The sequence below is a fragment of the Neomonachus schauinslandi genome, chromosome 9 (assembly GCF_002201575.2).
Source record: "Neomonachus schauinslandi chromosome 9, ASM220157v2, whole genome shotgun sequence".
NCBI classification, from domain to species: domain Eukaryota; kingdom Metazoa; phylum Chordata; class Mammalia; order Carnivora; family Phocidae; genus Neomonachus; species Neomonachus schauinslandi.
Window position 1 is genome coordinate 26,234,749 of NC_058411.1, and position 71,312 is coordinate 26,306,060.

Here is a 71,312-nt window from a genome sequence, read left to right on the forward strand (position 1 = left end):
CTACTCTGTTTTCAGTGGTATGAGGTGGGTTCTAGGTGAGTCCTAGGCATTGGCAGTTTTTAAAGAGCTGTTTGGGTGATTCCAGTTAAGTAAGAACAGGGAAGTCATACAGGCATTATCAAGGTTCCTGCAGCTGGTGCTCTTGTCCCATCCGTACCGTCCGTGTCTCTCACAAGATGGAGCATTGGTTGAAAAATGAGTTTTGGTGGATTTCAGAGACAACTGGTAATGGTGGACACCAGATGTTGGCCGATTAGTAGCCTATCAAAGAAAATACATTGGAGAGAAAACCCAAAATGTTCTCAGAATCAAGAGAGAAGGCCGAAAACAGTGTAGTCCTATGCTCCAGGTCACCCAGCTTTAAGGTCTTAGAGTACTTTTGAAGTAATCCCAAGCCTTCTGAGGATCTGCATATGGACAAGCTTCAGGCATGGCTGTGTCCAGATGCAGTGTGTAGCTACCATTTGGAGGTAGATACATTTGGCTCTCTGTTAATCCTCCTTTGGAGGGTATCAACTCTGGGGCTACTTGACAAATTACTCACGGAGTAATTTTCCCATTTCTTCTTTCTCAATACTTTTTTTCTTTGTAGCATATGTGGCCATAGACATAAGGTAAACAAGGGGCCCCTGCAGTTCCCATCTTACCTCCCTGACCCTACTTCCTTCTCTCCTAGAGCCCCACCTCCACAGCTCTTCTTTTCTGTCCCTTGGTTCTTCCACTCCAACTGGTCCAGTAGATTTCTTTTCACCTTATACCTGCCTTGAGATTTTGCCTTCCAGGACTCCAGGACTTCACCTCTCTGCACTGGGCTCTAGGGCTTGTGTTCTCCGTAAACAAACAATGCCTATGGGGCAGAAGAGATACCTCCCATCTTCAACTCCCAAAACTTTGGTTTGCTCTCAAGGCATGTGGATAGTGGTGATGGTTCATGTGATGGCTCTTAAGCTTTCTGAAACTTGTTCTTTTGGGATACGTTTTATATCCTTAACTTGCATCATCTCTAAAATTCTTCCTAATAATTGTTTTTTGTTGTTGTTGTTAAATCCAGACTTCTGAGTGCTCTCAGCTCACATATATTACTAGAATGTTAATCCTGGTAATCAGGATTTACAGGCTGTAACATGTAAGGCAGGGTCCTGATAGTTTATCTTGACATGTTCTATGGACAACATTGATGAAAGACATTAATTTCAATGGAGAATTGGTGAAGGGTTCTTGTTTCCCACCTAGGAAGATAAAAATTTAGCACCATGGGAATCTGGAGAGGAAGACAAATCTTTTTTTTTTTTTTCCAAGTAAGTGAATTGAGGGGAGATGCTAATAGATGCTACCAGTTTCACACCAACTATTGACAACTTCACGGATATTCTGGGAGACTTAAATTCGCTTAAACACAAAAGTTGTATTACGAATATAAGTGAGGATAGAAAAAAGGAACCTAAAACTTCTCAGTAGTGTGGGAACTCAATAAAAATGCCGTGTTTTATCAAATGTAATGACAACTATATCTGAAAATTGGTGTGCAGTTAGGAGCTCTCGTTTCTATTCTCAACTCTAACACTGACTCACTGTATGGCTTGAGGCAAGTCACTTAACAGCTTTGGACCTCAGCTTCTCCATGTGAAAAATGGCAATTAAAATACTAGATAGAGGAACTGGCATTTATTGAGCAACTGCTCTATGTTGATGTGCTAAATGCTTTATTTTATGTTGTATTCTTTCATCCATTCACCAAATATTTGTTGAGCACCCAGTATTTACAGGGTATTGTACCTGGCCTAGGGATATATCAGGCACAAAACAAAGACCTTGTTTTCTTAGAGCTAAAATGCTAGTAGGGCTGGGTGATAATAAATAAATAAATAATAAATAATCTCAAGATACTCTTAAATATCAACATGTGCTAGGGGCACCTGGGTGGCTCAGTCGTTAAGCGTCTGCCTTCGGCTCAGGTCATGATCCCAGAGTCCTGGGATCGAGCCCCGCATCGGGCTCCCTGCTCTGCGGGGAGCCTGCTTCTCCCTCTCCCACTCCCCCTGCTTGTGTTCCCTCTCTCGCTGTGTCTCTCTCTATCAAATAAATAAAATCTTTAAAAAAACAAAAACAAAACAAAACAAAAATCAACATGTGCTATATAGATAATAAAACTAGATCGTGGGACAGAAAATAACCTGGGCACAGTGTTACTTATGCAGGGTGGGCTCTCTAGGAGGAGACCTTGGAGTTGGGACCTGAATGATGCAGAGCAGCCTGCAGAGTCTAGAGTCCATGGGACAATATCTGGGAGAGAGCACTCCAGGTAGACAGTGAGTGCAAAGGCCCTGATGCCATAGATAGGAGAGTAAATGGTTGGGTGGTGGGAGGGAGTGATCACTGGGTAAAATGAGATTAGAAAGGTAGGCAGGAGCCAGACCACAGTGGGCTTTGGGGCTGTGATAAGTTATATGGACTGTATTCTGATGGATCTGATTTACATTTTTTTTTTGAAAAATCATTAAAGGTGTATTAAGGAGCATAGTGGGGGCAAGAACGGAAGCAGAGACAACAGTAGGGAGGCTGTTTTCTCATGTAGGTGAGAGAAGCAAACTCTTTCTGTAAAGGATCACATAATAAACATTCTAGGTTTTGTGAACCACATAATCTCTTGGGTGATATAAGAACAGGAGTTTGCATGCTGGACTTGGCCTACCTAGCTGGGCAGTAGTTTGCCAAATCTTGGCTTAGAGAGAAGTAGAAACTGATTGGCATATATTTAGGACACGGAACAGGTAGGACACGCTGATGAATTGGCTCTGTGTGGGAATGGGGTAAGAGAAAGAGGAAACAAGGACGGCCTCAGTGAAGAAGTAGAAGGTGGTGCCATTTACTGAGATGGGGAAGAAGCAGATTTGGGAGTGGGGGGAGAGGGGGAAATTAAGAGTTAAGTATGAGTTGCCTATTAGTCATCCAATTTGGAGATGTCAAGTAGGGAGCCTGATATAGACTCTGGAGTTTAGAGGAGAGGTCAGGGCTGGAAATCCACATTTGGGAGTTATCAGCCTATGGATGCATTTAAAGTCATGGGACTGGATGAGATCACCCCCAAGGGCAGCACAAAGGTTCCAGGAACAGGTCCAGGGGGACTGTAGAAATTAGAGGACCCATAGTAGTCCTTGAAATCACTCTCTGGGTCAAAGAGTATGTCACATGACAAATATTGCCAAATTGCTCTCCAAAAGGGTCTTTTTTTTTTTTAAAGATTTTATTTATTTATTTGAGAGAGAGAGAATGAGAGAGAGCAAGCACATGAGAGGGGGGAGGGTCAGAGGGAGAAGCAGACTCCCCGCCGAGCAGGGAGCCCAATGCGGGACTCGATCCAGGGACTCCAGGATCATGACCTGAGCCGAAGGCAGTCACTTAACCAACTGAGCCACCCAGGAATCTTCATAGAACCCATCTTGTTTTAGCTGTTTAAGTACACACTGTTAGTGGGACTGTACACACGAATGGGCAGGGACACAGAGTTAGGAATTCTTGACTGCTTCTGCATTGGAGTGGGGAGCCTCAAGCCACACTGGAGGATAAGGCCGGTTAAAGGAGGCATCGAGAAGGCAGAAGGCAGAAGTGCTTCCAAGGACTTCTGACCACAGAATGGCCCAGCAAGTTTATTACAAATGCAGATTTTTAATAATAGCTTCTGATTCACTGTCTGGGAGGGGGAGGTGTATTTTAAACCTGTTCCCTCTCATATCAACGAAAGGTTGAGAAACCTGTGGCTAAGGGATAGTCTGGGTAAAGAGTGTGTCCTGGTACATCTGTTTACCTCCAGGGTCTTGGGAATCTTGGGAACCTGGGTCTGGCTGGGGAAGTTTCAGGCTGATGGGATGTCAAAGACTGTGAGGCTAAGAAGAAACATTTTTTTCTGGTTTTGTGACACTTTCCATTTGCTCTCTTTTCCCCACAACAGATGTAAAATGCACCTTCTTTAATGCAGATACAGAGTTTAAAGTTTGGGCTCCCCAGAAGTATCTACTCAGCCCTCTAGGTGCACAGTATACAGGGGAGAATGGTTTTGGGTTTTTTTTCTGTGTTCTTATATGAAAACAATAACACATTTTTCAATTTAAAAAAAAGATACCCATTTTGTTGGCAAAACTGAAATCATACCTACACTTTAGATACGTTATGGATTAAATAAATTTGCGTGAAAACAGCTAAGGAATAATGGAAGGAATTTGCTGTTAGGCCTTTTGCTAGGAGCTAAGGAATCAATCTTGCATTTATTGAGCCAGTATTTATTGTAGACCAGGCCCTATTTTAGATTCAGAAGATAAAGCAGTGGACAAAATAGACAAAAAGCTCTTCCTCTCACAAAACAGATACCCTAGCTAGGGACACAGATTAATAAACACAACAAATAAGTAAAACATATACTGTATGAAACAGTGGTGAGTGCTATGGAGAAAAATATGAAGGAGGGAAGGGGAACAGGAAATAGGTGGAGGCAGGCTATATGAGAATATAGGACAAGAAAGTACATGTGGGCTGCGACCTAGGAAAGTGAATAAATCTAAGTCTCAGTTTCTTCATCTGTAAAATAATAAATAATAGCGCCTTCCTGAAGAAGGCTCCGACCCTCAGACTGACTTTGTCACTTTTAAACAATGGAATTTGGGTCTGAAAGCTCTTTGGCCTCTGAGGACCTCAGTTCAGTTTCCCTCATCTGTAAAATGAACAGACTTGCCTAGCCTATGGTGTTTGAAAATGTCAAGCGAGATAATTATGTGAAGATATTTAAAAACATATAAGCTATTATATAAATGTAAGATGGAAATTAAAACACGCACACACATACCCAGGATTTTATGGGTTGCAAATCTTTGGCTGATGGTCAGCAGATCCTAAGGGCTGAGAGTAAACAATGAAGTAGATGACTCCTTGGTACTGATCTCCTGCACTGGCAGGGAAAAGGCCAATGCAAAATATCATGATGTACTGAGTAGACTAGCAGTCTTATCTTAGATCAGGGATAAAATAATCAAACTAAATGATCCTAAATGGACACCTCATAAAATAATTATTACATGACATTTGTCAAATTTTAAAATGCTTTACAGCTCCTTTATGTTTGTTCTTGTTTTGCTTGTGGGACTTCAGTTCCGGGAGAAGAACTAGATGGGCTGAAAGGAGTTATTAAATACTGAACAATCATTTAAATCGCTAAAAGCAGATAGTCCATCTTCTGGGTATTTCTGCAGATGCTCAATGAACACTAATCAAAATAGATGATTCTAAACATAGGCTGTTGTGTATTCCTTTTTCATCTTCATATTTTCTCCAGCCCTGAATATTTGACAGCAATAGTGATTTGTTAAATCAATACATGTTAGTATTTATGCATAGTATAGTGTCCAGCACATAGTAGGTACTCAATAAATATTTGTTAAAGAAACACATGAATGATTATAGTGTAAATTTACTTACTACAGACTAGCCTATTTGATCCCTAAGGTGTTTATGCATTTAAAACACACAAATAACTTGACAGCGCTTATCTGGTAAACCGCATCAGCTCCATCTCTTAGACTGAACTAAAACACTGTTTTATTCAATTTAAATACAAAATACAGGGGCGCCGCCTGGCTCAGCGGGTGGGGCAAGCAACACTTGATCTCAAGAGTTGTGGGTTCGAGCCCTACGTTGGACATAAGAGATTATTTAAAAGTAAAATCTTAAAAAAAATACAAAACCCAAATTCTGTTTTAATGTTACCTAACATAGTAGGCACCTAAGGTTTACTAAATAAGATGCACATTCAGAAAGCCGTCACGTTAGCCCAAATACTCTGCTCAAGTGCATGAACCGGATGCCGCCCAGCTCACATTCACCAGGTAACCCGTATACCTAATCTGAGATACTGGCCCCGCTCGCCTAATAGCCAAATTGGAGTCTTGCCGCTCAGCCCCTCAAAATTTTCTTCTTAAGTGCTCAAAGTCCCAGTTGTCACTGAGGCTGCAAGATGCTGGGACTGCACATCTGCCTCGGTCGGGAGCGCCTTGGCGGCTGGTGGGTGGGCCCTACGAAGGGCCTTGTGGCTGTTTCCTATTGGGGGTTGGTTGCTATGGTATCACCGACCTTAAAAAAAAAACAAAAAAAACTCCCGGGTACTACTTCCGGAAGCTAAAGGAGAATTACTTCCAGGGCTGCCCATACTTGTTGCGGCTGACTGAGCAGTCATTAAGCTCAACAAAAATAAAACCTTTGAGGTTACCTTCTAGAAAATCTTATTTAACCACCTTAACTTGTGGATACTGGGTGGTGTCGTATCCTTTCTTCCCTTTCAAAAGACTTATAATATAGCCCTCGTCTATTTGCCAGTCTCCAAAATGGCGCCCACGGCATTAGGTCAGAGGTGAATCACGTGGGCCCTCCCGGTTCCGGCGTGGTAGAGGCCCGAGGGGGTGAACAGTCTCCGGCACCATGTCTGGTTTGTCTGGCCCACCAGCTCAGCGTGGCCCTTGCCCGTTAGCACTGCTGCTTTTACTCCTGCTCGGCCCCAGCTCGGTGCTCGCCATCTCCTTCCATCTGCCCGTTAACTCCCGCAAGTGCCTCCGCGAGGAGATCCACAAGGACCTGCTGGTGACGGGCGCGTACGAGATCACCGACCAGTCTGGGGGCGCTGGCGGCCTGCGAACCCACCTCAAGGTGCGGCAGTGGGCGGCGTGGGGAGGGAAGACCGTAGGCGTCGACTAGGGGAGGCTGAGGATGGGGAGGGGAGCCGGCGGGCGGAGGCCTGGGGGGCGGCTTAGTCTCCCCGAAGCACAAAGGGTGCGCTGTCGAGACCGCCCCCTCACCCCGCTCGTTGGCGTTCGCGGGGCGGGGCCGGGCGCCAATGCCAGGGAACCCTTAGAAGGACCGCGAAGCCTTGGCGGATGTGGTGATAGCTGAGCTGGGGCCGCCTCGACTTTGGGTCGTGGTCGGGCTCTCATACCAGTTGCAGTCTTAGGTATCTTGAACTGTGACTTGTTTCTCCAGAGAAGTCTCTGGGTGTTGAGTATTCGTGGGTATTTTCAGACTGGTACCTGCAGGAAAATCATGGAGACACTGAAGCTTACTGTAATAATGAAACCTGTTTTTATTGAGCATTAGCTGTGTGTCAGGTCCTGTGCCACTTTATATGCGATACCATTTAGTTCGTACTGTGCCCTATGAAGTAGGTACTCTTGGCCTCATATTACACCTGAGCAAACTGAGGCTCAAAGACGTGTAGAATAAATTGATGTCAGAGCCGGAATTTTTAGTTTGGGAGTTAAGTAAGGTGAAAGAAAAGTACTGCAATTTTATGCTCTCCTTGCTTTTTATTTGTAATTCCTGTGATTGATTAAAGTCGATCGCAAAATGGTCTCAGTCTGTAATACTTTGTTTTATGGTACCCCAGAGTCTGGATTTGGCCAATTTTTATATAAATTTCAGCGATACTCTTGGATGGTGACAACTACTGTTATAATGCCAGTTTGGTCCTATTTTGCCGTTAGGTTGACCAGCCCGATCTTTGAAATGTTAATGTAACATGATCTTAGTCAAGATTTGATTGTGCGTTATTTATTCGCAATAAGCGTTTGTTTTTTTTAACAAAATGGGTCTTAGACTAAATAGGAAGAAATATTTTAATAGAGCTTAGGGTGTAATAAGACTATAATTTATGTTTAAGGTATTGGAACACAGTAGTGGTAATAAATGCAATTTATTTATGCTTTATTTGGGAGATACAGACTTTTTATTATTCTCTTCAGGTACCAAACTTCTGTCTGACCAAGAAAGCTGTGATTGTATAATTTTAGAGGTTTAAATAGACGTTTTGGGGGTCATGCTGCTGACTCCTCAAAGGATATAGTGCATAGAATAAGAGAATTTGAGCAATGAGGGAGACTTTACTCTCATCTCCAGTGTTGCCCTTCTGATTTGTATTTCTAATTTGAAATCCTTCAGTGATTCACTATTGCTAATCTGATAAAGTTTAAATTTCCCAACGTGCTCTGTAGTACTCTTTATGATCGGTTTCTGAAGTTTTATATACTTTGTTACTTTCCACTTTGCATTTTATATGAGCCACCCTGAACAATACCCTAAACTCACTTATTTTCATCTTATATTGTAGCTATTTTTCTTTATACCTTATCTTATTAGACTGTTACTATCCCGAGGGCGGGAATTATTTTCATGTTCGTGTTTTCCAGAATATCATGCATATGGCCTTGCTTCTAGTGAGCACTTACACAGGAAGCATAGTGTAGCTTTATGGCCTCATGGGAATTAATCTGTCTCCAAAGTTGCTGGAGAGACCTCAATAGCAGGAGTCTGTACATCTACACGCTAGCATTTTGCTATCCCTCAGTCACCCTCCCCATGTCTGCTTTGTTCTCTTGCTTCTAGCCAGCTTAATTGAACTACTCCTGGGGTCCTAAACCCAAATGCCCACTAGGCAGTCTAAATGAGTGAATTGGCCCAGGTATGTTTCAAAACAGCAGCAGTGACAGGGCGCCTGGGTGGCTCAGTTGGTTAAGCGACTGCCTTCGGCTCAGGTCATGATCCTGGAGTCCAGGGATCGAGTCCCGCATCGGGCTACCTGCTCAGCAGGGAGTCTGCTTCTCCCTCGGACCCTCCCCCCGTCATGTACTCTCTCTCTCTCTCATTCTCGCTCTCTCAAATAAATAAATAAAATCTTAAAAAAAATAAAAAAAAATAAAAACAGCAGCAGTGACAATAAATGGGGGATAACCGGGAGTAGTAGAAACTGTTAATTTGGAGTAGCCAGTACTAATCTCTTGATGTAGACCTTGTTGCCACATTTAATTTTTCATATGAAGTCAGAAATCCAGATTTTGATGTGAAAGCTCCTGATATTTAAATATTACTAATTCAGGGCGCCTGGGTGGCTCAGTCGTTAAGCGTCTGCCTTCGGCTCAGGTCTGGGATCGAGCCCCGCGTCGGGCTCCCTGCTCCTTGGGAGCCTGCTTCGCCCTCTTCCACTCCCCCTGCTTGTGTTCCCTCTCTCACTGTGTCTCCCTCTGTCAAATAAATAGAAAAAATCTTTAGATATGACTAATTCAATTTGGCTTTGGCATTGGTTTGTTCGCAGGTTTTTTTTTTTCCGTTTTTTTTAAAGCGGGGTCCATTGCCAACGTGGGGCTTCAACTCTGGACCCTGAGATCAAGAGTCTCATGCTCTACTGACTGAGCCAGCCAGACACCCTGGTTTGTTTGCAGTTTTATAGAGAAGAGTACGGTCAGTCTACTACTGTAAATGCAGTATCCAGATTTAGTAATTATCAGGATGTGGCCACATCTTTTTCATTGGAACTGCCTCTCCCTTCACATTTTATGCTGAATTGTTTTAAAGTAAATCCCAGATATCATGGTATTTCAATCTTGCATACTTCAGCATGAATCTCTTTAAAAATATGAACATAATCACAATGTTATGTGGCTATAATCACACCTTGCAAAACTAACAGTAATGCTAATAGTATACTCAGGTCATATTCAAGTTTCTCCACTTGTCTCAGAAATATATTTTTAAATTAATTTGTTGTATCTCTCTCAGGTCCCTTTAATTTAGAGCAATTCACTCAGCCTCCTTTTTTTTTTTTAATGCTTGCAGTTGTATTGTTAGAGTCAGTTGTCTGTAAAGAATGTCCTACACTGTGGATTTGTCTGTTTACTTCCTTGAGGTATCGTTTAAACAGTTCCCCCATATTTCTTGTAAAAGGAATCAGCTGTAAAGATGTAATTAGATTCAGGTTTATCTTTTGGGTGAGAGTACTTCATGTGGCATCATGGCAGAGCACACAGTACTTTTCATGCCTCTTAGTGCTAAGATTGGTTGGTGGGTTCACGTATGTGTTAGTGGCCTACTGCTGCTAGAACAAATTATGACAAACTCAGTAACTTAAAACAGGGCGCATTTACCTAAAATCAAGGTGTCAACCAGGCAGTGTTGTTTCTGAAGACTCTAGGGGAAAATCTGTTTCCTTGCCTTTTCCAGGGTCTAGACCACCTGCATTCTTTTTTTTTTTTTTTTTTTTTAAATGTTTTACCCATTCATTCATGAGAGTCAGAGAGAGAGAGAGAGAGAGGCAGAGGCAGAGGGAGAAGCAGGCTCCCCGCCCAGCAGGGAGCCCGATGCAGGACTCGATCCCGGGACTCCAGGATCATGACCCGAGCCGAAGGCAGTCGCTCAACCAACTGAGCCACCCAGGCGCTCCTAGACCACCTGCATTCTTTAGTTGGTGACCCCTTCCTGCATCCTCAAAGCCAGTAATTAGTATCTCTAAATCTTTCTTTCTCTCTCTCTTTCCCACCCCTCCCTCTCTCCTCTGCTTCTCTCTTTCTTTTATAAGGACCCTTGTGATAATCTCCTTATCTCAGTCTCTAATCACACTTGCAAAACCCCTTTTGCCATGTAACGTAACTGTTCTAAAGATTAGGATGTGGACATCTTTGGAGAGATGGGCATTATTCTACCTACCGAGGTGGTGACAGCCCAAAGCCTCCATTGTAAAGCTTCTCATCGATCTTTTTACCTATCAGTCCATTGATAGCTGCTGTGTGAATTTACTGTTTCATTAAGGTTGTGTAATGACGATTTTCTAATTTTGTTATTCCTTCTGTATTTATTAGTTGGAATTCTTTTTTTTCTTTTTAAAGATTTTATTTATTTATTTGAGAGAGAGAGCGCGCATGAGCAGTGGAAAGAGGGAGAAGCAGACTGCCCACTGAGCAGGAAGCCTGACTTGGGGCTCAGTCCCAGGACCTGGAGATCATGACCTGAGCTGAAGGCAAATACTTAACTGACTGAGCCATCCAGGCTCCTGTTAGCTGTCTTAAAGAATTCATCAATTTTTTAAGATTTATTTATTTATTTTTAGAGAGCAAGAGTGAGCACACGTGCATGACAAGCAGGGAGAGGGAGAGAGAATCGCAAGGAGACTCCCTGCCGAGCATGGAGCCAGCACAGGTCTTGATCCCAGGACCCAAGATCATGAGCTGAGCCGAAATCAAGAGTCAGATGCTCAACCTGCTGAGCTACCCAGGCGCCCCAAGAATTCATCAATTTTAAGACCATTTGGTTACCCTAAAATTTATAGGATAAACACAGAATTCATTCCTTCTTGACAGTTTTCAGAGTGAGAGATTGTTGCCCTTGTCATTTCCGATGTAGTCTGAAGAAGGTTTTTTTTTTTTTTTTAAGATTTATTTATTTATGTTAGAGAGCGAGCAGGGGCAAGGGCAGAGGGAGAGAAGCAGACTCCCTGCTAAGCACAGAGCCCAACACACGGCTTGATCTCAAGACCCTGAGATCATGATCTGAGCCGAAATCAAGAGTCGGACTCTAAACTGACTAACCTAGGTGCCCCAGGTTTTTATTTTGTTTTATTTTAAGTATTACACTGAAATCTTTTTTTGTTATTGTCATTGTTTTTATCAGTTGCGTTCTTTCTTTATACTCAGGTGTCCCTTTGACTCCTGTATCCTTTTGACAACAACCCCATTAGGGTTTGATAGCTTCCCTGTTTTGTGGAACAGGGTATCCTGGGCTCATCTTTTGTTTGTCCAACCCCTGACCTGGAAGCAGTTATTCCTTCAAGGAGTTCTGGTTCCATTTTGTGGGGAGTAGTATTTTAGAGACTGCAAGCTGGGTGTCATTTAAAAAAATTTGATATTCTGTGCAGGCCACAGAACACTTTTGTGGGCTTGATCCAGTCCCTTATCATAGTTTGCAACCTTTTTCATAGCATCTCTTCACTTTCTCTTACCTTTTGACCACTCATGTCCCAAATTGCTCAAGGATTCTCTTTGTACATCATTTCTGCTTCTGAAGTACACCTCTTGAGTGAGAGAATCTGATTGGTTTAACTCTCTTTATGTGCCAGGCCACATTCTAGGTTTCTTACAGCCTATTGATGTCTTCTCTTTGGTCATTTGTCCACCCTTGGTTCAAGCAGCATTTGGGTTGAGGTTAAGAGAGGGGCTGGAGGCTTTCTGAAGTGCAAAACCTAGCCAACTGGACTTGATGTTTTGTTGTTGCTCTGAATGAGGCAGTCTCTTTCATAAGGATTTTTGTGAATGTAGTTGAGCAGAGACTGTGTCTCATCATTGAAATGCCTGTCTAATACAGTGCCTGGCACATAGTGCATAGTAGGACTTCAACATAAAGAGTTAATGAACAAATGAATTGGCAGTGTCCTAGCCTTATCTCTAATTTTTTTCTCCTTTTTCTCCCTCTTCACTTCTTTTCTCCCACTCCTGACTCTCACCATACTGAACCCCATGCAGTTCCTTGAATACAGTGTTCTCTTAATGTAGACTGGTGTTTGCCTGTACACCCCTCCTATGTGTTTCCATTATAACCTGTTTGACATGGCACTTTTGATGTAGTATGGTGCTTATTTTGTGAAGTCTAATGTCTCATTCATCTTTGTGTCTTAAGTTTAAGTACTGTGTACTTATTGTTGTACAGCTGAATTAAATATATTAGTCATATTAAATAGAAGTCCTTATTAAATAGAAGTATAGTGGAAAGAACCTGGATCTGGAGTCAGACAAATTTGAGTTCAAATCTCAACAGCTTCACCACTTAAAGGGTATATGGTCTTGAGGGAATTACTTAACTCTTCTCCTTGGGTCTCTGATCTGTAAGTTGGGGATGATAGATCTCATAGAATTGTTGGAAGGACTAATTGAGGTGGTTCTTCATTATTCAGGGAATGGGTCATATATATGAGTATTCTTTTGTTTCCTCTCTACTGAATGAAAATTGAATTGCTAATCTGACTCCCCTGTTTTATGTCATTGTGGTGACCTGATAAAGTATAATATGAGAATTCTGAGGATTTTGTTTGTGATTCTCCTATTCATGCAAGAAATATTTTAATATTTAGTATATGCCAGACCTAGCTGGGGAAATGGGGATGAACAGCAGACAAGGTCCTTGAGCTCAACTGGCGAACAAAAACAAGTTAAAAAAATACACACGATTGCAGGTAGTGATAAGTACTATAAAGAAAAATCAAACAGTAGTGGGTAGGGAGTGACTGAAGGGTAAAGAGTATTTGAGTGGTCAGGGAAGGCCTTTCTGAACAGAGAAATGGATTGAAATGATGGGCGGGACTCTACTGCTAAGATTTCTGCTTCAGGCCTATATTATGTGTTTTGTGTTGGGATTTCCAGTGAATTTATCCCATATAGCCAATCCCTGTTCTTTTCACAAAGTGAGGCTAACTTAGGCTAAGTAGTATCAGATTTAAAGACTTTGCTACACGAAATTGAAACAGAAGTATTGACTCATCATTTATAGTGAATGTATACATTTTCTTCATTGCTTCAGGTCCATAAAAAGCCTCTTGTAGGGGCTCAGAATCTCAACTCTGTTGATTTTTTAATTGAAAACCACATTTTCATTAACACTAGATGATATCATAATCGTTTAATAAGCTCCAGTACCATTTATTAGTTAGAATGCTTGTTAATAGTGGAAATTGGAGGATGAGTTAGTTTTAGGGGATGAGATGAGTTGTTGCCTAAGGGCGATTTATACTTTAGAAGTAGATTACAGAGAGAGAAAAGCAGTTGTGAGCAGTTGTCCTAATCACCACCCAAAAGAAAAGAAAAGCTTAATGGTGATAACTGAAATGATTTATGCTTTTTTATAGCCTCTTCCAAATAATATAATCAGTCTAACTTTTTTTCATTGTCATTTTTCAAGAGTGTTAATGCTAATTAACAATTCATTTTGCTAAGTGCAATTATTTTTCCCTGGATATTATATCCAGTTGTGGTGCCACTCTCTCCCAACTAGCTTATAGAAAGCCAAACAGATCATTTGAAGAGTTCAGCCTTGAGTCATAGGCCTATCACAATTTAAGCCTAAAAATTATCAAGGAGCATCTTGGCAGCTGGGAAACCATTGGCTTTTAACTTTTTTTTGCCCACTGAAAGCTCTGGAAGGATTTGTGTGTGTGTGTGCGCACACATGCACACATATATGCTATAGTTTTGAGATTCTTTTATTTAGAACAGTTACTTCGGTTTATTACTGGCATCTGTAGTGAGAGCTGATCTTTTTCTATTGGGAAAAATGTGTCTCTTTCAAATTGACATTTGATGTGACTATTGTCCAGTAGGTTAGAAACAGTTCAGTCAGTAGGTGGTTTAGTACAGAAGGCTAATTGATACATTAACATTTGATAGTATTAAAAGCTAGTTTCTTTTTGTATCATATATAAGATTTCTGACCTTGTGTTTCCTTCTCTGTAAAAGTTAAACAGTATGTTACTTCATTTAAATCTCTCTTATTGGCCTGCAGCCTTCTGTTTTGAACTGATGTAGAGAAGAGGGCTGCTTAGAAATTGAAATGGCTATTCCATGTCTTTATGATGACTTCTGAAGACTGAGCCTAGTTTCTAGGAAAATGGAACAGATTTATGAAGGTAATCTAGCAGAGTACAGTGACTTCTCTGCTGTTTCTTGTGTGAATTGCTGACTGGTGGTTGATCTGAGCCATTGCCCCCATATGCATACTTAGCCTGGCAGTCTGGACAGTAGAGCCCTCTGTGAAATCAGCTAGCTGGCCACAGACCAGAATTTGGACTCCTAAACAAGCCTCCGACTTGAGGGAGGTTGATGTCATCTGCTTTATCCTGTGCCCCCAACCTCATTGTTCAACGTAACGTGTGGGAAATCAAGGGACTAGTTGTTAAGAAAGAACAAGGCTTTGTTTGTGCCTAAAAGGGTCACGCTGGAGGTTTTTACCGTAAATAACTTTGGAACAGTATGAAAAAAAACATTTGATCTGGCTTCACCCCCGCAGTAGTATTGTTAGGGCAGCAACTGGTCTTTTCGTTCTCATTCCCCTCCCTTCCTCCCTCTCTTTCTTCCTTTCTTCCTCCCAACTCCTCCCCCTCCCCCCACCCAGTCAAGCATGACGTTTTGCCTGTGTTGAGTTAATGTAACAAATGTTGATAGAAGCAGGAGGAGAGCATCTATCCATTACCATACCCAGTGCCTGGAAATTTTCCATTTCTAGTTTTCAACACTACTTCTTCTTCTTCTTCTTCTTTTCTTTTTAAGATTTTATTTATGTATTTGACACAGAGAGAGCACAAGCAGGCAGAGCAGCAGGCAGAGGGAGAGGGAGAGGTAGGCTCCCCGCTGAGCAAGGAACCTGATGCGGGACTCGATCCCGGGACCCCGGGATCATGACCTGAGCCGAAGGCAGATACTTAACCGACTGAGCCACCCAGGCATCCCAAATAAAATCTTAAAAAAAAAAAAAAGAAGGGGCACCTGGGTGGCTCAGTCGGTTCAGTATCTGCCTTCGGCTCAGGTCATGATCCCGGGGTCCCGGGATCGAGTCCCGCATCAGGTTCCTTGCTCAGCGGGGAGCCTACCTCTCCCTCTGCCTGCCACTCCCCCACTTGTGCTCTCGTGTGTGTGCTCTCTCTGACAAATAAATAAATTTTAAAATCTTAGAGAGATTTTATTTATTCATTTATTTTAGCAGGGGACAGAGGGAGAGAATCTCAAGCAGACTCCCTGCTGAGTGCGGAGCCTGATGTAGCTCAATCTCAGGACCCTGAGATCACGACCTGAGCCGAAACCAAGAGTCAGATGCTTAACCTACTGAGCCACCCAGGTGCCCCAAGTTTCAACACTTCGACAAGCCTCCTCAAGCAATACTTCTGTGCTGTGCTATGTCATTGTTGAATTGTGTTGGAAATTTGAAAGAATTTAGAGTTGCTAAATGCTGCTTATAGCCTTTCTAAGTTTGACTTTGTTCTGGGTATAATGTAGCTGTGATCCCCTGATTTCAGGGATGCAATTGGTAGACTTGGTTGGTACTTGCTCTTGTTTGAAAGATCAGGGTAAATTAATGTTTTGCCCATTATACATAGCTTCTAGGCCGTCAGTTACCCTTGTTCTTCAAGTTTGAAAACAGTGGTGACTTGTGGTAGCTTACCTTTCTTCTTATAATGTGAGATGATGAAATGTCTGTGTGATGAGATGAAGTGAGGTGAATGACGTAGACATTGTGAAGTAGCATTAGGCTAGTACTGATCTTCTGAACATACATCTGAAGGAGGATCATCTGCTTCCATACCGCAGTGGACTACAGGTAACTGGAACCACAGAAAGTGAAACCAAGGATATGGGAAGACTACTGCACTATTTTTCTAGTCTAAAACTACAGCATCTTCAGTGATTTGGTGTTCTTTCTCATTTTTTATGTCTTAGGGTAATAGACCCATGGCTCAAGATTCACTCATGAACTTTTACCAAAAGAAGGGTATAGGCCTACAACCCCTAATCATGCACACGCAATACTCTCTTCTCCCCTCCTTGCCAACGTTGGGTCCTGCATGTAGATTATTACTTATCAGGTTAAAAAACACATGCAGGAAATGCTGGGGTCCTCTTGTATTTCTTACTATCTGGTGTTAGCAGCTAAAAGGTATCATTGAACACCTGCTTGGTTAGACATTTTGTATCCCTTCCGTTTCTAAATCTTGCTGCTGCTTCCTTGAAAGTTTACCTTTTTGTCTTTCTGTTTCTATGTAGTAACCATTTGGCTCTAATTATCCCTGGGTTTAGTCACTGTAGTGTATTTTATGTAATTTGCCATCCATTAGAACTATTAGGTTGGAAGTATGGTTAGTGACCTAAATGTTTATGGAGTTCTGAATTGTTACTAACAAATAGTTACCATAATAATGCTAACAACAATGATGATACTAGTAACACTTAATGGTGCTTGCCATGTGCCAGACACTGTTCTAGGCACTTTACTTGTATTAACTTTAATCCTCACAATAACCTCATAAAGTGTGTGCTATTGTCCTTATTTTACATATGAGGAACAGAGAGGTTAAGGAATATACCCCAAACTTTACAGCTAGTAAGTGACACAATTGTGATTTGAACACAGACCTGAGGTCTGACTCTAGAATATTCAGTCTCTTATACTGTGCTGTCTCTCAAAGGGAGAAGAGAATAGGTGTTTCTGTTTCAGTTCATTTTTATCAGTGTACAGAGCTTCTACAAGGGACCTGATGTTTCTAAATTCCTGAGTTAGTCATTCAAGAGCTACAAAGGTTGATAGTTGTCCTTAAAATAATATGTACACATTATATACTCAAATGTTATACTACAGACTGATTGTAAACCTGAGGAAGACAGAGTGCAAGAAGGAGCCTATTTGAAAGAAATTACATCTTCAGATTTTCACCAGCTACACCAAAGCTGAAAGCTAATTGACTTCTGCTGCTATGGTAGGCCTCCTGGAAAAGAAGTGGTTTTGTTCATTTGTTTGTTATTTTTTAAGATTTTCATCGACCGGTGGGGTATGGAGCTGATTGAGCAAGTGAAAGCAGTGTGTGGTCTGTACCAGTACAAAGACAGACTTGCCATCTTCCCCATGCATCATATGTTATTTTACAGGAATAAGTATAGACTTTGTCCAAAATAACTATTTGTATATACCTCAAAAAAGTTTATGAAAATGCTTGATGCAGGGTGCCTGGGTGGCTCAGTCTGTTAATCATCCAACTCTTGATTTCCACTCAGGTCATGATCTCAGGGTTGTGGGATTGAGCCCCACATCGGGCTCTGCTCAGCATGGAGTCTGCTTGAGATTCTCTCTCTCCCTCTCCCCCTCCCCCTGCTTGCATGTGCTCTCAACCAATCAATCAGTAAGAATCTTAAAAAAAAAAACCCTATAGTTAAAAAAAAAAGATGCTTGATGCCTGCTTGGCTCTGAGTAGACCATAAATTTCTTGAGAATCTGGAAGATGTGTGTGTATATATGCATTTGATTTCATCTTTCTGAATACTATTTTTTTAAACTAACTTTTAATTTCAGAACAGTTTTAGATTTGCAGAAAAAATTAAGATAGTACAGCTCCCATATTCCCCACAGCCAGTTTCCCCTATTGTTAACATTTTACATTAATATGATATATTTGTCACAGTGAATGAGCCAGTATTGTTACATTATTATTGACTAAAGTCCATATTTATTCAGATTTCCTTAGTTTTCATTTAATGTCCTTTTTTCTGTTCCAGGATCCCATCCAAGATATATTACATTTAGTCATGTCTCTTTAGACTCCTCTAGATTATGACAGTTTCTCAGATTTTCTTGTTTTTGACAACCTTGTGAGTTTAGAGGAATATTGGTCAAGTATTTTGTAGGATACCTCTCTATTGGGATTTGTCTGATGTTTTCTTCATGATAAAATTGGGATTATGGGTTTTGGGGAGGAAGCCCACAGAGGTAAAGTGCCATTTTCATTACATCATATTAAGGGAGCATGCTATCAACATGATTTATCATTGTTGCTATTGACCTTGATCATCTGGCTGAGGCAGTGTTGGTTAGGTTTTTCCACTGGAAAGTTACTTTTGTCCCCCTTCCCATACTGTACTCTTTGGAAGGAAATCACTATGTGCAGCCCATAGTTCAGGAGTGAGGAGGTTTGCTTAGTCCCAGTCTTCTTGAGGGTTCCGTTTTCTACATAAATTATTTGAGTTTTCTGCATGGGAGACTTGTTTCTTCTTTGTTTAATCCTTTGTATCAGTATGGGTTTGTGGATATTTATTTTATACTTACACTTTGGATTACAGTCAGATACTATTTTGTTGCTCAAATTGTTTCAGCTTTGGCTACTGGGAGCTCCTTGTTTGGCTTCTGTGTCCCTTTGACATACCCTCATTCTTGTTTTTTGTTTTGTTTCTGAACACATCCTTAATTTCTGGCACTACAAAATGTTGCAGGCTCATCTTGTATAACTTTCTGCCTCAATCCTAGGACCAACCATTTCTCTAAGAATCCCTGGTTCCTTTTATTGGAGAATGGTATTAAAAACTGAGATCTGGGTAGATAATATTATTTTTAGACCTGTCTTCCTGGGCGCGCCTGGGTGGCTCAGTCGTTGAGCGTCTGCCTTCGGCTCGGGTCATGATCCCAGGGTCCTGGGATGGAGCCCTGCATCGGGCTCCCTGCTCAGCAGGAAGCCTGCTTCTCCCTCTCCCACTCCCCCTGCTTGTGTTCCTTCTCTCGCTGTCTCTCTCTGTCAAATAAATAAATAAAATCTTTAAAAAAAAAAAAAAAGACCTGTCTTCCTGGCCTTTTCTTTCTTTCTTTCTTTTTTTTTTAACACACTTGCGATTTCAGCAAGTGGCCAAAAGTAGTCCCAGCCTTCTTGGAACTTTAGTAAGTCTGGGAATTCTGTGAGGTGTAAGAAGGGAGGTGGGATTAGGAGAGAGATGGTAGTGCTAAAGGGCAGAGAATCAGGGCACTGGAGCCTTTGTCTAGATCCTTCAGGGCCCACCTCTGCATTAGGTCAGGCACATCATTATAGAGGAGCACTAAAAACACTCATTCGAGCTTTGTATCTTTAGCAAGGCCACAGTTGAATTTGGAGAGTCTAATATTGGTCACAGTCCTTGTAAAAGGACCTTCCTGATATATTGTTCTTCGTGTCTAGTTCCAGGAAAATTATCTCTGAAGGTAAATTTGTGAGCTTTCATCAGAAAACAAATGATGTGGGCGCCTGGGTGGCTCAGTTGGTTAAGCGACTGCTTTCGGCTCAGGTCATGATCCTGCAGTCCCGGGATCGAGTCCCGCATCGGGCTCCCTGCTCGGCGGAGAGCCTGCTTCTCCCTCCGACCCTCCCCCCTCTCATGTGCTCTCTCTCTCTCTCTCTCTCTCTCATTCTCTCTGGCTCAAATAAATAAATAAAATCTTTAAAAAAAAAAAAAAGAAAACAAATGATGTATAACCAACTTGTATAACCAACCAAATTTTAATGTTGACTTCCAGAAAACTTAGAGTCAAATATACTGTGTGCATATCATTTGCTCAATTCAGGTTCTTGATAGTACCTATTTGTTTCTTCCTCCAGGTGGCCTCTGTATTCTTTTAATCCTAATTGCTTTATTTACCTGGTTTGGGCCTAAGCTGCTTCTTTCTTTTTTTTTTTTTTTAAGATTTTATTTATTTATTTGAGAGAGAGTGAAAGAGAGCATGAGCAAGGGAGGGGGTAGAGGGAGAGAGGGAGATGCAGACTCCCCACTGAGCAGGGAGCCCGATGTAGGACTCAGTCCCAGGACTCTGGGATCATGACCTGAGCCAAAGGCAGAGCTTAACCGCTTAACTGACTGAGCCATTCAGGAGGCCTTGGCCTAAGCTTCTTAAAGATCCTTTTCAAGTAGGCAGGGTATTATCTTGACTGTTTCATAGAAGAAATGGGAGCAGGCTTCCATAGAAGAAATAGGAGCAGGACCTACTCAAGAACCTGTTTTCTGGCTGCTGCCTAGAATGGTCAAGAGAATCCAATTCTAAATGAGTTTATTTTCCCAGTGACATGTATTTTCACTTATTTGACAGTTTCAGTGTGAGTATTCACATATTCTTGACATCAGCTACTCTGCTTATACAATTAACACTTTTTCCTTACTAAGTTGTGAACTTGGTTTGCTTTTCAGAAGGTGTTATCTAGAACAAATCTGTATTACTTCCTATTCCTTGATGTCATATGAGCAAATTTTAATGGTTTCATATTACCTTTGTTTAATTAAGAACTTTATAATAAATATTACAAGTGTTTATTGTTTAAAGAGAAGTAAGTACTCTTTTAAGGACTTGCTGTTACAGGAGGTAAAAGTGGCAGTTATTTATCATAATACCAAAGTACTTTAGTAGAATTTAAGAAGAAAAAATAGAATCTCTCAATTCTTGAGAAACCAGATGATCTTTTAAGGTGATCTGTAATTAGAACATTTTTATTAGAGGAAATTTAAAACCATCATTTCAACCTTTTAGATTTTGCCAGCTCTGGCTAGTCATGAGCTTGGCTCAGTTTTCTACTTCTTAATTTTAGCTACCTGCTGATTTATGTAATTATGTTGGGGTTAGTGCATGTGATTTTTTTTTTTTTTTTTTTTTTTAGATCAATGACTTGGGTTACACACACAAAGATCAATGACTTACCTCCTACATAGCTGCAAAGTTATGAACTACATGGGAAACCTACTGATTCTTAGAAAAATTCTAGGATCTCAGAATGCCCAGCAGTTCTTAGGAGCCTAAAATGAAAGTTAAGTTGTCATGTTGCCTGCCTGGATTTCCAGATATCTGGATAAACAACCCTCATATAGTTGTGTCAACTGAAGGTCATGGGGAATATAGAAATGTGAAGGCCCTTAGGGAATTGTGGTCATTATCACACACTTTTGGGGAGTAAATTTCATGCTAATTAAAGGTGTTGGCAGTGATGGGTCCTTTGCCTTCAGCCTCTTGTAAAGCATTTGAGTCTTTGACCTAGGATGAATCTTTAATACATTTTCTTTCAGATGTCATCTTTCACATGTCACTTCACCAAAGCAAATGATTCTACCATAATTGTAGTTACTCAGTACAATGTAGCAAGGGGTAATTTAAGCAATTTTTACCCCTTCTGAGTACCAGAGACTTTCCGAAAAACATGGCAGACTTAATTCATTTTGCGAAGTGCTCATTGGAGGATTTTGCTAATGCCTTAATAAGAGTTTTCTATTTTTAAAGATTTTTTAAATTTAAATTTTTTTTTTTTAAGATTTTATTTATTTATTTGACAGAGAGAGACAAAGTGAGAGAAGGAACACAAGCAGGGGGAGTGGGAGAGGGAGAAACAGGCTTCCCGCTGAGCAGGGAGCCCAATGCGGGGCTCGATCCCAGGACCCTGGGATCATGACCTGAGCCGAAGGCAGACACTTAACAACAGGGCCACCCAGGCGCCCCAAGATTTTTTATTTTTTATTTATTTATTTATTTATTTATTTATTTTTAAAAGATTTTATTTATTTGTTTGAGACAGAATGAGAGACAGAGAGCAGGAGAGGGAGGGGGGTCAGAGGGAGAAGCAGACTCCCCGCCGAGCAGGGAGCCCGATGCGGGACTCGATCCCGGGACTCCAGGATCATGACCTGAGCCGAAAGCAGTCGCTTAACCAACTGAGCCACCCAGGCGCCCAAGATTTTTTATTTTTTAAGTGATGTCTACACCCAACGTGAGGCTCAAACCCATAACCCTGAGATCAAGAGTTGCACGCTCCACTGACTGAGTCAGCCAGGTGCCCCTTAATAAGACTTTTCTGACTTAAATCTAGGCTTTTGTTGTCATCTAGTGAGGCTCCTGTCCTTAAATTAGTAAATTTTGAAAAATTTTTGTCTAGGGGCTCCTGGGTGGCTCAGTCTGCCTTCAGCTCAGGTCATGATCCTGGGGTCCTGGGATCGAGCCCTGCATCAGGCTCCCTGCTCGGCGGGGAACTTGCTTCTCCCTCTCCCTCTGCCTGCTGCTCCCCCTGCTTGTGCTTGCTTGCTCTCTCTCTGTCTCTGTCAAATAAATACATAAAATATTTAAAAAATTTTTATCTATCCCTCTATCTGTTTGAGAGAGTGCGGGCACATGCAGGAGCATGGGGAGGGGCAGAGTGAGAGGGGGAGAGGGAGAGAATCCCAGGTAGACTCCCTGCTGAGTGTGGAGTCCATCGCAGGGCTTGATCCCACAGCCCTGAGACCACGACCTAAGCTGAAACCGAGAGTCATATGCTCAACCGACTGAGCCACCCAGGCGCCCCGGGTGGTTTTTCCCAGGTCCTTGCCTGAGTGTGGAGATGATGACATCTTTGATGACTGTTCAGTGCTGTATTCTTGATGCCATTCCCTGCTGTCCTCTACTGGTTTCATTTACAGTAAACATTTCTAACGACTTGTAATCCTCTCCTTCTGCTTTACAGATTAAATTAGGGGTGCCTGGCTGGCTCAGACGATAGAGCATATGTGACTCTTGATCTTGGGGTTGTAAGTTTGAGCCCCACATTGGGTGTAGTGAATGCTTAAAATCTTTTTAGGGGCAGGGAAAAAAATAAAAATAAAAAATAAAATCTTTTTTTTTTTTTTTAAAGAATTAAACTAGTGTGGTGAGCAAATCTGGAAGCTTATTTTTATCCAAATATGCCTTGGAGAAGTTCTACATTTTCTGCAACTTTATTCATAGGAGCTAAACCTAAGTTAGAGTTTTTAGGTCAGCTTGGAATGTGAAAATATCTTATTCCTGCCACCTACCTTTTTGAACTTCCTCCTTGCTCTTGAGAATTGTCGTTGTGCTTTTGGGGGCTAGGGAGTGGGGATGTGTGAGTATCTGATTGGTGAACAGATTCTGAATAAAGGAAGAGTGACACCATACTGGTGACTACATGTTACTTTGAAATTTTATTAGTTCCCGGACTTTTTGCCCTATAATATGTGTGTGTTCAAGGTTCTAAAGAAGTCTGTTCTTAAGCCTTTTCTTTTAATTGATTCAGAAAAAGTTTCACATGAACAAGAGGCCTTTAGGAATCTTCAGGGCTAAATATTCCTTCCCCCTTGCAGATTATTTAGTTATTGCTGACTTCAGGGCCTCTCCCTTGTGAGTGCCTGCTAACCCCTCCACGGTGGAGAATGGCAGACTGAACAATGCAGTGTCCCACTTGAGAGGACTCTTCAGGTGCTCTTACTTGCACTGACCCAAAGAATCCATCACATTCTGTTAGTCTTTCTTGGCTTCTGTGCAACCCATTCTTTCAGACATTCCTTTTGTGGGGAGGCAACATGGAATGTCGGAAGAACATGGATTTTAGACTACTTCATTTTTTTTTTTTTTTTTTTTTTTTTTTAAAGATTTTATTTATTTATTCATGAGAGACAGAGAGAGAGAGAAGCAGAGGGAGAAACAGGCTCCCAAGGAGCAGGGAGCCTGATGTGGGACTCGATCCCAGGACCCTGGGATCATGACCTGAGCCGAAGGCAGACGCTTAACCATCTGAGCCACCCAGGCGCCCTAGACTACTTCAAATCCACACAATTTATTAACTCTGTGATGGTGGGCAAAATTACTAAGTTTTCTCATCAATAAAATGGGGATAATAAGACAGGCCTCTCTGGAATTGTTGTGAAGATTAAATAAATATTATGTATAAAGTTACTAGCATTAGTAAGGGATTAATTCCTTAATCCCTTTATCCTTCCAAACCACTCAGTTGCAGAACCTCAAGCCTAAATCACTTAATACTTTTTTCTTTGTTCCCGCATCCTGGCTGCTAAGTGTTGCCACTCGAAATCCATAGTCTATAATCTCAGCTGAGACCTCAGTGCTACCAAGCAATACTTTATGTGATTTTTTTTTTTAAGATTTTATTTATTTATTTGAGAGAGAGTGTGTACAAGCAGGATGGGGAGGAGTCAAGGGAGAGGGAGAAGCAGGCTCCCTACTGAGCAGGGAGCCTGACGCGGGGTTCGATCCCAAGACCCTGGGATCATGACCTGATATGACCTGAGCCAAAGGCAGATGGGTAACTGACTGAGCCACCCAGGCACCCCCTTTTATGTGATTTTGGTCAGCTTTCTTCTTATGCAGAGGTCAGAAGTTGGTGGCCCCAAAGAACTCGGTTCTATAGGCCTCTTTTGTTTGGCCTTGAGATAGTTTTTCATATGTTGGGTTTGGCTGTGAGGATTTAAAACTTAGGAGGTTTCAAATAAAAGTTAAAATGTCTAGCTTCTTTTGAAAAATTGGATGCTCTAAAAACCCAGCATGACATGGCACTCATTGGTTTCTCTCTTGAGACAGGCGCATCTTTTCACTTTGCCAAATTGTCCACAACCTTGTGGACCTACACTGGCCCATTAGATTCAGTTACATTGCTCACTTGATCCTTGTGGGCATTGACTTTTTGGTTTTGTCCTATGGGCTCCCCCTCCTTAAAATCCCTCAAATTTGTCCCCTTCTCCTCATACTCAAAGCCCTCATCATTACTAACCTGGAGTACTGGAAGAGTGTCCTAATTCATCTTCTTATCGCTAGTATTGTCCCTCTCAAGGGACTTGTCTTCACAGTATTATCAGATTCATCTTTCTAAATTGCAGACTGAATCACATCACTCTCTTGTTTTAAATCTTCATTGCCTTTCCACTTTGTACCAAATGAAGTTTAAACTCCCTAGCATGGTTTGCATTTCTACATGATCTGGCCAGTACCTCTCTAGCCACTTAACCTCTCTGTGTTTCAGTTTCCTGCTATGGAACATAAGAGAAATAATAGTTCTTACCTATAGCATTATAATAAAGACTAAATTTTATTTTTATTTATTTATTTATTTATTTTAAAGATTTTATTTATTTATTTGAGACAGAGAGAATGAGAGACAGAGAGCATGAGAGGGAGGAGGGTCAGAGGGAGAAGCAGACTCCCTGCCGAGCAGGGAGCCCGATGCGGGACTCGATCCCGGGACTCCAGGATCATGACCTGAGCCGAAGGCAGTCGCTTAACCAACTGAGCCACCCAGGCGCCCAAGACTAAATTTTAAAATGCATATAAAGCACTTGGCATAATACTCAACCTTTAGTAAGTGCTCGATAAATATTAATAGTATTATGGTACTACTATATATTTTTTTTTTTTCCTGGACCCCAGGTGTTCATATTTGCCTTTTCTTCTACCCTGAATGTTTTTACACCCCTGTTTTTCCCTTAATTGCAGCTCATCCTTTAGGACTTAGCTCACGTGTTACCTCCACGGTACACTCCCCGAACCTCCATATCCCATGGCACCTGTGCTTTCCTCTAGTAGTGCACTTTTCACATTACAGTGAGGTCTCATTTCTTATTCGTCTTATTTAGACTTTTAAGCTCTTCGAAGACAGGAACTATTTTACATATCCCTGTATCCCCAATGACTAGCACAGATCTAAGCATTGACAAATTAATGAAGGATCAACATCATTCATGGCAGAAGATACTTGATTAATATTACTCTGTTACTTTTAGGGAATTTAGAAGATGTGCCATAAAACGTTTTTTAATTACCCCTTATTTCACATTAGTCAAGCAGTGAAAACTATTCTTTAGTTATTACATTTTTCCTCAAAATGAAATACCTTTATTTCTGACCATAAGTGATACATGCCTTTGTAGAAAATCAAAAGAAAAATAAAAGTATAAAGAAGTTTTACTAAGAAAAAAACTAGTGTTATTAAAGTGCTTTAAATGCATAGACTTTTGTGTGCTGCTCAGTTTCCATATTTAAAATCGCACCTATAAATGAACCTTGTTTGACAGAGAGCATTAGCACATCTAGTTTAATATAAGGAAGCTACTAGTTTTGTGTTCCACATTGCAAGTAGCTTCCTATCTTAAATAATGAAATGTGCCTTCTGCTAGGACAACCATGAACCCTAGAAAAGAAGTTGCAATCCAGTGTGTCATATTACTGTCATTCCCTTGTTTTAAATATGACCATTCACTTACCAATGCATGCCACTTCATCTGTGCTTACAGGCCATTCTCTACAAATGGAGCAGTTTCAGTTTGGAGAACTAAAGCTAACAACCTAGAAGAAAGAAATTATCACTGGTGGAAGCCAAGGATGTCTTTTTTAGGACAAATTTCTTGTTCATTCCCCATGCCTCTCTGCCACCCCATTTGACCATTGACATAATTGATGTGAAATTTGCAGGAATAGATCTTCCAGATTTTCTTCTCCACGCATGTCCTCTTTCCTTCTCTTTTTGCACCAGGTGTCCCATTTCCATTCTCTGCCCCACCTCCACCCCATCAAGATTTGTTTTACAGAAGAGATGTGTTCTTTTGTGTCTTTCTCCTTTTTGTAGTACATTCTTCTGGTAATTGTCCACTTCATTTTTGTGACCTGTCCCTTTCTAGGTAATGATACTGGTGTACATTTTATATAGCAAACTTTTGCTAATAAGCCCAATTTGTATCAACTGTATTGCCTTTTTGGTATGGTAGGACATTCCATAGCAGCGACATATTTTATTTATTTATTTTTAAAGATTTTATTTATTTATTTGACAGAGACACACACAGCGAGAGAGGGAACACAAGCGGGGGAGTGGGGGAGGGAGAAGCAGGCTTCCCGCGGAGCAGGGAGCCCGAGGCGGGGCTCGATCCCAGGACCCTGGGACCATGACCTGAGCTGAAGGAAGACGCTTAACGACTGAGCCACCCAGGCGCCCCAGCAGCAACATATTTTAGCCTTTAGTGTGGATACTGTTTGAATGAATGAAATTTGCTGTATTTGAGTTTCATCTTCTAATCCAATTCCTGTCTTTAAGAATGAACTGAACATAGTCATCATAATGAGAAATATCAACTGTCTTCTATAGACAGTGTTTCTTTCCATTCTCCAGTTTCTATAAGTTCTCTTCCCCAGTGTTATTTGCTTCCTGTTCTTACTTACTTTTTATTTTAGATCACAGATTCTGCTGGTCATATTCTGTACTCCAAGGAGGATGCAACCAAGGGGAAATTTGCCTTTACCACTGAAGATTATGACATGTTTGAAGTGTGTTTTGAGAGCAAGGGTAAGTAATCAAGAGTGTTTCCCCTGAATTAAGTGTCTCCTCTCAAGTTAGAGCATGAACTTTCTCTCTTGGGCTATTAGGAAGAGGAAATGGTAACTACATTGTTTATGTGTCTTTCATACATATAAGTGAAAGTTGGCTCATCAGCTGAGTTCTTCATGTACAGGAGTAGGCATTTCTTAAATGCTGTGACCTATTTGGCTTGAATGATAGAGTTGAATTTCATATAGATGCTGGAAAATAGTGCATTTATATATATGCTAGTGACACGTTTTCTCAGGAATTAGAAATAAGGTCTGTCTGACAAACAATATATGGCAAAGTTAGAAGTATTTTTGGTCTCCAGAGCACTTTTCCTAGTTCTGTCTTGCTGTGGATTCTTCTGTGCGTCTCAAGGTCAAGACCCCATAGTACCCTTTAGTCTGATTACTTGATGGCTTCTGTGCTCAGTAATGGGGGAAAAGGCAGATTCCTTTTTACTCCTTATTCATTGGTTTAAAGGACACTAGACTCTAAAAGCTTAATGCATTTATACTTTTTACATTAGTTGGGACTCTTTTGGGCTGCAGGACGTAAAAACTCAAACTGCCTTAAAGAAAAAGAAGGGATAGGTCATTTGACTCTCTGAACTGGGAAGTTTGCAACATGGTGCTGACCTCAGGCATAGCTGCATCTTGGGGTTTTTATGGTATCACTGGAACTCTATCTCTCTCTGTTTCCATTCCTTGCCTCCATTTAATTTTAGTCTCAGGCTTCCTCTGTGTAGAAGCAAAAGGACTCCTGGCAGTTTTACATTTGTAGAATGTTCAAAATACAGGATCCTAGAAGAAGAGCAAGCACCTTTGCCAACAATGCCAGTAGATGCCCAGGAATGGCAGATGACCCAGCTGCTTTTGATAGGTAATCAAGAATTGACTCCCTTGATCTAAAGTTGGTCAATTCAGCCTAAGAGCTAAGGGAGTTTGCCAGAAGTAAATGGACTAATAGATTAAAAATAAAAAATTAAAGGATTTTATTTTATTTATTTTATTTTTTTAAGATTTTATTTATTTATTTGACAGAGAGAGAATGAGAGACAGAGAGCAGGAGAGGGAGGAGGGTCAGAGGGAGAAGCAAACTCCCTGCCGAGCAGGGAGCCCGATGTGGGACTCGATCCCAGGACTCCAGGATCATGACCTGAGCCGAAGGCAGTCGCTTAACCAACTGAGCCACCCAGGCGCCCAAAAATTAAAGGATTTTAATGGTGATTTCATGACTGATACCCTTCTCTCTGCTCCCACCAGTGCCAGTTCCAGTTCCAGGATGTCTCAACTATATTCTAGACATTTCCACATGGTTGTGCCACTCTTACCTCAAAACCAAGATGTCTAAGACTGTGTTCACAAGCCTCCCTTTCAAACTAATTCCCCTCTCTTATCAGTGTTACCACTATCCCTCCAGTTACTTGGGCTCACATTTTGAAATTCTTTTTGCCTTTTTCAGCCTATCATCAAGTTACACTGATACTTCTTTCAAAATATCTTCTGTATCTGTCACCACACAAATCTGAACTCTAATCTTTTATTTTTTTTTTAAAGATTTTATTTATTTATTTGAGAGAGAGACAGCATGAGAGAGGGAACACAAGCAGGGCAACTGGGAGAGGGAGAAGCAGGCCTCCCGCCGAGCAGGGAGCCTGATGCGGGGCTCGATCCTAGGACCCTGGGATCATGACCTGAGCCTAAGGTAGATGCTTAACGACTGAGTCACCCAAGCGCCCCTGAACTCTGATCTTTTAAATCATGGATTGTGTTGGGGTGCTTGGATGGCTCAATTGGTCAAGTGGCTGACTCTTGATGTTGGCTCAGGTCGTGATCTCAGAGTCCTGGGATCGAGCCCTGCGTTGGGCTCCATGCTAGATGTGGAGCCTGCTTAAGATTCTCTCTCTCCCTCTCCCTCTGCCCCCCCTAAATATGTGTGTGTGTGTGTATAAATGTATACACACAGTATAGTCAGCACTCAATTTCTGATTTCATTTATCTTGATATGGAAATGCGATACCTTGTAGTCTTTGGAGCACCTTTTAAAAAATTGTCCATTTGACAGAGAAATGCAGAGAAGTTTGGTGTTTTTTAAAATTTTGTTTTGTTTTTAACAAAAGGGACCCTTTAGGGCCATGATGTCAGCTAAGGGGATAGGCTAGCTGGTCTGTGCAAGAAACTGTATGGTCTAGACTGAGAATAGCCAGAGGTCTGTGGTTTTGTGGTTTCACTTGTGTTTGAATAATGCTAATGCTGTGCTATGGCAACAGAGAGATGGTGGGAAGAGTCTCTTAAGAAGAGAATATCTTGATCATTTGGTCCAGGTGGGCTGTGAGCTGATTCAGTTTCATAATTTTTTAAATGAGGAAGGAGAAGCAGAAATCTGCACTGCATCTCTTATGGGCCAATGCTGTGATCAGGATTACACATTGGATTTGGGAAAAGAGACCTCCCTCTCTGGGTGCCGCTTTTTTTGTTTTGTTTTGTTTTGGAGACTTACTGGTTTAATGCTCAGAAGGCATCTGTGACTTAGTTTCTTAGTCCTACCTAGTCTTATTTCTGTTGTTTTCTCTCTCTCTTTTTTTTTAATTTACATTTTTAAAAGATATTTGTTTACCAATTTATTTATTTTTCAAAGATTTTATTTATTTGACAGAGAGAGACAGTGAGAGAGGGAACATAAATAGAGGGAGCGGGAGAGGGAGAAGCAGGCCTCCTGCTGAGCAGGGAGCCCAATTCAGGGCTCGTTCCCAGGACCCCAGGATCATAACTGAGCTGAAGGCAGACGCTTAATGACTGAGCCTCACAGGTGCCCCAAGGTTCTTATTTATTTATTTGTTAGAGACAGAGGGAGCACAAGTAGGGGGAGCGGCAGACAGGTGGAGAAGCAGGCTCCCCACTGATCAAAGAGCCCAATGTGGGACTCCATCCCAGGATCCTGGGATCATGACCGGAGCCGAAGGCAGATGCTTAACCAACTGAGCCACCCAGGCGCCCCTGATGTGCATTTTTTTTAAGATTTTTTTTTTTTTTAAGTAAATTTTTAAGCCCCAACATGGGCCTCGAACTCACAACCCCAAGACCAAGAGCCACATGTTCCACCAACTAAGCCAGCCAGGCGCCCCTCTGTTACTTTCAAGTTGATCTTTCTAATCTATCCAGAAAAACTTCTGTACTGTCTTTTATTTTTTTAATTTTTTTAAAGATTTTATTTATTTATTTGACAGAGAGACAGCGTGAGAGAGGGAACACAAGCAGGGCGAGTGGGAGAGGGAGAAGCAGGCTTCCCGCGGAGCAGGGAGCCCAACGCGGGGCTCGATCCCAGGACCCTGGGATCATGACCTGAGCCCAAGGCAGACGCTTAATGACTGAGCCACCCAGGCACCCCTCTTTACTGTCTTTTAAACATGCTGTACTCATTTCAATATTTGAGCCTTTGCCTATGCTGTGCCCTTTGCCTAGAGTACTTTGTCTTTGCCTTCAGGTGCTCTCTCTTTAGTGAAGTCTGTCCACAAGTTAACCCTTCCCTTCTCTAACCTTTACTCCATAGCTGGGATTATTTGAACTGGTTTTTTTCTCTTAAGGTTGTTAATGCTTTGCATTTTCATCGTAGCTGTTATGAATGTTTGTCTTAGATCCTACTGAATTATTTGAAGGCAGAGATTGTAATTCAGTCACCTAGTGAGTTCTCACTGAGTAGTTATTGAATTGACTTCAGTCCATTTCAGAAACCTCCAATGTTCAGGCAGCGGGGAGTGTAGTACCATTCTCTCTGGCTTGTACTTTGAAGAACTCCAAGGCTTAAGTGGCACAGTTTCCTTAAACTCCTAATTCCATGCAGGCAGTTTGTTTGTTTGTTTGTCAGAGAGAGAGAGCAGAAGCATGGGGAGTGGCAGGCAGAGGGAGAAGCAGCAGGCTCCCCACTGAGCAAGGAGCCTCATGTGGGACTCGATCTCAGGACCCTGAGATCACGACCTGAGCCGAAGGCAGACACTTAACCGACTGAGCCACTCAGGCGTCCCCCATGCAGGCAGTTTTTTATTTCATAAATAATTAGGTAAATTCCAGGGGATTGGGGCTGAGCAATTTTCTGGGATTCCTGAGTCTTTCTCTCTCTCCTACTTGATGATTTAAGGTTAAATTCTTTTTTGATCAAGCTGAATCAGTTTACCTTTTCTGATACAAGCCTAGCTCTGTTGGCCCTACTATCCCAAATAGGCATTTCTCTTTCTAAGTAGCATCCCTGAAAATTGTACTCTTCTTTACAAGTGTTTTTCTTTCTTTTTTTTTAAGTGTTTTGTGGGTCCTATAACATTGTATTAACCTACTGAAATGGCCTTACATTGACCAAAATGTTTGAATTAAAGTGGAATATTAGCTAAATCCTGTGTTGTTTTCAGTACTCATGTTTATATTAAGTAAATCCAAGCTTAGCATATACCCAATAATCCTTTTTTTTTTTTTTTTCCAAAATTTGACAGGGCACCCTTTTCAGATGTGGAAATGTACCTTTTTGATCTTAGTTGGTGCCCACTACCTATTGGTCTATATGCCACTCAGTTTTATACTGTGTTGACTTGAGTGTTATTTCCTAATCCCGTAAGCCTGTATGTTGTCTCTTCTGCTGTTCTGTCCCTCTGTAGTACCAGCTGCAGTGTCTTGTGTCCTGCCTGCCCAGAGATGTTTGCCAGCAGCATGTTCTCGTTGCTTTCCGGCACCCCACACAGATAGAGGCTTTGTCTGGAATGCTTGTGATTTTAGCCAGAGCCAGGAATTTTCTGCAGCTGAGTAGGGGGAGGAGTTATGGCTGTTTCCCTCTATTGAGAGGGTAGGGGTTAGAGAGAGGGAGGGTGGGTGGGTGATTTCCCAGAATTTTAAGTATTCTACACAATGAATCATTTGATTTCTTTCTCAGGAACAGGGCGGATACCTGATCAACTCGTGATTCTAGACATGAAGCACGGAGTGGAGGCGAAAAATTACGAAGAGGTATGTCCTGCTGTAACAGCCGGTAGTGTGCTGGGCTAGGAGGTTTCTGTGACCTAGGCAGGCCAACTGGCTGTGCTTTGTCCAGAAGGCTTTTGTTTTCTCAGCAGTCATGTGACAACCAGCTACAATCTTACTGATACAAAAAGTTGTGTTAACAGTCTTGAACGATAATTCTGACTGTGCCTTCGGCCAAATGACTGAACCAGCTATCCCACAGACATGTTAGTGTGTAGGGGCACCTGGGTGGCTCAGTTGGTTAAGCGTCTGCCTTCGACTCAGGTCATGATCTCAGGGTCCTGGGATCGAGCCCCATGTTGGGCTTCCTAAGCTCAGTGGGGAGTCTGCTTCTCCCTCTCTTCCTCCTCCTCCCCCCTGCTTGTATGTGCACTTTCTCTCTCTTTCTCGCTTTCAAATAAATAAAATCTTACAAAAATAAAAACAAAAACAAAAAAACCCAAAACCACATGAACTATTCAAGACTGGAGGATTGATCTTTACAGAAAGGTAAGAGTATTTTTACCCAGATCAGAGTCTTCTTACAACCAACAGTACCTGAAGGTATGAAGAAGAGGTGGGGGACAGGAAATGTAAATGGTTTTTAAAGAATGTAAACAAGGGCACCTGGGTGGCTCAGTCCTTAAGTGTCTGCCTTCGGCTCAGGTCATGATCCCCAGGGTCCTGGGATCGAGTCCCACATCAGGCTGCCTGCCCGGCAGGAAGCCTGTTTCTCCCTCTCCCACTCCCCCTGCTTGTGTTCCCTCTCTCACTGTGTCTCTCTCTGTCAAATACATAAAATCTTAAAAAAAAAAAAAAATGTAAACAAAATAAAGGAAAGTTGATTTAAGTGATTTAAGAGAATTTTCTAGGACTGATGGACCCACAGAAAGTTGCTCCATCTTTGGTCAGGACCTGGGAAGGAAATGTCCTAAAATGGAAGAAGATTGGAAGTGACCGGCTAATTCTGCAACAGGAAGTAGTCGTACAACAATTGCAGCTCTTTAAGTCTTTCCTCTGTTTCTTAGTTCAGATATCCAATAGAATAACACCAGACTGAGTTATTTGTAGGTGATCAACAAGAGCGAGAGATATGGTAGAGGTAGTGAATGGAAGACAGTTCCTGGTAGAGACTTTGAATTGCTTGTTTCTGTGTCTAAGCTGGTTTTTAAAAGAAAGCAAGAGAGCCTCTTTACTTGATAAAATGAAGAGTAAATTGAAATAATCCTTTTAAGCTTTGATGGTTGAGAAGAATCTTAATTATATTTATATAAGGTAATGTATGTTAAAATGCTATTTTAAGGTATAAAAGAGAAAAATGTTGCAGTTATTCTGAGGTAGAAAAATAGGTAAGGTGATTTTCAGTTTTCGATGACTGCTGCAGTATCCTCAACTTGAGACCACTCTCAAAGCCAGCATGCATTGTTACAATAGAAATTTTACCTGTTGTAACTCTTTCCTCCTGATACGATGGCTGCCATTTATTAAATAATAAGGCATTTGATTAGACATTAGACATAATTTTTCCCTCTAAAACAGAGGGCATTATTGTGAGTTTATATAGAAAATGATGTGGACATCTCTGTCACAGAGCATGTTAGAACTCCTATTCCTCCTGGAATTTCTACCATCCTTGGACTTTGTTGACATTGGGGAAGGGCCTTTATCTTTCCTGACCTTTTGCTTAACCCACGAGGGGAATCCCTAGCAGAAAGGAAACCACAGCACTTCCTTTGCCTGCTTCCTGCTTTGGAAGTCTGGCACGTCCTAAGCATGTCGTTACGCACATGGTTACAACACAGTTCTAAATTCTGTTTCTTAACCAAGTTAACTCCTGCTACTACTCTCTTTGGCGATCTTACCACCAACCCCACCACCGCCCCCCAAAAAAGGCAGAGCAAACTGAGACAGAGAAGAAGTGGTTTCAACACAGGCCAAAGGCAGCCGTTTCCTCAGTCAATGGCTAGGCTCCCTTGAATCTTGCTTAGAAATAGCTGTTACTTGTCTCTCAGCAAATGCCTGTGACAAGAACATGAATAATAGAAGCACTTGTTCTCTGGTTAATTATCAGCAAGCACTGAGCATATGTAGAGGTTTTGAGGCATTTAATTTCAGGCCCTTGAGGTAATAGAGAGTTTTTATCTCCAGAGGATTTGGGCCTATTGGTATCAGCATTTGGCTTTGGGGAGGTGGCACATTTTCTTCAAGTTTTTTCATATCCAAAGTATCTTCCTCACAGTTGTGGGCTTCATGATTCTGAAATCCCTTGTGGTTTTGTAAAATTGAATAGTAGTCAGTGTTTCAGTAGCTGAGCAGAGTACTACAATGCCTACTAAATTGTTAGAGAGGATTTACTTAATTAGTGCGTGTGGAATTGCTATGTAAACAATACAAATGTAAGATGGTATTTAGAAGCTAGAATGGTTGTCCTATTGTAAAGAAGCATAGAGTCTTGTAGTTTGAATTCTTTAAAGAGTTCAGAATGCTTATGTCCTCAGAAATAAAGCACTTTTGATCCCCTCTGTTGAATTTTAAGGACCTTTCACCACTGTCTTTTGCCCATGGTTGGGGGGGGGGGGGCGGCATCTTTTTTGTGGCCTTTGGTACCAGAGCAGCTGCTTGTGAGGATTAATTGTCTAATCCTGCAGTTGTGGAAATGAAGGCAGTAACTGTCCCACGAAGGAGCTATCTGACACATCCTCAAACTCTGGGGCTGTATATGTCCCTTCTTGATGTGGAGGTCAGCATTTTCAGTACAACTAAAATCCTCTTGTGCCTGTGGGTTCTATTAGTATGTCATTTGCTATCACCATGTATACCAGAAACACAGTTGCCCTTGTTGGAACAACAGCTTAAGACTTTCCAAAAGTTCTACTTTTTTGAATGCCCTCAGGAAGGAGGAACTCTGGTTCTGCATACTAGATCCAAAATCCTTTCTCGACATGAGTAAAATGAAATAACGGGCAAGGCACCTGACACATTGTTGGTTAGTTCAGTAGATTTTGGCTTCCTTCTCCTACCCTTTCTGGAAACTGACTATGACAGAGTAAATAGAATCATGCTAAATTTCATATAGCCCCTAAGATTGGCAGTATTATCTGGCCTTATTTTGGTACATTCTTAACCTTTTGAGTTTATATGAAGAGGCTTGTGATTCACATACGTCCCCACACAAGTAAACTTGTCCTTGGCTATAGGTCTGCCTTCTTTATCTTGATTGTGTAGACTAGATGATCTGCACTGTTACCGCTGTGCTTCTAAAATTTGGGGGGCTATGGTGGGGAGTGTGGAGGTAACAGCAATTTGACTGAATTTGGCTTACCACAAGCAGCTTCTCTTAAGTCTCAGTGCTCCACCAAGGAAAACAATCTAGCGATTCTCTAGAGGTCGGTTTCACATGTATGTTTTAAGAAGCAGTTTTTCAGAGTTAAAACCTTTCCTAGGTGCAGTTACATATGACTCTGAATTCTAGGTTTAAATCATCACTAGGGGGCGGAAGATTTGGATATGGCTTAAGAAGGGTAATTTCACAGTTTTTTTGAGGTGTTGTACATGTGCAGGGAAAGGCTTTCTGACTTGTAGCTTTTCCAAGCAGTCCCTTCCACCACAGATGAGAGTGATAGTGTGGTGGGGAGGACTTTCTCCTGGGCAGTGGGTGAAAATAGATACAGAGTGCTCTAAGGAAGCCTTGCTTTAGGGGACCAACAACACTTATTATCTCATATGAGAAAGTTGGCTCCTCTGAAGAAAGCATTGAATGGGCATGCTATACGAAGTTTACATTGTATTAATTTCTTTGAGTTCAAGGGCCAAACTAGTGTGGGGATAAAGGATAAAAATCAAAACAATGTGAATATGACAAAGTATGATTGTTAATTATGTGGCACAGTCTAAGTGCTGTAGGACTTTAGGAAAGAGGGAGTCGGTGTGGACAGAAGTTGTTAAAGAAAGCTTCATGGTTAAGGCTTGAAAGATAGGTAGGGGTTGGAGACACTGAGTGAATATACTTTTGGAAGTCAAAGGTACAGTTTTGCTTGCATTTTACAAAGCGGCAGAGCTTTGCAGTTCTGATGCTGAATAAATGCTTTGGTGACCTTGGGAAGGGATTCAAGAGACCATGGTTCTGCTAGTCCTGGTCTTCCACCCAAAGGACTTGATAACTATGGAATCTTCAGTTTCATTTGTAAAATGAAGTCCCTTGTAGCTCTAATAGTCTTTATTGAATGGCTAAAATGCAGCTTACGGGGGGGAATGCTACCCTCTAGTGGAGAACCTATGGTACATAACATTGTCAAGTAGGCTTTGCTTTTATCAAGCTGTTGGCAAAATACATGTCATCCTTCCAGCCTGAGAAGAGAGAAGTAGACTGGAATAACGGCCTGCTGTCCTGAAACATTTATAATTTCCCTTTTTTTTTTTTTTTAAGATTTTGTTTATTTATTTGACAGAGACACAGCGAGAGAGAGAACACAAGAAGGGGGAGTGGGAGAGGGAGAGGGAGAAGCAGGCTGCCTGCAGAGCAGGCAGCCCGGTGCGGGGCTCAGTCCCAGGACCCTGGGATCATGACCTGAGCCGAAGGCAGACTCCTGACAACTGAACCACCCAGGCACCCCTAATTTCACATTCTTACAGACATTGTGAACACTAAATGAGACGTTCAGAAGAGCAGAACAACAGTCAGTGGGGATTTTGATACAGTTGTTCTTGTCATCTTTTTGTACTGACTATGATAAAAGTCTTGGTGATAAACTCATTGAATATTTAGTCCTGGGCAAGCGAAGAGGGTCTTCCTGAGAATAGTGATGATAATTTCCTTAAAATTTTTACTCTGTTAGTCTGTAAAAATTAGAATAATAGCAGTATGAAACCAGGGAAGTTTGACTAATAAACTGGACAACTTACCCAGATCCTTGTGGCCTAATATAGCTTGATCATTTCACCTTTGATCCAGAAAAAAAAATAGTGTAGTCTACTAGTTTCCTTCATCAACGTTTTAGTACCTTCAGAATAAAATATAAACTCAGACTTGGATTCCAATCTCTGATCCATCAAGCTCAGAACTTGGGCAAGGGTTATTTAACACTTTGAATCTTAATTTCCTGATCTGAAAAATTTAGGGATAATAATATTCACCTTATATAGGGTTAGGAGGATTAAGTAAGATTATAAGGTATAAAATACATACACATTATGGATATATACTGATAGGTCTAATTCATTATACTGCCTTCTTCATCCTCTTCCTCAGTTGAACTCCTCCCTAATTTTTGAGCCTTATATTTGCTATTACCAACAACCCTCCCCCAAGCATGTATAAGGCCATCCCCAATACTAAATTTCTTTGGTTTTTCAGGTTTTAGGGCTTTTCAGGTTTTAGGCATTTGGCCTGTTGTCATTTAACAAAAAAGATGGGGAGGGTTAGAAGTAGTCTTCAAAGTAATTTTTTAAAAGAATATTTTCAGGGGCACCTGGGTAGCTCAGTTGGTTAAGCTTCTGCCTTTGGCTCAGGTCATGATCCCAGGGTTCTGGGATCGAGCCCCCGAGTAAGGCTCCCTGCTCAGCGGGACGCCAACTTCTCCCTCTCCCTCTCCCTCTCCCTCTGTGGCTCACCCTGCTTGTGCTTACTCTCTCTTTCTCTTTCTCTCAGTCAAATAAAATCTTAAAAAATATATATTTTTTCAGCTGGCAGGGGCATGGCCATAGTTTCACTTCCAGGTTTTTTTGCAAGTTTCTATTTAGAGAGCCTTAAATCATTTATCGCTAAAGAAGTTTCATGCCATTGTTTTTATACTATCTCATTCAGGAAGCTTCGGAGATGAAAGTATAAACCAGGAGGGAAAATGTTAAACAGACTAAAGTTGAGCTTATTATATATGTCTTGTATTGATATCTTTTCCCTGGGGAATTTCTTTGCTCTGTGGCTCTATATGAAATCAACCAACAGGTATATAGTCTAGAGTAATGGCAAAATCTGGCATTTGGGCATTAAGCTAGGAGAGTTAGCTAAATGCATTAACTAACCATTAGTTAAATGTTACAGTCAGGGCGCCTGGGTGGCTCAGTTGGTTAAGCGACTGCCTTCGGCTCAGGTCATGATCCTGGAGTCCCGGGATTGAGTCCCGCATCAGGCTCCCTGCTCGGCAGGGAGTCTGCTTCTCCCTCTGACCTCCTCCCTCTCATGCTCTCTGTCTCTCATTCTCTCTCTCAAATAAATAAAATCTTAAAAAAAAAAAAAATGTTACAGTCAATTAGCTTCATTCTGTTTGTAGCTGTCAGTCATGCCATTAACTCTAGCCAACATTTTACAAATGTAAGAAAATATACATCCAGTGAAAGAAAACTTAGGTGGATCATTGCAAATTCATTGCAAATTCATAAGGTACATTTTATGTACCTTATTTAAATATAAACTTTTTATATCCCCATCCTAACAGCAATTTCTAGTTTTATTTTAAGTAACTTTTATTTATTTATTTATTTAAGACTTTATTTATTCATTTGAGAGAGAGAGAGGCAGAGAGAGCACAAGCAGGGGGAGAGGTAGAGGGAGAGGGACAAGCAGGCTCCCCGCTGAGCTGGGAGCCCGACGTGGGGCTCGATCCCAGGACCTGGAGATCACGACCTGAGCCGAAGGCAGATGCTTAACCATCTGAGCCACCCAGGCACCCCAAATAACTTTTATTTTAGATAATTTCACATGTTCAGTGAGGAATATAGATGAGCAAAGAGAACATAAGAACACTCTTAAACTCTTCCTGTTCATCCCACGTTAACTGCTGTTAACATTAGCTGAAGAAGAACAAAGAAGGTGAATTGGACAAAAAAGAGAAGAAAAAGGGCGTTCTATAGAGAACATACAATAAATAGAGAGTAAAGAGGTAGTTGTTGAAAAAGAATTTTTTTTAAAGATTTTATTTATTTGAGGGCGCCTGGGTGGCTCAGTTGGTTAAGCGGCTGCCTTCGGCTCAGGTCATGATCCTGGAGTCCCTGGACCGAGTCCCGCATCGGGTTCTCTGCTCGGCAGGGAGCCTGCTTCTCCCTCTGACCCTCTCCCCTCTCATGTGCTCTCTCTCTCTCTCTCGCTCTCATTCTGTCTCAAATAAATAAATAAAATCTTTTAAAAAAATTTATTTATTTGAGATAGCATGAGCAGGGGGCAGAGGGAAAGGGAGAAGTAGGATCCCCACTGAGCCAGGGAGCCCAATGCGGGGCTCGATCCCGGGACTCCAGGATCATGACCTGAGCCGAAGGCAGTTGTGTAACCGACTGAGCCACCAGGCGCTCCTTAGAAAAAGAATTTTTGATGAATTCTTAAAGAAAGATTTAAGAGCAACTGGTATATGAGTTTTAAGATCTAGAAAACTCTGGTGGTATATCCTCATTTTAAAAGTAAATCATAATATAAGATTGATAGGAAAAAACCAAAAATAGGCTAATGAAATCTTTGCTTTTGTCATATCTGCCTTTAGTTACTAGACACTCTTGGAGGTTTCACAGTGGTCTGGGTTGAGAAAGGAAAACAGTTCATTTCTTTCTCACATCCTTCATTCCTTAGCATACAAGGAAGTCCTCGAAGATTTCTTTTGGTAACTGGCTATGTAATTCTAAAAACAAAAAATGCAGTGGTTTGTTTTGTTTTGTTTTGTTTTTAGCAAAGCTAGGCTTCATCTGGGCTCTGGAGCTCTGATATAAACCCTAAAGCTGTTGTGGGATTTAAAGGAGCAAAGCAGAATTCTCTAATTTTATAGTTTGAGTTATTATGTTAATGTTACAGTCATATATACTCCCTCATTCCTGTGCATTGTCGATTGGGAATTTAGAGGGTTTTCTTTTAAAATCACGTCTGACTATGACTCTAACACTTATTATGCTGATAATATTGTTTCTTTCTTGGACACGAGTAGAAGGGCAAAGTAAAGTGCTTTATTAAAATCAGAAACCTAGGGGTGCCTGGGTGGCTCAGTCGTTAAGCGTCTGCCTTTCGGCTTGGGTCATGATCCCAGGGTCCTGGGATCGAGCCCCACATCGGGCTCCCTGCTCCACTGGAGGCCTGCTTCTCCCTCTCACACTCCCCCTGCTTGTGTTCCTGCTCTTGCTATCTCTCTTTCTCTCTCTCTGTCAAATAAATAAAATCTTTAAAAACAATAATAATAAATCAAATCAAATCAAATTAGAAATCTTAGGAAAATAACATATTTTACTTTATAGCCTACTATATTACAGTACTTCCAAGGAGGTTTTAATCAAAGTATCAAAAAATTCTGAGATGGAAACACATGAACAGTTTGTGGGGAAGGGCAGAAGCCCAGATTTTAGAATATGTTAGAGTGGTAACAGAAGAGGTTTTAAGTTTGGTGAAACTTTTTTTTTTTTTTTTTTAAGATTTTATTTTTAGGTAATCTCTACACCCAACGTGGGGCCCAAACCCGCAACCCTGAGATAAAGAGTCACATGCTCTATCAACTGAGCCAGTCAGGTGCTTCGGGTTTGGTGAAACTTTTAAAAGACTCATCTGTTGCCTTGTGTTCTAGACCAGAGCAGTTTTTTCAAGGAGTACGTTCATAATTCCTTTCTTTTCCAGATTGCCAAGGTTGAGAAGCTCAAACCTTTAGAGGTGGAGCTCCGACGCTTAGAAGACCTTTCAGAATCCATCGTTAATGATTTTGCCTACATGAAGAAGCGAGAGGAGGAGATGCGAGATACCAATGGTGAGGGGAAGGCAGCTCTTGTTTCTTCATAAAGGAGACAGAGCTCTTTTCTCAGTTTTGCCAAATGGGGATAGTGGAATGGGATGATGGGATGATCACTTACTTCAGTGTTGTTGTTTCTCCAGGTAAATGAGCTTTGTTAGATGTTCAAGGGAATAGAAATTTCTGTGATAGGCAGTTGACTATATTCTCAGCTTATTGTGTATCAAACTGATAGTACTAATCTTTGTAATTTTTAACATTTATATGTAGAACAGTGAACTTTTAAGAAAAAACAATCCAAAATCCTACTGTCAGGCCTAGAGACTGAGTGAAGTTTATTAATTGCCTTTTCCCCCTGGCCACTGTATAGCCTGCTGAGCCTCATTTCATTGTCTTATAACACTTTTGTTTTTTTAGAGTCAACAAACACTCGGGTCCTGTACTTCAGCATCTTTTCAATGTTCTGCCTCATTGGACTAGCCACCTGGCAGGTCTTCTACCTGCGTCGCTTCTTCAAGGCCAAGAAGTTGATTGAGTAATAAGGCCCAGTCTCCTCCCACCTTGTATCTCAGCCAGCTGAACATCACTGGGACATGTCCGACCTAAGGCATCCTACTAACAGCACCATCAAGGCACATTGAAGCTTTCTTGCCAGAACTGATCTCTTTTGGTGTGGGAGGACAGGGGTTACCACCTACCCAACAAGTCAATGAGGGACTTCTTTTTAACTTGGTAGCATTTGGACTGGTTTTGCAACAATAGGACTATTATTAGAGTCACCTATGACAAAAAATAGGGGTTACCTAGATAATGCCAAAGTTAGCATTTGTACTGGGTTTCCTCTTGTGATCTGTTCGAACCATGTTTTCTTTCCTTTTCCTACTAGCTCACCAGCTTGGGCTTCCACTTTAGTTCCTTTACCAAGGTTTGTATGACCATGTTGAACTTGTTTCATTCTGATTGTCCTCTTTGGATTTCTTTGTGAAAACACACTTCACTTTCTCTTGACCCTTAGCTGAAATGTTTAGGTAGCTTCTGGTAATATCCTTTCATAAATCTAAGTCTCTTCAAAGGGTGATAGATGGGACACCTCATAGAAATGAGCATTGAACTGTATATAACTCTTAAAGAGGACTTCATTTTAGAGAATTAAAATATTTGTGCTCAGCTGCCTGAACCTCTTTTGTGTATTTATGTGTGTTTAGTTCTATGCAGTTTTATCCGGTGTAGATTTGTGTGATCACCACCGCAAGATGCAGAAGTCTCAATTCTCGTATCCCTATACTACTACCTTTTTATAACCACAGCCACCTCCCTTCTTTTCCCCAAAGTCCCAATTTCTGGCAACCACTAATCTGTTCTCCATCTCTACTTTTGTCATTTCAAGCATGTTTTATAAATGGAATCATATAGTATGTAACCTTTTTTGAGATTGGCTTTCAAAACTCAGCATAATTCCCTCGAAATCCATCCATGTTGTTACATGTTATCAATGGCTTGCTTCTTTGTATTGCTCAGTAGTATTTCATGGTATGGATGTATCACAGTTTGTTTAACCATTCCCCATTGAGGGACATTGGCGTCATTGTCAGTTTTTGGCCATTTCTGCTAAAGCTGCTGTGAACATTGATGTACAGGTTTTTATGTGAACATAAATTCTCATTTCTCTGGGATAAATGCCCAAGAGGGCAATTGCTGGGTTGTATGGTAAGCACGTGTTTATTTTTCTAAGAAACTGTCCTACTCTTTTCCCGGAGTGACTGCCATTTTACCTTCCCACCAGCAACGTGTGACCAATCCAATTTCTCGGAATCCTCACCAGTATCTGCTATTGTTTTTATTTTTTATTTTAGTCATTCTCACAGGTGTGTCTAGTAATGCCTCATTATGGTTTTAATTTGCTTTTTCCTAATGGCAAATGATGCTGAACATCTTTTCATGTGCTTATTTATCATCTATATATCTTCCTCAATGAAGTATCTATTCCTCTCCTTTTTGCCCACTTTCTAATTAGCTTGTTTTTTCTACTAAGTTTCGAGAGTTCCTTATATATCCTAGATGCAAGTCCTTTGTCAGATATGTGGTTGCTTGAATTTTTAATATAACTTCTAGCAAGGAAAATACAGGTAAAATTTACCAACTCTTCTTATGTGGCCAGTCACCGACTTAATTCCTGTCCTTTATGTGTTCCATCTAGCAAATTAAGACATGGGGTATAAAAAAAAAAACACATCTGGGAGGATTATGAATAGAGTAAATACTTGAAAATGAATGTTGCAAAAGCAAAGCCAAGAATTGCTGTGGGAATATAAGGTGCCTAAAGGCCATTAAGTAAGCAAAGGTATGGATACAAATGACCATGTTTGTGAACAGGAAAAATACTGTCACTTGAAAATTACTCCATTTCGCCCAGGAAAGTGGATAGGAGTCTGTCCTTTCTGTAATCTCTTTTAACCCCTGCTGACTGTTACAGGGCTTTGTCTAAGTGCAGTGGCAAGAATTACAGGACTTAGGGCATATAGCTTGCAGTTAAGAAGCAGATGTATTAGAATTAACAGAGAACACTGCTGTGATGACCAGGGTAAGGTACAAAAGTAGAAGAGGGAGTGAGTTATGTTGTTAAAATCTCAGGCTGTTCTGTTAATGTTCCAGCTACTCTGAACCCCCAACCCCCCCCCCCCCCCCCCTTGTGTGAATTCCTCCGGCCTGGCAGAGTGGTTCTTTCATTAATTTGTGCAACATTGCCATCTGCTGGTAGGAATTGATAGATACGGCTTCTGAGACTGTCGACCAAATCCTCAACATAAGGACAGTGGATGTTGAGAAAGTCCACCTGTGGTATTACATATAGTAGATGACGGAGGATACATCCCAGTAGGGAAGGGAATAACCAAATTTGTGGGTCAGATCCATTTTTAGGGATCTAAAGGTCAAATTTTGTTCTGTACCATTAGCCTAATAAGAAACTTTCATATTTCTGACTGGTGCCTTTCCCCTTTTTCAGAAGCAATGACAGTTCTTAACTTGGTTATAGTCTTCTGTTTTGACAAAATGGCAAAGAAGAAGATAGGAGAGGAGAATATTTTACTGATGTTTTTGTTCCTGAATGTGACTTTGTGAAACTGGGATTTTTTCCATGTCCTTCCCTTTTACTTTCATGCCGAAAATACCAACTCAGACATTTGTGCTTTCAGTTTAAAGTTCATTGATAATTACACCTTGATTTTATCGAAAAAGTAAAAATTATTTGTCTTTGATAGAAGGCTAGTGCAAGAGTAAATCAGCTTTAAAAATGGGGATTTTATCTGCTTTCCTCCATTTTGAGCCTTTTCAACACAGTCTATATAATATAGATAGGAATGATTCAGTTTAAGTGCTGTTATATCATCGTCATAAACTCCTGTTATAAGCCATTTTCCTGTTTGTTTAATGGAAAGAGGCATGTGGGATTTCTACAGATTCACTTGTAAATGTTGGACTGGGGATTTTTGTGTAAATTTTCTCAAATAAATGCTAGCAGAAACCATTTTAGGTGTATTTTTCTGTTCATCTTGAGTATCTCTTTGTCTGAATTGGCAATAATTCTTCCATATTCTTCAGTTTTAAAGTATGGCAAATTATCCATGATAAATTAGAGAAAAGGTTGTATGTAATTTACTACAGATGGATAAAGTTTATTTGAGCTAATACAATTTTATTATATTTTGTAAGTATGTAAGCTATATGTGTATATAAACATAATCATAATAATTAACATCTTCAGAAAGGCAAAATAGGGTTATGTAAGCCAAGAATTTTCTGTAGCTTCTTTTGGAAACTGCTATTGGAATTAGTCCTAGAGTGTCCTATCCCTTACCCTCCATTCTTAAAATTCCCCTCCCAATTCAGAACCTCTCAGGACTTGTTTTTTTGCCCATCACATCTATATAAAACCCAACCCATGGGCGCCTGGGTGGCTCAGTCGTTAAGCGTCTGCCCTTCAGCTCAGGTCATGATCCCAGAGTCCTGGGATCAAGTCCCACATCGGGCTCCCTGCTCAGCGGGAAGCCTGCTTCTCCCTCTCCCACTCCCCCTGCTTTGTGTTCCCTCTCTCACTGTCTCTCTCTCTCTCTTGAAAAATAAATAAAATCTTTAAAACCCAACCCAGCAGGCTAGGGCCATTTTCTCCTTCCTTTTACTTACAGTTGAATATTTTTCATAAAGCTCCTTTCCAAGAGTCAACCTGAAGTGCTTTGCACATTCACAGGCTGGCATCTTATTTATCCTCAACCCCCATTCCCCCCAAAAACAAAATTTGTTGGTGAATCTATAAAGTCTATAAAGTAGGGATTCACAAATTGAGTATAACTATTTAATATCAAAAATGTCTTGGGGCGCCTGGGTGGCTCAGTCATTAGGCATCTGCCTTTGGCTCAGGTCATGATCCCGGGGTCCTGGGATCGAGCCCCACATCGGGCTCCCTGCTCTGCGGGAAGCCTGCTTCTCCCTTTCCCACTCCCCCTTCTTGTGTTCTCTCTCTCGCTGTGTCTCTGTCAAATAAAATCTTTAAAAAAAATTTTTTTTAATTGTCTTAATTCTCACTGATGATTTACTTTTAGAGAACATAAACAGTGAATGAATTCAGCAAAACTTTTAAATGAACTTAATAGTCTCAACAGTATCATATACTTGTTAAATGGTAGTATGTGTTCTGCATATTATTATTCAGTCTGCTGTAGTGGTATCCCACATAACATAAACCCCATGTGTAGTTTTAAATTTTCTAGTACCACAATACAGTAAAAAGAAACAGGCGAAATTAGTTTTAATAATAGAGCCTTACATATCCAAAATAGCATTTCAACATGTAGTTAATATAAAAATGATTAATGACTATTTTACTTTTTTTAAAGATTTTATTTATGAGAGAGAGAGCATGAGCAGTGGGAGGGTCAGAGGGAGAAGCAGGCCACGAGACCATGACCCCAGCTGAAGTCAGACACCCAACCGACTGAGCCACCCAGGCACCCCACGAATATTTTACTTTTTTACCCCCATATAAAGTCTTCGAAGTCCAGTGTGCATTTTACAGCTACAATACATCTCCATTCAGACTAGTCACAATTCAAGTGTTTAATAGCTGCATGTAGCTAGAGGCTACCATATTGGAAAGTGAAGGTACAGACTTTGCTTGGTACTTTGGTAGATTTTTTAATCTTTACAGTGACTCTATGGACCCAGGGATCTGCCATTCACAACTGGGAACTTCTGCTATATAGCATCCTAACTATTTCCTTGTTAAAATATAACATGGAAATACCCATTTTTGTCCAAAGGCATTTTGAAATCAGTTATACCTTTAGAATGTTCAGTATTTGTGGACTTGGAATATTCAAAGGCCAGATGTTTCATATATATCCAGTATAATGAAGAACTGAGCATGAGTGTTTCTGTTCTGTATTCTCTGAGAGAACAGGACATTTGTCTGTTAAGCTTGTATCTATGCATTATAACTAAAACAATTTATAATACCAGGCTAACCAAGCTACAGAAAACTATCATTCCTCATGGCAAAGATGCCAGAAAAAATAAGCTGTGGCTGAAACCTATTTACTTTTGAATTTAAGTAATTATTTTTTCCATTCTTTTAACTGAAAAAAAAAAACACATTTATTGAACATACATTCTTTTTAATATGCTGAGCTAAACTCTGGAGAAGACTCAGATAAATAAGAAGCAATACCTATCCTCAAAGTGCCTTGTAATGAATAGGCAGAGGTAGATGAAATGGCCTCTATCCAGAATGATCTTCCTACTTTGGTTAGCCATCACTGACTTAACATTTTGCTTACTTCTCCAGGAAGACTTCACCAACCCAGCAGTTTGGCTTGGAAAGATGACCCTCCTAAATACCTTTCTAGAAGCTTATACTTACTATAGCACTGATTTGTTATATGGACTGTAAGCTCCATGAGAGTAGGAACCACGTTATTTTGTTTTCTGCTGTAACTCAGCACCTGGCACAAGTTGGCACTCAGTGTTTGTTGAATGAATTAATTGAAAAATGTAAAAATATCTGTATAATCTGGCATACTGGAATGAAACCAACAAAATAAAATATGATAGGAGTTACCAATCGGGCTTGCATTTAGGTTTTAACAATGTTCTATATGTAGGTGATAATAACCTGATGTTTATTCATCAGATAATTTTTAAGCCTGTAATATCAAGTATTTTTCTAGGCACTGATGCATAGTTGTAAATGAGTACAAAATCCAGGCTCTTCTGACGTTTACATTCTAATGAATGGAGATAGTCAACAAAGAACATAACAAGACATCAGTATTTTACAGATAAGCATTGCAAAGAAGTGATGTGATCTAGTGGGAGAGCTGCGTTACTTTGGATTGCTTTGGATGTGGAAAAGAGGCTTCATAAAGTACAAGTATGGTATAAGCAGACCATCATTATAAAGGCTAGTATACTAATAGAAGTATTAGATCCAGATCGAGGGAGACAGAAGTCCCTGTGTGCTCTCCTATTCAGAGCCAATGTGGAATGTTATGCAGAGTGTAGGATATCATACTTTACAAGGGTCAAGCTATAGAGAGGTCATAGGAGTGTGAACTCATCCTTCACAACTCCCCTAACCCATTCTACCAGGTGTCTTTATCCTCTCCTTGCTATCACTATCCACCTCATTACAAATCACAAAGTGAATCTCCTGGACTCACATTTACCTCATCAACCACATCCCAACTGATCACAAAGTTCTAAATGTTCCTCAGATGGGGGTGCCTGGGTGGCTCAGTCCGTTAAGCGTCTGCCTTGGGCTCAGGTCATGATCCTGGGGTCCTGGAATCAAGCCCTGCATCAGGCTCCTTACTCAGCAGGGAGACTGCTTCTCCCTCTCCCCTCTACCCCACTCGTGCTTTCTCCCCCTATCTCTTTCAGGTAAATAAATAAAACTTTTTTTTTAAAGATTTTATTTATTTATTTGACACAGAGAGATAGAGCAGGAACACAAGCAAGGGGGCGCGGGAGAGGGAGAAGGCCTCCCGCCAAGCAGGGAGCCTGATGTGGGGCTAGATCCCAGGACCCTGGGATCAGGACCCAAGCCGAAGGCAGATGCTGAATGACTGAGCCACCCAGGCGCCCCATAAATAAACAAAATCTTTTTAAAAAGTTAAAAAAAAAATGTTCTTCAGATGGATTTCTCAAATCTGGACTTCCTTTCTACTCACACTGATAAATACTTCAGTGCCTCTTCTCTTCTTAGAATATAAATTGCCTCTTAACTGGTCTCCCTGCCTCTGGTCTTTGTCCTCCACATTGTTATCAGAGTTCTTTGTAAAATATAACTTTGGTCTTATGTAAAGTGACTATTGTTTATTGTCTGAGCCGGACTTGAGCAAAATAAAGCTCTGTTAGTTATGCCTGGGGGAAAAGCATGAACTGGCACTTCCCCAGCAAATTAGGACATGCAGTCACTAATAATATACTCGCCTGCTTAAAAATCTTGAATAATTTTTTTTTTTTTTTTGCCCACAGGAAAGCCAAACACAACAGTTGAGGCCCTGTCTTCTCTTGCTTCTACCCCACATACACCCTGGCCTTCAGCTACATGACTTTCTCTTAGTCCCACAACATGCTCTCTGAATGATGTGGATCCAGATTACTGGGTTTGACTCCCAGCTCCCCTTACTAGCTGTGTAACATTGAGCAGGTTACTTAACCTGGGTTATCTCAGTTCCTTCTGTAGAATGAGAATAATAGGAGGATTAAGTGGGATGACTCAAGGAAAGAAAACCTTTAGCATAGTGTCAGGAACATAACACTTAATAAAAGTTAGCTGTTAATCTCTGTGATGTTGGTCATATTCCTACAGCTTTACAGATTTAAAAAGAAGCTTGGAGATGTAAAGTTGCCCAAGGTCAGTAGCTGATGGAACATGTTTTTTCACTGTATTACAATTCTCTTAGTGACTTGCTGGTAAGGAGAGTCTTATTGTAGCTTTCCCACCCTCAAATACACTGGCACTTGTACTCAAAGAATGTTGCCTGAGATGAGACGGTCAAAGATTTGGAAAGATACATGAAAGGAAAATGTCAAATCTGGAAAAAGTGTGTCAGGAGAATTGACTTAAAATATTTTGTTTCTGGAGTTGTATAGAAGAGGGACCTAGGGTGGTTCTGGGAGCAATAACTGGGCCCACTGCTAAGATGACAGGAGGCAAATATTTCTGCTTACTATAGTACCTTCAGTATCTCACTAAACAAAGAGCACTGTCCAACGTGGAACCACTGCCCTTTAGATAGGCCTGGCGCCAAGATGCGACTGCGCGACTTCTGGACCTCGAAGCTGTTTGGAACTTGGCCAGGGATTGCGGATGGGGTCTACAGACCGGTCGGCGACTCTCTTAACGCGGCCAGAGGCCTTCGGTTCCATGCCGTGCACCCCAGCGACCGTGAAGCGCCGCCCGCCCGGAGGGAGGGAAGCCGGGGCCGCGAGACCAAGCAAGTGGGCCAGCGAAGGCGGAGGAAAGCCCGCCGGGCCGGAAGCACCAGGAACTGTTTCCGGGTCAGGGGGAAGGAGCCACCATGGAGCCTCGGTGGGTCGCGGAGCTGTCGGAGCCGCGGGCCGGCGTCTGAAGCGAGAGAGTCGTAGTGCGGCCAGCGCCGCTGGGGACACGCAGGCCGGTCCCGCAGCCGCCATCATGTCGGTGCTGGGCGAGTACGAGCGACACTGCGATTCCATCAACTCGGACTTTGGGAGCGAGTCCGGGGGTGGCGGGGACTCGGGCCCGGGGCCCAGCGCCGGCCCGGGGCAGCGAGCCGGCGGCGGCGCGGCGGAGCAGGAGGAGCTGCACTACATCCCCATCCGCATCCTGGGCCGCGGCGCCTTCGGGGAGGCCACGCTGTACCGCCGCACAGAGGTAGCGGCCCCTGGCTCCGGCCGCCCCAGCCCCTCCTTCGCCGCCCCGCTTCCCAGACCCGACCCGGTCCCGGCTTTGCCTGCGGCTTGCGCCTCGTCCTCACTTAGGTTTGCGTGGCCGCAGGGTGTATGTCTCAGGGTCTACTCCATTCTTCCAGCTCACCTGCACTGGGAATTGTTAGATCACTGGTTTTACTGACTGGTCGTTTCTGTCGAACCCGGGGAACTGAGCAAGGCATTGAGCCTTCTCTGAGCTTTAGGTTCCCCATCTGTAAATTGGGGTTAATGATAATTACCCTAAAAGTAGTCTTTATTTTTTAAGTTTCATTTTGAGACTCGAACGAAGGTACTTTGCAAACTGTAAATTAAAGTGGCATACGAATGTGAAGTGTTGTCAAAACTTCCTTCCTCTTGTGTATAACTCTCCAAGGTCGGGGTGGAGAGGAGGGGCATAGCTTCAAAATTCCCACGTCAGTGGCAACTCCGCAGTCTTTGCCGTTATCTTTAAATTCAGGTATGAACACTTACTTAATTGGAGATTTTTCTAGAAGATCATTGGGTCGTCGTTGCTTTCTTCATCAGTGTTTATCCGGCAGTGTTTATGCATGGGAAATACCTTTTTGATATATTCTAAGCCACTGTTTCTTAACTTGGGTTGGCGGGAGGCAAGGAAGGACTCCTTTGAAAACCTGATGTAAACGTAATCCCTCCCTCCCCCATCCCCTATTGCATATATACAGATCCTTTGGAGAGATTCGTGGATCACTGACCCCCAAGTTCATAACATATACTGATCTGAAACCCTGTAGTGGTGACTCTACTTCCAAAAACTAACCATCAGTTGGATTTGATCCCTAATGTCTTAAACTTGAAGACTTTGGATGATGATGATTCATCCATAAGTGATCCATCTGCAGTTCTGGGGTGTGTTCCAAGTCAGCATATTTCTAAGGCTAAAAGATGGAGGAGGGGGGGGGTTGCAAGAAAAAATCAAGTGTTTATCTTAAGGCAACATTAATGTATGATTTTAGGGTTATTGTTAGTATCTGTTTTTCTTATTTGTACTCATAGTATGAAAAAGGAGAGGAGCATTGCTATTTCTGTTTTATAATTAAAGAAACTAAGACAGTATATTTAAATCACTTGACACTTAAATTAGAAGTAAATCTTGGGCTAGAACAGAGTTTCACATCTCCTCGCCCATGCCTTTCCATCATGTTGAACTTGATTACTGAGGTTGGTTTATGTTAAATTTGATTACACTTCCCAAAATTGGCATAGCATTATCCATATCACCAAATGTTTATTAGGTTTGTGAATTTACAAAGGTTTGATTAGAAGCAGCCCTTTCCCTCCAGAAGGTTATATTTCACTGGGAAGACAAGTTAACCCTCTTGGTAAGAAAATAGCATTTAAGTTGTATGTGTATATAAATGAGAAAGGATGCACAAATATCATATCAGTGTATGAGTTCTGAAAATGAAGGAATGGTTGCACTGAATAAATGCACAGTAGAAGGTTTATCAGGATATCCCCCCCAAAAAGTTTTTAAAAGGCCTGGCAGAATCATTCTAAAGGATAGGGAGAGTGATTTAGGTGGGGATGCTCCTGGCCTGGATGGAGAGCAGTATCAGTAAAGAATTTGGGTGTTACAAAAGAGAGTGAATATTGGGAGCTGCAGATAAATTGTCTGAGATAGAGGAAAACACTTGACATGTAAAAGTTACAGGAGATACAGAGTTGCAAAATAGGGCAGGTGAGGGAAGTGAACTCTAAGCCCTTAGGCATGACTTACTCCTATCTAGAAAGCATAAACAGAAATCACTAGAGAAATCTAAATTTATAAAATTAGAGGTAAGTTTAATATTTCCATTTTACAAGAAACTATGGTCAGCTCTAGATAACTACTCTCTCCAGTTCTCCAGTATTCTAGCCCTACTACAGTGTTTATCATGACTAGCCCTTTGTCATGATGTCTGTCAATAGAATCTTTTGAGAGCTCCTCTAGCTCATATTTTTACCTGGAATTGACATCATGTAAATTAACTGTAGCAACAATGTAACAGGATCTTAGTGCTTCACTTTCCCCAGTCCTGTAGTAAATTATAATGCTCAATTGTATGAAGAACCTTTAAATTCTGTTCCCATTTTCTTTAAAGGAAAAAATAAAAGAAGTCAGTCTCTGCCCATCTAGGAAGTTTTCTTTCTAGGCTTACAGATCAAGGTGTGGATTCATTCTCTGCCAGGCTAGAGGAAAGCACAATACCTCTGTTACTGTGTTGTAGGATGACTCACTGGTTGTGTGGAAGGAAGTTGATTTGACCCGACTGTCGGAGAAGGAACGTCGTGATGCCTTGAATGAGATTGTTATTCTGGCTCTGCTGCAGCATGACAATATTATTGCCTACTACAATCACTTCATGGACAATACCACTCTGCTGATTGAGCTGGAATATTGTAATGGTAAGGTAGAATTCAGTGGGACCTCCTCTGGCAAGACATTGTTGTGCTTATACTTACCTTGAAGGGGAGAAGAAAATAAGAGGCATATACGTTGATTAAAAACTTTAAATGGATTTCTAGAGTTTAAGAGAAATAGTTCATATAGTTTAAGAGAATAGTTCTTGGAGAATTTTGAAGTGATTTACAAAATAAGGGGAGGGATTTTTCCCCTGCATACTCAAATTTTCTCTTAATGCTTACAGTTCCATCTTCAAATTATTTTTTCAGTTGAATTTTACATTCACTTTTCAAAGTTTTTTCACATGAATTGACTTTAGTTAGGCATTAATGTTAGACATCTAATTAGGCGCTAGAGACAGTGTGGCTTGGCACTGCTTGATGTAATATTTAATGAAATCTTACAAGTGATACTTATATTGACTCAGCCAAAACTATCCAATTGAAAAGTGGTTCAAAAAAGTGGTTCAATTTTCATTCATAGTTGAATGAAAATGACACATAGTAAAGCATGGCCTTAATTTATCTAGTCTCTGATTTCTGTGGACCATTTTGCTTGTAAGATAGCAGTATTAGCTCAGTTGCTAGGAATATATTCTAAACCCATATCCCAAGCTCTACTACGTCTTAACTCTGTAACTTTGCACAAGAAACCTCTGTGCCTCAGCTTCCTCATCTTAATATGGGTTTATTAATAACAGTACCTGTCTCCTAGGGTTGTTGTATTAAATGAATATGTAAACCCCCTAGCATAGTACTTGGTGTGTAGCAAATCTTTAATACATACTATACTAGCTGTTATCCTTATTACATAGGAGAACCCTCAAAGCCCTTTCTTAAGCTACATGCTAAGGAAGTCCCAGCATATACTTCACTTAAATCTCTAAGAGAAAGCTGTTAGACTTCTTTTTGTCTTGTCTCTTGTGTACCATGATTGTTGCTGGTTCTGATCAACCCTAAATGTACAAGATTATATTAGAGATTTCTAAAGTAGCAGAAGCCTCAAGCAGTTAACTTCCTTTGTGGTTAGGAGGGACTAGAACAAATGGTAAATTTGTTGAAACACTGAGTTACTAAATTGCAGAGGAAAAGAAGCTGTGAAACTGAGCCAGAACTAAGGTGTGAGTTATAGTTTTAGATAAGAAGTAAAATGAATGGTGATCATTTGCAGTCTGTTACTTGATAAACGGAAGGGAGAAGCACGTTTAGACTTATTCTGCATAAAGGAGTTAGTAAAAGGAGTAATGATTGGAAACAGTCTAGGGTGTCCCCTAAATTATGGGAAACCTTTTCAGTGTGAAGTAGTAAAGAAAGGAAGTTGTCGATGAGATAACCCCTGTACGTACAAAACATTGCATCATAGGTATAGTTCTAATAGTCACACCAGAGAGTTGTTACAAAAATATTGCATCATAGGTATAGTTCTAATAGTCACACCAGAGAGTTGTTACAAAAATATTGCAGATTCCTTTAAAAGGAGTTCCAGAAAAGAAAATCTTCTGATTTTGAAGACATTCAAGATATTTTGCTAATTGGGATAATACAGGAATGGTCTTTATTCTTCTCTTTTCTAAAAATGTCATACTTCCCATTTTTGCATTAAGCCTCATTTGTTAGGGAGGGGAATCTTTGAAGCCGACTTTGGATACAGTCCTCAAAGGATGGGGAGAGTTTTATAAAGAGCCAAGAGAGAAGAAGGGGATTCCTTTGGGGAAGAAGCAGTTAAAACCTGTTAAAATCCTAGTAGCCACAGGTGCCAAGCTTTGATCTTTATGAAGCAGTTCACACCTGTCTCTTGTTTAATTGCAGGAGGGAACCTGTATGACAAAATCCTTCGTCAGAAGGACAAGTTGTTTGAGGAAGAGGTAATTCGTGCTTCTGTGGAAGGAAGCTAGAATTGTATTGTGATTCTTGCATTCTAGGCCTGTATTTACTCTTCCAACAATGAAGAGTGTTTTTTTCCTTTTGTTCAGACTCCTTCCAGGTTCTGGTTGCTATTCCTGAGAAAGGAAACCTCTAACAAGGAAGCTGTCTATAGCTGCTTCCTAAACGCTTTATCTCCACATCATGATTCTCTATGGGCTTTCTTTTCCGGTTCTATTACTGCAGACTGGTATGCCCAGTTTTCTATACCTTTGCATTCTTGGATTTCTTTCCACAACTCTGCTTCACTATATTATATTTTATAATGGCATTGGAACTGTTTTATGATGATCTGCTTTTTATTTTTACCCCTACCACTTTTCTTTGCCTACTCAACCTCCAAGCAAGAGATGTCAGGTCATGTTGAATCATAACCTCTGGTTGCAGCTTCCTTTGTTTTGTTTGTTTTAGTGTGTGTCTTTGTTTAAGTGGAATTTTTTTGTTTCCAGTCCAAATATAATTTTTTTTTCTGTAGATGGTGGTGTGGTACCTATTTCAGATTGTTTCAGCAGTGAGCTGTATCCATAAAGCTGGAATCCTTCATAGGTAATGAGTGAAAGAATATGGGATGGAGGGGCACCTGGGTGGCTCAGTCGGTTAAGAGTCCAACTCTTGATTTCAGCTCAGGTCTTGATCTCAGGGTCATGAGTTCAAGCCCCGCGTTGGGCTCCACACTGGGTATGTGTGGGGCCTACTTAAAAAAAAAAACAGGATGGATTCCTCCCCACCAGTCTAAACCCCACCTTGGGTACCTCCCATCAGCACTACTATTTTTTTGGTTAAGCAGTCGAGGCTTTTCCGTTAATATAATTTAGGAAGGAAAGAGTGAGTAATGAGGGGTGTTACCTTCACTTCCTGAAGTTAAATTATGTTTGTGATCTAGGAAGAGTCTCAGTAACCAAGTACTGCTCAGTTACTTCTTTGAGAGATATTTTAAGAGTTCAATTCATTAATTCATCAGTAAACTCTAGAAGCCACTAAGAGAAGTGGTATTAGATTGGTTGCAATTCATGGTAAATGTTTTCTATGAGCAATAATAATTGGCAAGTATTTTTAATTTTATAATTGAGTCTTGATTTAGATAAAAAGCTGTTTTGTACAGTTCTACCAGATCTTTGGGGAAAAACAGCTTTCTATTCATTTCTAGTATAGGAAAGAGCTATTAGAACATTTCCACATTATACCCTTCTTAAGTGAGTCATTGATAATTGCTAGAGATTAATGTTGATTCACCAGTATTTCTTTTTTTGTTGGTTTGTTTATTCAGTTAACATGTGCTTCTCAATAGCTATTGAATGGCTACTACAGTTGCATATTATTTTCTTTTCAAAAGTTACAAAGAGTATTCTGTTTTTTTCACATCTTAAGGAAGCCAGAGTGTGAACCAAGCACAGTTTATTTGTTACATAGGACCAGCTCATCTTTAGAAAAATAGCTAGTGGTTTATTTAGGTGAGCTACACAGCCTAGTCATGCTGCTGCTGGGATGTGCAGCCCCTTCCCTTGCCTTAACAGATTTGAAGCTTTAACACCAACCAATTCAAGGCATAAATGGTAATTGAAGAGGCAGTGCACCTTACAGGAATTACAGGATTACGTGGGGCTGTGTTTTCCATCTGGCCCTCTCAATTTTTCCTAACATCCTCAGTGGTACAGGAGACATCCTTGTGCTATGAAGCCCTGGAGAACGAAGTTAATTCTCTGCCTCCACTCCCCCAAATCCCCTTTTCAATGTTAAAGTACATGGGGAAAGTGGTGACCACTGTTTGGGATCCCATAACAGTGTGAGCAGTGGTAACCACTCATTTTATTCTGTACTAATTCTGGGCGGAGTTGGGGATAAAACAGAACAATTGTCTATAGGAGTTTAATACACAGTATCTTTTTTTCCAGAGATATAAAGACATTAAATATTTTTCTGACCAAGGCAAACCTAATAAAACTTGGAGATTATGGCCTAGCCAAGAAACTTAATTCTGAGTATTCCATGGCTGAGACGGTAAGTATGTGTTGCCCTTGTGTTAATTTTTTTTTCTTTTCCTTTCCAGTACTATGAGATATAACCGTACACCACTCCAAATCTCACACACTTTTCTCAGTAGTCCTTGCAAGTTCTCCATACTTAAAAAGCAAGTCTTCAGGAGTCTTTTTCCTGTGCTTACTAATAGGCATTTACATGCTCAGATGTTCTTTCAGGAGTCATTGTCCACATCACAGCTCTGACCTCACAGCCCTTTCCAACACTTTCTAAAAACAGGAAAAGGGGGCGCCTGGGTGACTCAGTCAGTTGGGTGTCTGCCTTCAGATCGGGTCCTGGTCTGGGACCAAGTCCCACGTTGGGCTCCCTGCTCAGTGGGCAGTCTGCTTCTCTCTCTCCCTCTGCCCCTCCTCCCTGCATGTTCTCTCTCGCTCTCTTGCTCTCTCTCTCACTCTCAGTCTCCCTCAAATAAATAAATAAAAATCTTTAATAAAAAAATAATAAAAAAATGAAAACGGGAAAATGCTCTACCATTTTTTCTGGCCTAGGATCTTTAGTAGATTTCAATTTATCTCTTATTTAGTGTTTGAGCTTAGGATGTTGGACATCTCTTTTTGTGTTTCCTCTGAATTTTTCTGGTTCAGAAGCCCTGTACTACAAATAAAGGCTGATGCGCAGAGAACAATCTGGTGTTAATATCATACGCCATCCCAACTGCAGGGCTCCCTTCTCACCTGATCCTAAGAAAGACCATTGGTAAAGAGTAGACATAAGTTGATCTTTAAGGACAGTGATTTCATCCTTTTAGGAATTATAAAACCCAATTATTACTCTTCTGGTTTCACAGTGCTCTGTCCTTGAAAGAACTTGAAAATGTAAGTTAATAAAATTAATTTTGTCCCGTTGGTATTTTTTTTTTTTTAAGATTTTATTTATTCACTTGAATCACAGAGATACAGAGAGGGAGAGAGCATGAGCAGGGAGAAAGGCAGAGGGAGAGGGAGAAGCAGGCTCCCCGTTGAGCCAGGGGCCTGATGTGGGGCTCGATCCCAGGACCCTGGGATCATGACCTGAGCCGAAGGCAGACGCTTAACCATCTGAGCCACCCAGGCGCCCCCCGTTGGTATTTTTTGATAATGTCAAGATATGCCTGTAAGCAATTTAGAGACATGCTAATAGCCAGGGTTGGGAGTTGTATGATGGTGCCATATTGAGCTTCTGAGGAAGCAATCATGTCCTTATATGGATTTTTCTCATCAAGTATAATCTGGTAAAACCAAGACTTGACTTTTTTTAGCCAGTTAAATGTAAAGAAGGAATGATATGAAGATTTATAAATGCCATACAATCCATCTAAAAATTGCTTTGCTGGTTAAAGATGGCTATCAGTTTTATTAGAACTTCTGGGGTACTCATCATTTCATCTGGGGAGAGGCACAACCTCCATTCAGGACATTTTGATTTCCAAACTCATTCCTCAAGGCAGAAGATCTTTTTCAAATTTGAAAGAAATTTCCCTAGTTGTGTTACTATTATAGAGGTCAAACAGCCATTTACAGAGTTTCAGTACTATGCACTTCGGTTAGAACTTTTGACCCCTTTATTTACTTATCATCTCCTCCCTGTCAGTTTTTTTGTTTTTGTTTTTCCATTGGTGAACTTTTACTAAGTATGTCTTTATCTGTATGAAGTCTTCAGTGGGCCTAAAGCCTTTGTGATCTAGGAATCACTGTTGTGCCTCTCCAAATTACCACAGTGCCTTTACCCTTTATAATTCATCCAAGAAATTTGATAAGATAAAAGATTTCTCCCCATCATCTCATAAAAAGCTTTTGGGATATGCTGATGAATATTTTATAGTTGTTATCACTAGTTTGTGAGAAATTTACTTCAGTTGTTGAAATATTAATAGAGTTACCTCAGAAATGAAGTTATTCTTTGATTGTTTTCTTTGTTGTTCAGCTTGTGGGAACTCCATATTACATGTCTCCAGAGCTCTGCCAAGGAGTAAAATACAATTTCAAGTCTGATATCTGGGCAGTAGGCTGTGTCATTTTTGAACTGCTTACATTAAAGAGAACATTTGATGCTACAGTAAGTTGTATTATCCCCACCTTGTCCTTGCAAATGGTATAACTTGGTTGAGAAAATCAAATTCCTTTATCCCTGAGTTTCTGATTTCTTCATCAGAAATCAGCTGTAGGCAAAAAAACAAAGTATTCAGGCAGTGGCTTGGTATAGCATATTATTAAAATGCTGTATACCAGATTTATCTTTAACTTCAGTTCCCCACTGAAATAATCTTACTCAAGTGCTTTGAGCATTGTCCTTGAGTTTGTTGACTATAATTTTGAAATTGGCTCTACGATCCACTATGTGATGCTGCTGTTTGGATAAGCCATTTCATTTCTTATGCTTAGGCTACATCATTTTTTTTTTTTTTAAAGCTAAGGCAAATTATGTAATACTCATTAAAGTGTTTTGATCTTTTTATAAAAAATTATACACTGACTCTTATATTAGAGGTTGTTATTGTAATGGACACCAAATCCTTTTAGTGTTTTTTCTTTTCTTCCTAAGTAAAGCCCAGTGTAAAGCAGTGCTTCTCCAACTTTCATACACATAGGAAATCACCTGGGCACCTTGTTAAAATGCAGACTCTTTTTTTTAGTAAGTATGGAGTGGGTCCCAATATTCTGCATTTCTAACAAGCTCCCACATGATACTGATGCTGCTAGTCCATGGACCAATCTGAGTAGCAAAAGTGGATTCACATCCAATGTCCTCTACAAATCATGTGTGAGAACTTAAGCAAATCATTTCAGAATTTCTTTGGTCCTCTATTTCATTATCTATAACAAGGAAAAAATATATATCTTTCTCATAGAGATGCTGTGATAATGTATATGAAAAATGCAAATGTAAGATAATGCAAATTCATTGGCCTTTCATGAGACCTATTTATTTTCCTAATTCTAAAGTTTATTCTGGTATATCATCTAACTGTTCTAAGTAATATAGTAGAAGGAAAATGAGTTTTAGAGTCAAGACAGACTTTGGTTGGAGTTATGACGCCATTTTTTACTATCTGTGTAGCTTGGGCAAGTTACTTTACATCTCTGAATTGGTAATCATAATAACCTCCTTACAGGGGATTTGCAAGAGTGCCTACCTAGCACACTGTGGTCTCTCAATAAAGGAGTTAATGGTATTATTATTATAATATTATTGACATTGTCATCTTATTATTTACTGCCTTATCTGTTGCAGCAGAGTATCCCCCTGAATAACCATTTTTAGGGTATATAAATTAGGAGGCAGATTACTTGGCAAAGGAGGTACTTAAAGCCAGGAAGCATGGCTAATCTTGCTTGCCTTTTTTGGGGAGATTCAGTTGAAGGATCAGATTATAAAGTACTCTGAGTATTATACTATTGGCCCCATAGTCATATCTCCTTGTTGGCCATTTGGCTTCATTCCTTCTGATAGCAACAGTGTATCCCTAGCCATTTCTTGCTGATGCATACTAATAGTTATAAAAGAAATCAGACCTAATGCAGAACTATTGCCATTTCTTTAAAAAAAAATAGACATTTCAGAGCCCCTAGTAGTAGGTTGTAATCTTTGTATAACCAAGAATAATTATTTTGTCATAGAATCCACTCAACTTGTGTGTAAAGATTGTACAAGGAATCCGGGCCATGGAAGTTGATTCTAGCCAGTACTCTTTGGAACTGATTCAAATGGTCCACGCATGTCTTGACCAGGTAAGTGTGACTTACATGTTGATTTCAGTTTAGGGTTTTCCCTTCCCACCATAGTGTTTGGAGTATGGTATGCATAGATGAACCTGCACAAAGCCACATTCACTTCCCCAGGGTAGGATATATTTGTGGCTGGCTATACCCAGAAGAATAGGCATTGGCAATTAATGATAGTTATATGTTTCAGGCAACAAATCCTTAAGCTTTATTCTGCTTTATTCTTACTTTATTGATTTGTGAAATGATTTTACCTTCTAAATTGTGCTCCATTTTTATGATCAAGACTAATTTTCGTAGATTGATTTTACAAAATTATAGTCAGATAATTTAGAGTTCCTAGTGTGCAGAATATATATAGTTCTGTATATATATTCTGTGTAGCTCTAGATTGGTATTATTCAAAATATGGTTCTTGAACCATAGGTATTAGAAATGCTAGGGGATGGAAGAGTTTTACAAATAAAAAATGAAGATTCCTGAGTCCCACCCCGGACAAACTGGATTAGAATCTCTGTAGATAAAGCCCAGAAATCTTTATAACAAGCACTCTGAGAGATTCTTTTGTGCCATATATATTGCAGTTTGAGAGGCAGTGCCGTAACTGAACGAGTAAGGAAGTGCATTGTCATTCATGTACACGTGTTGTTGACAGTGAGATGATATGCATCAAACATGGAATGTGACATAAGAAATTGTTTTTGGTTTTTTTTTTTTAAAGATTTTATTTATTTATTCATGAGAGACAGAGAGAGAGAGAGAGAGAGAGGCAGAGGGAGAAGCAGGCTCCCAAGGAGCAGGAAGCCCGATGCGGGACTTGATCCCAGGACCCTGGGATCATGACCTGAGCCGAAGGCAGACGCTTAACCATCTGAGCCACCCAGGCGCCCAAGAAATTGTTTTTTGAAACAAAAGGATAATATACAGTGATCTTTGAGTAATTAGCATACAGCCTTTTAAGAGGAAGTAAAATGCCTCTTTAGACCCCATTTTGCCCTTTTCCTTTAAATTAAAACTAACCCAGTTTGTACTTTTTAGGATCCTGAGCAGAGACCCACAGCAGATGAACTTTTGGATCGCCCCCTTCTCAAGAAACGCAGGAGGTAAAGTACAGAGAAGTCCATTCTTTGTCTTTCTATGGTTGGTTGACTGTTAAAGGCCTGATGAGAGGACCACAAGAGAGGGCAGTGTTTCCTGACTTGGCTGCTCTGGTGCCATTTTCTACCAGCATCTCTGCTTTTGCTGCTGGGGAGGAGCTCCTGACTCTCATCTCCTTAGCCTGTGCTGTTTTGTTCTGAATTTATACTGATGAGAGCCTAGAGCTCTGCACTCCCCTCTTCTGTGAGTTTTAATCTGAGTTAGGGCATTAGAGTGTAGTAATTAAGAGAGGAGGGCTCTGGACTCAGACATCCTTAGGTTTGTATGAGTTCTAGTATTTTCTTTGTCAAGTTATTCAACATCTCTGGTCTTTAGTTTTCTCCTCTATAAAGTCAGGTAGGGTAAGGATTAAAGGAGGGAATGCATATAAAGTGCTCAGCCCAGGGCTTGGCACAAGAATTATCAGATAGTAGTATGGATTTAAAGTGGGCCTTTGTTTCAGTGCATTCGTTTAGATGGTATGTTGCAGTTGGAGGAGTCTACTTCAGAAATCAAGGTTGCATGATTGTTGACATGTTACTTCCTGAGATTTTTTTCTGTGTTAGAGGTCTCTAGAGATAGGAAGGAGGTCCTTTATCCCTCACGTCCTATAGGAGGCTTCAAACCCAAACTTAAAGGAAGATGTATTCTTTGTTATTCTTTTTTTTAAGTAATCTCTACACACATTATAGGGTTTGAACTCAGGACCCTGCGATCAAGAGTGGCATTCTCGTCTGACTGAGCCAGCCAGGCACCCCTTTATTATTCTCATCCTGTTATACTGTTTTTGTCTTATTGTCCTTCTTCCTCCCCTACCAGTTCTTTGTTTCTGTATCTTCCCAGTAGTCAAAACTTTGCTCTGCTCTTTTTTCAAGTCTTGCCCTTAGATACATTAAGTATATATTTAATTCCATAATCTTTGTCATTTGGTCAGTACCTTTATTTTGTTGTGTCATTTAATTAATCTTTTCTGGTTCTCCTCCAGTTAAGGTCTAGCCAATGTTTTAATGTCTAGAATTACATGTAATACTCCAGAAACAGCACCGTGACCTTCCACTTATGTTCGGCACATATTCCAGCAGTATCGCCCTTTGCTACTGGTTAAACATATTTAATTTTATCTGGCTTATTTCCCAACAGTATAATCACTATTTTAATTTCTTTTCAAATATTTCCATTGATAATTTTTAATTGTAATTTTTATCGAGATAATTATAGATTTATACACGGTATTTCATTAGAACTTTGTACTTGATGAAAAAACATAAGACAGAGAGCTTTCTAGATAAAACACAGACATAGCAAACTGTGGAAAATATTCAGGAAACACTAAGTCCTACTTCACTAGATTAGTGGTTCTATACCTGGGGCTCTCGATAGCAACACCTCAAGAGCTTTCAAAAACTACTGATGCCTAAGTACCACCCCAGGAGTTCAGCTATAAGTGTTTTAGACAGAACGAGAACCCTGGGCTAGAATATGGGGAGTAAGTAGAAGGAAAGAAGGCTGGAAAGACAGGTAGGGATCTTGAATGCTAGACAAAGGGGTCTGTGCTTAATTCAAGCTATAGTACAGTAGTGGATGTTTATGAGAGGGCAGTTCATGTGATAAGGGGCATGCCTAAGGAAGACTCATTTAGCAAACTAATCTCAGTGTTAAATCAGTATAGGACTGATAAAGTGGATTGGCAGTGTGGTGAGTCAGACCTATTAGGCGGTGCTACTGCAGTCTAGGTGGGAAGCAGAGCTGCCCAGAGCTAACGTGGCAAGCCTGGAGAGGAGAGGTGAATGTAAAGGGCGTTGTATAGGTAGAATCTGTAGGACTCAAATATTGAAGAGAGGGAGACAGCTGAGTCAAAGGTGACTGAGGTTTTAAGCTTAGTCCACTGGGAGAATGGGAAGTACCAGTTGCAGAAATAGGAGAGTCAGAAAGAAAAGCTGTATGGGAGAAAGAGAATGAGCTGAGGTTTAGAGATGGTGAGTTGGGAAGTCAGTGGGCAGCCTGGATGGAGAGATCAGCAGGTATTTAAAATGTGCAACAGAGGTTCTCTAGGTTCTCTGTTCCAGCTTAGAATGTTTCTTGGCGAAAGAAAACAAATGGCCCCAAACTGCTGGCCCTGTCATATCTAATGATTTGTCCAAAGCCAGGCCCGTATATGGATTATAGAGGATTAAATCTGTGAAATGTATTAAAGAGACACTGGTACAATGTAGGAACCTATTCCTTCACTCACGTATCTTTGCTTTTCTTTTGGTAGAGAGATGGAGGAAAAAGTCACACTGCTTAATGCACCTACAAAAAGACCAAGGTAATGCCTAGGAGACTCATAAAAAGTGCTATCTCTTAAATTACCATCAGGGGGTCTTTCTTTCTTTGGTCCATGCATTGTTTGATCCCAGTAAGTAGCCTTTGGCATCCTTTGAGAAGCCAACATCTTCGTAAATGTCAGATAATCATTTCTGAGAAAACAGAAGGCTATAATTTCATCCTCATGCTGAAGTGAACATCATTACCATGATGAATGTTGAGAAGTTGAAAAGTGTAGGTGTTATGGACCAGACTGGAATCTGATCTGGCTGAGCTGTGATGAAGCCTGGAGGCAGGAATTGCAAGGCCTCTATGATAGAGGGTTGAAATAAGTTGTCGAGAAAGAACATACTTTCTCATACCATAATTGGCAGTTCTTCTCTGGGAACAGACTGGAAGCATTTTTCTTTGATACAGTTTTTTATGTTAAATGTGCCTTTGTTCTGGGGGTTGTTGACAGGTCAAGCACTGTGACTGAAGCGCCCATTGCTGTGGTAACATCACGAACCAGTGAAGTCTATGTTTGGGGTGGTGGAAAATCCACTCCCCAGAAACTGGATGTCATCAAGAGTGGCTGTAGTGCCCGGCAGGTGTGTGCAGGGAATACTCACTTTGCTGTGGTCACAGTGGAGAAGGAACTGTACACCTGGGTGGTAAGTGAAAGCTAAGTACCTTAGAACAGTGATATAAGCCTAATTGTTTACTGGGCCGAGGCTGTCTAAGTATTTTGTTAGTTGAACATGTGCTGCGGTAATGGCAGCATGGGGTGAGGGAATGTAAGCTCTTATGAGAGCAGGGATTTTGTTTGTTTAGTTCACTGAGTATCTTTCCCCAGTACCTGGTACATATTAGGTCTTTTGTAAATGTTTTTTGAATGAATGAATGAAAGAGAGAAAGAAGGAAAGAAAGAATGAAAAGAGCCCTAGGTTTGGACTTGGGAGACTGGACTCTAATTTACAGCTGGGTGATTTCGGAAAGTCACTTAATTCCTCTGTTCTATTACCGTGAGTTTCAGAGCAACTAGTATCTGTGAAATAATTTTATAAACAAATGAAGCAGTGTACCACATAGGAAAATTCTAAGACCTGTATCAGTGTTGAAGATAGCTAGGCATATCTTCAGTAGAATTTTCCTTTGTTCCCTTCTAGATTTCACCCTGTCTCTCAGCTTCTGGAACAAATTGCCTGTATTTGCTATCTCTTTTCTTATCTCCCACTCACTCCTCATTCACATACAATGCAGCTTCCATCCCTGCCACTTGATTGAAACTACTCTTAATAAAATGACCTATAAATTGTAAACATAAAACAGATATTTTGGGGGCACCTGGGTGGCTCAGTCGATTAAGCGTCTGTCTTCAGCTCAGGTCATGATCGCAGGGTCCTGGGATCAAGCCCCATGTCGGGCTCCCTGTGGGGAATCTGCTTTTCCCTCTCCCTCTGCTCCGCCCCCCCCGCCCCGCTTGTGCACTCTCTCTCTCTCAAATAAATAAAATATTTTTTAAAACACAGATACTATGTTGTTCTTGCTTTCTCGACCTCCTGGCGGCATTTGACGTAGTTGGTCTCTCCCTCCTTGAACCTTTGGCTCCCAACGAGAGCATCTTCTCTTGGCTTTTCTCCTGTCTCTTTGTGCCTTCTCACTTGGTGCTTTTCCTTTACCCGGCCTTGTGTTAGGCTCTCAGTTCTTCTCACTCTTCCTTTTCTTCCTGAGAGAGCTCATTTTTTCCACAAGTCTCAGATAACGTCTCCACAAGGACAGGCTTTGTCCCCAGTGTGTGACAGGGTAGATGCTCAGTTATTGATAGATTGAAAGAATGAATGAAGGATTTGACCTCTGTTATAGAACATTAACTGTTACTTCCTTAAAACCCTGTCCCTTACACAACTAGCCCCTGGGGGGCTGCCACAGATGGAATGAAATTATTGTCCCTTAAAAAACATTTATATAAGGACTTACAGTTGAAAAGAATTACTTTTCTCTATAAAACTGTTGAAACATCATTTAGACCTATTCTCAGTGCTATATAGCAGCCTCTTTGATGCAGCCAGATTCTTTATAATGGTTCCATATTTCAGGGAAACTATGACCAAAATTTGAAAAACTTCTAGTAAGGATTTCCAAGAGGCTATACTCCTGTAGAAAACAGTCAAATCAGACTACATAAAGAATTTTTTTTCACCAACACCCATAATTAAATATAAAAGTTCACCTTAGACTTGAAGGAGAAAGACAGAATTGAGAATGTGTTCTTTTAAGTCTTGAGGGATATCAATCTGGATGCTTTTTAAATCTTTACCTGTTGGCAGGGGTAGTATAAACTACCTATCATTAAAAGGTTGAATTTCCTTACTGATTTTTTTTCATTTCTAAATTTCCAGCTGATTTTTTCCTATGGTTTTTTGATAAGAAGTTATATTGAAGATTAGCTTTTGACATGAAAAGTTAAAGCTTCACAAGACCTCTTTATTTCACAGAACATGCAAGGGGGTACTAAACTCCATGGTCAGCTGGGCCATGGAGATAAAGCCTCCTACCGACAGCCAAAGCATGTGGAAAAGTTGCAAGGCAAAGCTATCCGTCATGTGTCATGTGGTGATGATTTCACTGTCTGTGTGACAGGTAAGCCATCAACAGAAAGCGTCCCAGTGCAATTAAATGGGGTTTTGTACTTAATGCTGTGCAGTTTCAGTTGGGATTTTATAGCAAAAGATAGTATTTGAAGAACCAAAGACAGCAGATATACACATTAATAACAACATCCCCAATTTGCTATAGTATTAGGGTGGGTGATAAGCAAGGAAAGGCACGTGGATAACAGAGAAGAGGTGGGATCAGGAGAAATACGTTGTATGTTCCAGTGGGGGGGAACGTAATGTTACCACCTCATCAGATATGGATAACACCAAATCAGGAATCAAGAGCTAAAGTTTGGGTGCCTGCGTGGCTCAGTTGGTTAAGCGCCTGCCTTTGACTCAGGTCATGATCCCAGGGTCCTGGGATTGAGTCCTGCATTGGGCTCCCTGTTTGGTGGGGAGTCTGCTTTCTCTCTCTCTCTCTCCCTCTCCCTGCTCCCCCTGCTTGTGAGCTGTCAGATAAATAAAATCTTTAAAAAAAAAAAAAAAGAGCTAAAGTTTAGTTTTTTTTAAGCCGTTTACATTTTTTTCCTCAAAATTTTCTCAAATTTTTATTTAAATTCTAGTTAGTTACTATACAGTGCAGTGTTGGTTTCAGTAGAATTCAGTGATTCATCACTTCCATACATACCCAGTGCTAAAGTTTAGTTTTCGTCTTGCCCTTACTTACTTTTCCTTTTCTCTAGAAAATAGAGATGGCCACAGTAAAATTTCAACATGACTACCACTTTTTAAAAATTGTTATAATAGTACCCGTGACCCCCTAAATAAAAACAACTCTAGACTTGCACAGTGTGTCCTTTGGATTTCTCTGATGTAATCATTTGATATGAGATCCCTGGCTGGGATAGTCTCATTCTATCCCTGCCCAGCTTTCTGATTGGACAAAGTCATTCTTGTGATGGGTTATGCCTTCCTTCCTTTTGCAGATGAGGGTCAGCTCTACGCCTTTGGATCTGATTATTATGGCTGCATGGGGGTAGACAAGGTTGCTGGGCCTGAAGTATTAGAACCCATGCAGCTGAACTTCTTCCTGAACAATCCAGTGGAGCAGGCCTCCTGTGGAGATAATCATGTGGTGGTTTTGACACGAAACAAAGAAGTCTATTCTTGGGGCTGTGGCGAGTATGGTAGGTATAGCCTTGTCTCTGTCCACTTATTCCCAGGAGCCAACTTGACTTCAAGCTTATATGTCTCTAAACACATCATGTAGCTAGCCTGTACTTGAGAAGTGTTGATTCAGTAAGAGAGAATGTTACAGAACATTTTCATTGGGAAGGAGGACTTCATTTTAATGGTTTTCTTTCTTATGTGTGTCTCAGGACGACTGGGTTTGGATTCAGAAGAGGATTATTATACACCCCAAAAGGTAAACTCAGAAGCAGCTTCTTCCTAAACTAGGTCACACAGACTTCAGTAATAACACAGACTCCTCTTTCTCTGACTCCTCATGTCAAGGTGTTTATTTCTGAAATATTTTCTATCTGGGAGACTGACAATCCAGAATTCCTGATTTAGCACTATGTGGCCTTGTCATCTGACTAAATCATAAGTAGTCGAGAGAGAGGATACAGCCATTGTGGACACTCTGGAGTCACATTTTCCTCAGGAATGAGAGCTGAAATCGGCATGTACCATGAAAAAGTCACATCAGCTAAATACACCCCAGAAAATTCCTTGGGAAGACACTGGAAAGCAATATATTATCTCTTTACCCAATGCAGCCATTTTCCCCTCTGATTTCCACAGTTGAACACCAGATGAAATATGTGTTTGTTTGTATTTAGGGGTCATGTTGTATGAAACCTAATATCTAATTACTCTGAGCCCTGTAGGAGCTAGCTTGGGATCTGAAAGCAGCTGCAGGAGAGCGTGGTCATCTGGCTCTCCTGCCCACGGGAAGGTTGACTGTAATCAGCTATACCATTCACTGTTAACTATGTTTGTTTACGTTTAAAAAGTTAACTTGTATTATTTGTGGGGGATGGCTGTAGTAGAAACACTGAGGTTTGAGTTTTCAGATTTCACAGACTTTCATCCTGTCCCCTTACCATTCCCAGCCCTGTTTAGTTAGCTTAGAGGGATGTGAGCAGTTGGAAGTCCTGGCTGCTATCTCAGTACTCTGTCACCTCACTTGTAATATGACCAGACTAAGACCCTTTAGGGCTACTGAGTTCCTTCTATAGCTGTCGTGGGGCCTACCATCTCAGAGGACAAAATCAGCGATGGGTTGAAGCTTCTCCTTTCCCAGTGTTTTCTGAGAAGTCTTTCTAAGTAGGACCTGCTCTAAAACAAACTTTGGCAGGGCTGTCTGTTTAGCCAACCTGGCATTGCCTTCTTTTATTTTATTATCAAACCTGAGCTTCTTGTTGAAAACCGTAGTCTTTAAGCTGCTGGAAAAATCTGAAGAGGATATAGCAGTCTTTACTGTGGGCAGTTCTCCTAAATGCAGGACATCACTTTTGAAAGAATTTAAGGGTTTTTTCCTAATGCAAGTTATGTCTGGAGATTTTTATTTTTTTCTGATTTTTTTTCACGCAGGTGGATGTTCCCAAGGCCTTGATTATTGTTGCAGTTCAGTGTGGCTGTGATGGGACATTTCTGCTGACTCAGTCAGGCAAAGTGCTGGCCTGTGGACTCAATGAGTTCAACAAGCTGGGTCTGAATCAGTGCATGTCTGGAATCATCAACCATGAAGTAAGTACCCTCTTTGGTGCCCTAACCACACTGTGAGAACATCTCTTAGGTTGGAATTTCTTTGGGAATGCCATTGGTTAGTGATCATGGAATTTGACCTAAGAGTAAAGATTTTACAGACATTATTATGTTCAGCAAAAGAAGCCAGCCACGTAAGAGTACACACTATGTGATTCCAATTATGTGGAGTTTTTTATGGCAGAAGTCAAAGTAGTGGTTCCTTCTGGGAAAAGGGGTATGGGTATTAACAGAAGGGATCCTAGGATCATGGAAATGGTCTCTATTTTGATCTGGGTGGTGGTTTTACACTTATAAGCATACAGAAAAATTTTCAAGCTATACAATATTTTATAGTGTATTATGCCTCAATAAATAAATTGATTACAAAGAACCAAGTGATGGAATTCAGGTTCTACCCTATCATTGAAGTAGGTACAAGAAAATTAACATTAAAAGAAATGTTTTCATGCATCACCTCCTTGAAGAGTTTTTTTTAGATTTATTGCTCCCAAATCACTGATCCTGTACAGGCTTAGTGAATGTAATTACCATTCACTTCCTTCAAGGATGTCATGAAATTCACTGCTGATACTAAGTCTTCGTTTCCTCTTTGTGTTAATATGATGAGTTTTGTTAGGTTCTAAAGAATCAAATTAAGAGACAAAAGTTTCCAAGGGCGCCTAGCTGGCTCAACTGGTGGAGCATGCGACTCTTAATCTCAGGGTCATGAGTTCAAGCCCCACATTGGGCATTTTGCCTACTTAAAATAAAAAGAGAAACAAAAGTTTCCTGACTCAGTGAATAAGAATTTTCAAGCGGGGCGCTTGGGTGGCTCAGTCGTTAAGCATCTATTGGTTTCGGCTTAGGTCATGATCCTCAGGGTTCTGAGATGGAGCACTGAGTTGGGCTTGTCCCTCTCCCTCTGCTCCTTCTCCCACTCTGTCTGGCTGTCTCTCTGTCTCCTGTCTCTCTCTTTCTCTCGTAAATAAATAAAATCTTTTAAAAAAAAGAATTTTTAAGCCATCTCTGAAGTAATGATTCTCAACTGGGAGAATACCAATTTGGAGCAAGTCTGGGAAGGGTGTCTACATAGTTTGAAAAGGCATATTTAGAATTACTATTACTTGATTTGGGTTTTTATTATAACATTGGGTTTGTTGTGAAATTTTAAACGTACATGAGAGGAATTTTTTAATGCTAATCTAAAGGGAACATGGGTTTTAACATGTTGAGAACACTGCCTTGTAGATAAAATTAGATCACAGTAAACTGGTTGCGTTACGGGCTGGAGAGTCCTCAAGATTTTAGTTCTTTGCCCTGCCTTTGTTAGGTTTGCAGTATCTATAACCAAGACGAATGTAAATGGCTCTATCCTCATGTAGATACTTTCTGCGATACAGAGTTCACGTTTTGTATACTCTTAGATTAGGTATCTAAAACTTTTGTTGTCAGAAAGTCCTGCCTCATACACTAATTAAATTCTCTGATTACATACTGAGCTTATTTCGTCTTGTATTCTATTGGATATAAAGCTAGCTGGCACCTCCTTCTTAATAACAAATTAGCTTAAAAGCCCTTTTGGTCACCATGACAACATTGTCAGCCTACTACTCCTTCATTTTTACCTCATGAGTCTTTGCTTTGTGTTTTACCTTGTTCCAGGCATACCATGAAGTTCCCTACATAACCTCCTTTACCTTGGCCAAACAACTGTCCTTTTATAAGATCCGTACAATTGCCCCAGGCAAGACTCACACAGCTGCTATTGATGGTGAGTTGATTTACAACTTTATACACAGGCCTCAGTAGCTCATGCTTTTTATTCTCTCAAGTGTTAGCTCTTCCTTTTTTTTTTTTTCTTAAGATTTTATTTTTAAGTAATCTCCGTACCCAATGTGGGGCTTGAACCCACAACCCTAAGATCAAGAGTTGCATGGTCCACTGACTGAACTAGCCAGGTGCCGCAAGTATTAGCTCTTCTTAACAATATATACATTCTCAAAAAAAAAAAAAAAACCACAATATATACATTCTCCTGTTTTCCCCCGGCATCCAGTATTATCTCATTAACAAATTAGGCATTCAAGTAAATGTTTTTTTTTTGGTAATCATTATAAATGCACGGTCACTACATCCCTTAATGAGAATGCCATGCCCATAATTCCAGACAACTACTGCTTTTAATTAGTACCACTTAATGAGTTTACTAAGGTAGTACCCATTTTCCACATTTAAAATACAGTATTAGAGGGACACCGGCGTGGCTCAGTTGGTAAGTGTCTGCCTTGGGCTCAGGTCAGGATCCCAGGGTCCTGGGATCAAGTCCCACATTGGGCTCCCTGCTCAGCAGGGAGCCTGCTTCTCCTTCTGCC

At 40.8% G+C, this 71,312-nt stretch overlaps 2 protein-coding genes across 3 annotated transcripts in view; both read left to right on the top strand.

Annotated features, from left to right (window-relative positions):
- Nucleotides 1-6,297: 6,297 nt before the first annotated feature.
- On the top strand, nt 6,298-44,655 carry TMED10 (transmembrane p24 trafficking protein 10). Its single transcript, XM_021679791.1, has 5 exons — nt 6,298-6,687; nt 27,325-27,436; nt 32,372-32,445; nt 41,021-41,147; nt 41,547-44,655. Exons 1-5 carry the CDS (start codon nt 6,463-6,465, stop codon nt 41,666-41,668), a joined length of 660 nt encoding a protein of 219 aa, XP_021535466.1. The 5' UTR covers nt 6,298-6,462; the 3' UTR covers nt 41,669-44,655.
- A 5,051-nt stretch (nt 44,656-49,706) lies between these two features.
- Nucleotides 49,707-71,312, top strand: part of NEK9 (NIMA related kinase 9) — a 36,572-nt gene continuing 14,966 nt past the window's right edge. Inside the window, exons 1-15 of one of the 2 annotated variants that reach the window (XM_044918414.1) lie at nt 49,707-50,043; nt 52,328-52,505; nt 54,312-54,367; nt 54,901-54,971; nt 56,318-56,423; nt 58,365-58,496; nt 60,059-60,169; nt 61,202-61,266; nt 63,558-63,608; nt 64,068-64,260; nt 66,085-66,229; nt 67,173-67,403; nt 67,560-67,612; nt 68,785-68,940; nt 70,603-70,711. In XM_044918414.1, coding sequence (XP_044774349.1) covers nt 49,825-50,043; nt 52,328-52,505; nt 54,312-54,367; nt 54,901-54,971; nt 56,318-56,423; nt 58,365-58,496; nt 60,059-60,169; nt 61,202-61,266; nt 63,558-63,608; nt 64,068-64,260; nt 66,085-66,229; nt 67,173-67,403; nt 67,560-67,612; nt 68,785-68,940; nt 70,603-70,711 — 1,876 coding nt within the window. In that variant the 5' untranslated portion in view covers nt 49,707-49,824. The remainder of the gene's footprint in view (nt 50,044-52,327; nt 52,506-54,311; nt 54,368-54,900; nt 54,972-56,317; nt 56,424-58,364; nt 58,497-60,058; nt 60,170-61,201; nt 61,267-63,557; nt 63,609-64,067; nt 64,261-66,084; nt 66,230-67,172; nt 67,404-67,559; nt 67,613-68,784; nt 68,941-70,602; nt 70,712-71,312) is intronic. The other variant, XM_021679577.1, reaches the window with a different exon arrangement.

What these genes read in the sequence shown, in the direction of transcription:
- TMED10 (XM_021679791.1), top strand. Translation starts at nt 6,463, where the DNA reads ATGTCTGGTTTGTCTGGCCCACCAGCTCAGCGTGGCCCTTGCCCGTTA. An exon ending in GCCTGCGAACCCACCTCAAG is followed by an intron (nt 6,688 to 27,324) that starts GTGCGGCAGTGG and finishes TTTTTATTTTAG; the next exon opens with ATCACAGATTCTGCTGGTCA. An exon ending in AGTGTGTTTTGAGAGCAAGG is followed by an intron (nt 27,437 to 32,371) that starts GTAAGTAATCAA and finishes TTTCTTTCTCAG; the next exon opens with GAACAGGGCGGATACCTGAT.